The 72089-nt window shown below is 41.3% G+C and overlaps 1 protein-coding gene across 5 annotated transcripts; it reads right to left on the bottom strand.

Annotated features, from left to right (window-relative positions):
• Positions 1 to 1965: 1965 nt before the first annotated feature.
• SOX13 (SRY-box transcription factor 13) lies at positions 1966 to 47830 on the bottom strand. 5 transcript variants are annotated; one of them, XM_073667059.1, is made up of 15 exons: positions 47574 to 47830; positions 29714 to 29786; positions 20903 to 21026; positions 19307 to 19397; positions 18246 to 18332; positions 17511 to 17683; positions 17356 to 17424; positions 17128 to 17233; positions 14524 to 14588; positions 14270 to 14432; positions 13751 to 13857; positions 13180 to 13276; positions 12102 to 12242; positions 8430 to 8646; positions 1966 to 3231 (listed from the first exon to the last, which is right to left on the bottom strand). In XM_073667059.1, exons 2-15 carry the CDS (start codon positions 29773 to 29775, stop codon positions 2985 to 2987), a joined length of 1749 nt encoding a protein of 582 aa, XP_073523160.1. In that variant the 5' UTR covers positions 29776 to 29786; positions 47574 to 47830; the 3' UTR covers positions 1966 to 2984. The 5 variants fall into 5 exon arrangements, with proteins under 5 accessions (XP_073523160.1, XP_073523159.1, XP_073523162.1 ...); XM_073667058.1 differs by having other exon boundaries at positions 20894 to 21026; positions 47574 to 47828; XM_073667062.1 differs by having other exon boundaries at positions 3092 to 3231; positions 8426 to 8646; positions 20894 to 21026; positions 47574 to 47827.
• Between the last annotated feature and the right edge of the window lie 24259 nt (positions 47831 to 72089).

Raw genomic sequence — 72089 nt, forward strand, 5'->3', positions numbered from 1 at the left:
GAATTCAGTATAGAGACAGGAATAGTATGGAGAAGGACAACACGAGTGGCACAGTATAGCAAGAGGGATGTGTGGGGGCTCAGTACGGAGTGAAGGGCTCAGTATAAAAAAAGGACTGTATGGCGGGCTCAATGTCGAAAAGCGTCAGTATGGGGGGAAATAAATTGAAGAGGGGCAGCGTGGGGTGCTCAATTTGGAGAGAGGCATAATGGTGAGGACAGTGTGAAGAGTGGGCTCAGTATTGAGTAGGGGCAGCATGAGGTGGGGACAGTGTGATTATATTATTATATTATATTAGAATTGAGGAAAGTGTGGTGGGTATAATTCATAAGGGAGGACAGTGTGGCATTTTAGTTTTTACGGGAGCGCTGTGATGGTCATAGTTTACAAGGGCAGGCTATAATTGAAAGATTGACACCTGTTCTGTGTTTTTGGAGACACTCCTGGTTTTGGCATAGAAGTACTGATGAAATACTGATGCAAAAATACTGACATGGGACTGTGGCCTTACACTGTTGTGGAAAAGTAGTTTCTGTCCACATGAGGTATCGGCATAATTAGGGGAGATTGTGTAACGAATTATGTGGTCCATTTTCTTTTAGTAGCCAGTGTAAATTTGGGGCTAAAGCATTTAGTGGGAAAAAAATATACTGCTATTTTCATTTTCACAGCTCAAGGCTATAAAATTCTGTGAATCAACTGTGGGTTAAAAATAATCACTAAACCCCTAAATAAATTCAAGGGGTTTCATAGTTTCCAAAATGGGCACACTTGTGGGGATTTCTGCAGATGGGGTATTGATGTACTTAGGAGAAATTGCACAAAAAATTGTGGGATCAATTTCTGCCTTCTACCCTTGTGAAAAGAAGAAATTTGTGGCTAAATGTACATTTTTGTGGGAAAAAAAAAATTATATATTTTTTTCACAGCCCAATATTATATGGTTCTATGAAGCACATGTGGGTTCAAGATTCTTATCACACCCCTAGATAAATTCCTCAAGAGGTGTAGCTTCCAAAACGGGGTCACTTGTAGTGGGTTTTGGCACCTTGAGGCTCTGCAAATGTGACTTGGTCCCTACAATCTATTCCTGACAAATTTGAGTTGCAAAAATCAAACAGCACTCACTCCCCTACGATCCCTGCCATGTGCCAAAACAGTAGTTTATGACCACTTATAAGTGGTATTCCTATACTCAGGAGAAGTTACACAAATTGTGGGGCTAGTTTTCTCGTTTTAACCTTGTGAAAATAAAAAATATAAAAGGCTAAAGCAACATTTTTGTAAAAAAAATAAATAAATTTTTTTCTTCAAGTGTGCATTAATATGAACCTGACAGCTGATACATGCCGCTTGTGGATTGTGCAGCATGTATCAGCTGTCAGGTTCACTTTAAATCTTGTGAAGCACCTTAATGGTTAACAAACTTTTTTAATACTGTTGCAAATGCTTTGATGGGTGCATATTTTAAAGTTGAGTCTGGATTGTGGATTTTTTTGGCATAGGTCCCTCAAAGTCACTTTAAAAGTTAATTGGTCCCTGAAAATATAAATTTTATTTTTTAAATGTATTGAAAACATGAGAAATTGCTGCTAAACTTTTCACCCACATCCCAATAACAAAAAAAGTATTTTCAAAAATGATGCTGATGTAACGTAGATCTCTGATAAATGTTATTTATTAAGTTATTTTGTGTGGTATTACCATCTGTTTTAAAGGCCATAAAAATGTAAAGTTCGAAAATTGCTAACTTTTCTACATTTTTAGCAAATTTTCAATGTTTTTAAAAAAAAAGCAAATCATATTGACGTAAATTTACCACTAACAAAGTACAATAAAAATTTGGCCTGATCAGGAAGGTGAAAACTGGCTTTGGTGTGAAGGAGTTAATTCATTTTTGTAGTAGTATATTTTCTTTTAAGTAAAAAGGCAGAGTCTGGTTTCACACAAAATGTAGACGGTTTATTTATTTTTTACTCTGTACAGTAAACCGGGAACTAGAGAAATATTTCAGACTTAAGTTATTTTCTGTTTCTTTATCAAAATAAAAAAAAAAATCCATCAATCTCTATGACCTATATTTACAGAGGTATAAAAATATACATACATTTATATATAGATCTATTGTGTCTCTTATGAGGTATGAGAATTATGGGCTCTTAGGTTATATCCCTTCAGTACATTCAATAAGGCACTATGGAGATGTAAATATAATGATTGCACACCGCTGTTGTGACACCACCTAGCAACCAGGACCCAAAAGAGAACATTGATGGCTACAAACTGAATTTTAGCAATAAATCAGGATCCAATACTTAGGTAGGTGATACCAGCCTCTGGACACCAATTCCTTGGCCATAGAGAGCCACTGTTGAAGTCATCACCATCATTTCCAGATGACAATGAATAACCAGTGACTGGATTTTAGCCTTCAGTAGAAGTATTAGAGCTCACTTCTGTATTCTCAATAGAAAGCAACATTAGCAGGCCTTGTTGAATATCTCCTTCCCCTTGTTCACTTCTCCTCTAGGAAATACAATAGGGACGGCCATCATTTTTACACTACTAAACTGCTAGCGGAGAATTGGTCTTTTAATTCATTTGCACATAATGCAAGTGTCAAAAATTATAACAAAAACACAGATAGTATACAGAAACCCATTCGTATTTGAAGTGCACAGCAACAGAATTTCACCTCACTTTACCAAAGCTCCACTGAAAATATACAGCGTTGCTTTGCAAATAGAATATATCCTAAAAGTGCTAAAGCATTTGAGGATTTTAGTCCAGCTCCATGTGATAATATATTTATGTCAATCCATAGGAATATAACCTATCTGAGCACAAGAGACAGCAACAACTGAGAGCTGGAACGTATGGAGGTGTTTCTCCATTGATTCCTCTGCAAAAGTGGGAAGGGGTGTGTGGGGCTTCATCTCTATTTACAGGACACCAGAGTAGAGGGCACCGTCGTTTGCCGTTGCTTAATCTGTTATGACTACAAGCTCTCCTTCACTCTTGATCGAGTCTTCAGAGTCGCTGCACAGTTCACTCATACGTGGCACGGACCCTCTTGGATCCAGATTTTGAAGACTCCTGGTGTTGAGGATTACTGGCATGTTGCTATCCTGGGGTGGGTACAGATCAGAAGTGGGCAGGTGAGACATTCCTGTCAGAGACTGGGATTGGAAACCAGATGGTGATGGAGGACTTGCCATGGACCCTTGGGATCTGAAAAATAAATCAATTCATGGTCGTGAATTTTGTGATTTCTGAAAAAAAAGAATTTAGCGGAAAATTGGAAACAAAAATATTTTTAAACACCATATTAACTAGAACCCATTACCCCTCAGCAAATGTCACAAATGTTTGTATTAAAAAAATACTTAAAGGAATTTTGCCACAAACAAAAGTATATTTTAATCAACAGATCTTGGAATACAAATAAAACTCCACAATTGGATGTATTAAAAAAATGTCCCTGTGCCGAGATAATCTTATAAAGGTGCCCCTGCTGTGTACTGTGTAATGTCTGTCTGACCGTACAGGGACATGGTCTGATCATACCACAGTTCCTGGCCAGGGAGGGTAGAGGAAAAGAGTATACAGACAGGACAGTATGGGATCACAGCTGATTCTTTTTGTGAGATAAAGCATTTCCCTGCCTGTTTTTAAACAATATTTTACCTCAAAGAATCAGCTGCAATTCCCTGCTGTAATGTCTGTATACTCTTTTGCTGCCTAGGAGCTGTGGTATATCCGACCATGTTCCTGCACGGTTAGACACAGACATTACACAGGGGCACATTTATTTTAATGCTGAAATACGGCCAAATAGAAATAAGGGTAGAGACATCCATCTTGTCAAGAGGGAACGGATTTCTTTATAGAGTGATGGAAAATTATTCTCAGAGAGAATTGATAATGAGGATGTGCGATTAATTCCTAAATATTTAAGGGTAGTGTCTTTACAATGGTATTTGAAGTTATAACAGAGGAGATTCAGTTGGGGTACCAAATTCTGACAGAATGGAATGTAAATTAGGGAGTGAAAGGGGAGGATTGGTGACAGTAAGAGAATTCAAACTCTCCCTTTTTTGCTGATGACATTCTCCTTTACCCAAATCCCTTTAATATCTGGGCTTGATCTAATAGCAGCAGCAAGGGGTTCAATGCACAGGACAAAGCAGTGGAGACAGTGGGCATCCCTGTCTAGTACCGTTCTTTATTATGAATGGTTTGGGGGAACTATGGGGAAGCCTAATTGAGTTTTGTTTTTAAGGTATTCATTGTATAGTAAAAATGACCTAATAACATGATTCTCCAGGTCAGTGCGATTATGGACATAAAAAAAAAAAAAACACCAGAAGTTTTTTTATTTACCATAAGTGGTAACAAATAAATTTGGAAAGAAAGAATAACCATATACTTAAATATTGCTTGTGTCGCAATTTTACAAGACCCATAAAGTTTTACATTGATGGATCTGTGTGAGGACTTGTCTTTTGGTGGTAAGCTGACATTTTTATAGCATCATATTTCATTTTTTATGGAACTGTGGCAACCAAATATCTGCAATTTTGTCGTTTTGATTTTTTTTTCACTTTACATTGTTAAACAATCACAATCAAGTTCAGTTAATTTTATATTACGATAGAACAGGCTTCTATACTTTTTTTATTGTTAATGGGGACAAAGGTGAGTTGATTCAAATTTTTATGAATATAATATACAGTACAGACCAAAAGTTTGGACTCACCTTCTCATTTAAAGATTTTTCTGTATTTTCATGACTATGAAAATTGTACATTCACACTGAAGGCATCAAAACTATGAATTAACACATGTGGAATTATATACTTAACAAAAAAGTGTGAAACAACTGAAAATATGTCTTATATTCTAGGTTCTTCAAAGTAGCCACCTTTTGCTTTGATGACTGCTTTGCACACTCTTGGCATTCTCTTGATGAGCTTCAAGAGGTAGTCACCGGAAATGATCTTCCAACAATCTTGAAGGAGTTCCCAGAGATGCTTAGCACTTGTTGGCCCTTTTGCCTTCACTCTGCGGTCCAGCTCACCCCAAATCTCGATTGGGTTCAGGTCTGGTGACTGTGGAGGCCAGGTCATCTGGCGTAGCACCCCATCACTCTCCTTCTTGGTCAAATAGCCCTTGCACAGCCTGGAGGTGTGTTTGGGGTCACTGTCCTGTTGAAAAATAAATGATGGTCCAACTAAACGCAAATCGGATGGAATAGCATGCCGCTGCAAGATGCTGTGGTAGCCATGCTGGTTCAGTATGTCTTCAATTTTGAATAATTCCCAACAGTGTCACCAGCAAAGCACCCCCACACCATCACACCTCCGGTGGGAACCAGGCATGTAGAGTCCATCCGCTCACCTTTTCTGCGTCGCACAAAGACACGGTGGTTGGAACCAAAGATCTTGAATTTGGACTCATCAGATCAAAGCACAGATTTCCACTGGTCTAATGTCCATTCCTTGTGTTCTTTAGCCCAAACAAGTCTCTTCTGCTTGTTGCCGGTCCTTAGCAGTGGTTTCCTAGCAGCTATTTTACCATGAAGGCCTGCTGCACAAAGTCTCCTCTTAACAGTTGTTGTAGAGATGTGTCTGCTGCTAGAACTCTGTGTGGCATTGACCTGGTCTCTAATCTGAACTGCTGTTAACCTGCGATTTCTGAGGCTGCTGACTTGGATTAACTTATCCTCAGAAGCAGAGGTGACTCTTGGTCTTCCTTTCCTGGGGCGGTCCTCATGTGAGCCAGTTTCTTTGTAGAGCTTGATGGTTTTTGCAACTGCACTTGGGGACACATTCAAAGTTTGCCCAATTTTTGGACTGACTGACCTTCATTTCTTAAAGTAATGATGGCCACTCGTTTTTATTTATTTAGAATTTGTATTATGGCAAGAAAAAAGCAGCTAACAGTCTATTCAGTAGGACTATCAGCTGTGTATCCACCAGACTTCTGCACAACACAACTGATGGTCCCAACCCCATTTCTAAGGCAAGAAATCCCACTTATTAAACCTGACAGGGCACACCTGTGAAGTGAAAGTCATTTCCGGTGACTACCTCTTGAAGCTCATCAAGAGAATGCCAAGAGTGTGCAAAGCAGTCATCAAAGCAAAAGGTGGCTACTTTGAAGAACCTAGAATATAAGACATATTTTCAGTTGTTTCACACTTTTTTGTTAAGTATATAATTCCACATGTGTTAATTCATAGTTCTGAAACCTTCAGTGTGAATGTACAATTTTTATAGTCATGAAAATACAGAAAAATCTTTAAATGAGAAGGTGTGTCCAAACTTTTGGTCTGTACTGTATATAATATACACATTTATTGAAATAGTAACCATAAGCATTATATATTTTTTTAAATGCATATTTGCCACCTCAGCGATCGTTTGATTTCGTATACTATACACTGAAATGCCACAGAATTGCAGTATATAGTAAAAATCATTGTATCTTATGCAGACCAGCCACAGGTGGGTCTTTACAGGAGCACCAAGATAGCAGGCCCACAGCGGCAATGACAACCCAATGTCACCCCTGGACTGTGATGCAGGGGGTGAAGTGGTGAGGGGGTGAGGTCCCCACCAACTCCAAGAATGGGGGAATCCCTAAATCCCATGTATGACTGGAGCTGTAGTGTACATGCTTAATCACACTCAATTCATTTCCATAATATCTGTTCTGTCAATCCCATAGAGGTGAATGGAGATTTGGTCATGAAGGAGCATTACTTCTCCATTCACACAGGGGCCCCCATTAAAACAATGCAGTTTTCTTACTGATGTTTCAAAAACCGTATGAACAGGTTTAACATATGCAACATGGAAATGCACTGTCGGGTATTGCAATATGGCAAGATGTCTGCCGACACCTTAGCAGGAGTGTAGTTCCAAACTGCACAAGACATAATTATAATAAAAAAGACAGAAAAAAGAAGAAAAAAAAGGAGTGTTAGCAGTCCAGGAACATATTTCTAAAATACAAACTTTTGTTAGAACGATCAATAAATGCTGGTACTTGGGCTTATCTAGTGGGCAGCTCTATAAAAAAAACCTGCGCTGCAAGCTCTACAAATAGGCTGATAATCCATTAACAAAGTGACAGTCTAATTCAGAAGCAACTGTTCTTCCATTGTGTCTTGTTTAATGAAATAACATCTACTTGGCTCTCCCTTTTGTACCCTGCAGTTATTTAATTAGAAAGGACACAAAAGATATGCCGCCCAGCAATGACTGCATTAGACCATGTACAACAGATGTGGAAAACCCTTTGTATTTATTTTAATTAAATGTCTCAATTATAGAAGACTTCCTCCTGTACGAGAGATTTTATAGGGCAATCTGCCCACACAGGTGCAGTCTCTATACAGTACAGTTTACTTGACAACTTCCACATTATTCCAAAAATAAAGATCATAATTACCAAGATTTGATGTGATAAATAGGACATTGCCCTGAAAGCAATCTGTAACATGTTAATGTGTAGTTAGGCTACATTCACACATCCCAGTGACACGTCCTAGTGCTGTCCATTTATTTTTCCTCGGACAGCACACTGACCCATAGTTTTATTGAGTCATACCCACATTAGTTTTAAAAATGGGTCCATGTCTCTGGTCCATGAGATTCCAAGCAGGTCCTATTCCCACCAGGTTTGAGGATCAGACTTGGCCATTACAGTCTATGGGAATCCGTGAGACACAGATGACACTAGGAAGACAGTCTTTGTACTTCAGTTATTCCTTCCTAGCTTCCTCAGTTTTTCACTGATTCATTGTTAAGAGTCAATGAAAAAACGTTCACAGTCCACTTGCTTCAGTGAAAAAAAAAGGGATGAGAAAAAAAAAAAAAAAATAAGCAACTAGGAAGAAAGAACAAAAACAAAAACAGTCCATTTCTCTTGATTGGTTACAGATAAAACAGATGTGTGAATGTAGCCTTATAAAGAAAACAGTGCAAGTAGCCAGTTAGAAGTTAGGAACCTTTTATTATATGAAGAGACGTTTGTAAAACTAAAGCTCGCTGCATTGTCATTCGGTGCTCAAACATTTAAAAGGAAAATATTTGTATGTAAAAATTATATATGTTTGTGTCATTTCAGTTGTTTTTGAGATTACTTTTCTTTCCACCTGCAGACACCAATTTATAGGAATAGACAAAACATTGAAACAATTTCTAGGTAAAAATTTCATGTGAATATTCACTGATCACCAATATTATGTAACCACAAAACCCCTTTAATGAATGGGATTAATTCTTTTCAGGATAAGCATTCTATGTAAAAGACCTGTTTATACTTTTACAATATATTTATAGGTTTCATGTTTCTTTAAATTGGCAAAAAAAAACAAGTATAAATATTTGAAAAGTTCTCTGACGGATATACATACTTACGGGAGAACGTATCCATGCCGCGAGTCTTGTCTCCGGTTCTTCATTAGAGCTTTGTATTCTCCTACTCGCAGTCTCTTTCCCTCTACAATACAAGTGCGTTTGGGTCGTGGCTTATATTTGTAGTCTGGATACTTCTCCAAGTGCTGTCGGCTCAGCCGTGCCTGTTCTTCATAGTATGGTTGCTTCTCAGAATTACTCATAGACTTCCAGCGAGAGCCTGTAAGAAATAATATCAGATTACAGCACTGAATCCACATTGTGCAAATTCACCATGGACATTACATCAGTGGTGTTACCTTCGCTTAGCCACAGGGACTATCGACCACGCGTCTTCATGATGAGCACCCTTACTAAAGCATAAATGACAAAATTTGCCTTTTTTGACACTGACATAACGCTGCAAATTACTGTATATTCCAGAATGAGACCCAGACTTCAGTTGCACTCATACAGCCCTCATCTTCATAGCAAAAGCTGAAATTCACCTTAAATTCCTCAAGGAACACAATTTATGTGCAGTGTAAATTTTCTGCCACTTCTGAACATTGTTTAACATTGGAAATGTTATTTCCCCATCTTCTTACTCTTCATGTCTTATTATTTTATCAGTGCAAGGCATTTTCCTTAAGTCTTAAGCCCCCACATATATTACAATAACATTGTTCAAACTCTCTGCTATCAATGACACTAATGCATATAGGAGCCCTGGACAATTATGGGTGAAATAAAAGATCCAACATTTGATGTCAGACTGACAATCCTTTTGTTGTCCTGGACATAGAAAACACAGGACTGCTCGACCGAATGAGCGCTCCTGTGTATATGTGTATAGGAGAGCCGGGCGAAATATAATTTTGGCCAACAGCCATCGAATATGTATGGTAGGCTTTACATGAAACTTGGTTCCCTTGAGTAAGTAGGATATTTATATTTTTCAAGCCTGATTTTTTTTATTTAATAAATACATATATATATATATTTATTAAATAAAAAAATACATAGATTATTATATATATATATATATATATATATATATATATTATATAAATATATACATACATACACACACACACACACACATATATACAGTACAGACCAAAAGTTTGGACACACCTTCTCATTTAAAGATTTTTCTGTATTTTCATGACTTTGAAAATTGTACATTCACACTGAAGGCATCAAAACTATGAATTAGCACATGTGGAATTATATACTTAACAAAAAAGTGTGAAACAACTGAAAATGTCTTATATTCTAGGTTCTTCAAAGTAGCCACCCTTTGCTTTGATGACTGCTTTGCACACTCTTGGCATTCTCTTGATGAGCTTCAAGAGGTAGTCACCGGAAATGGTCTTCTAACAATCTTGAAGGAGTTCCCAGAGATGCTTAGCACTTGTTGGCCCTTTTGCGTTCACTCTGCGGTCCAGCTCACCCCAAACCATCTCGATTGGGTTCAGGTCTGGTGACTGTGGAGGCCAGGTCATCTGGCGTAGCACCCCATTACTCTCCCTCTTGGTCAAATAGCCCTTACACAGCCTGGAGGTGTGTTTGGGGTCATTATCCTGTTAAAAAATAAATGATGGTCCAACTAAATGCAAACCGGATGGAATAGCATGCCGCTGCAAGATGCTGTGGTAGCCATGCTGGTTCAGCATGCCTTCAATTTTGAATAAATCACCAACAGTGTCACCAGCAAAGCACCCCCACACCATCACACCTCCTCCTCCATGCTTCACGGTGGGAACCCGTCATGTAGAGTCCATCCGTTCACCTTTTCTGCGTCGCACAAAGACACGGTGGTTGGAACCAAAGATCTCAAATTTGGACTCATCAGACCAAAGCACAGATTTCTACTGGTCTAATGTCCATTCCTTGTGTTCTTTAGCCCAAACAAGTCTCTTCTGCTTGTTGCCTGTCCTTAGCAGTGGTTTGCTAGCAGCTATTTTACCATGAAGGCCTGCTGCACAAAGTCTTCTCTTAACAGTTGTTGTAGAGATGTGTCTGCTGCTAGAACTCTGTGTGGCATTGACCTGGTCTCTAATCTGAACTGCTGTTAACCTGCGATTTCTGAGGCTGGTGACTCGGATAAACTTATCCTCAGAAGCAGAGGTGACTCTTGGTCTTCCTTTCCTGGGGCGGTCCTCATGTGAGCCAGTTTCTTTGTAGCGCTTGATGGTTTTTGCAACTGCACTTGGGGACACTTTCAAAGTTTGCCCAATTTTTCGGACTGACTGACCTTCATTTCTTAAAGTAATGATGGCCACTCGTTTTTCTTTACTTAGCTGCTTTTTTCTTGTCATAATACAAATTCTAACAGTCTATTCAGTAGGACTATCAGCTGTGTATCCACTTCACTTCTGCACAACACAACTGATGGTCCCAACCCCATTTATAAGGCAAAAAATCCCACTTATTAAACCTGATAGGGCACACCTGTGAAATGAAAACCATTTCCGGTGACTACCTCTTGAAGCTCATCAAGAGAATGCCAAGAGTGTGCAAAGCAGTCATCAAAGCAAAAGGTGGCTACTTTGAAGAACCTAGAATATAAGACATATTTTCAGTTGTTTCACACTTTTTTGTTAAGTATATAATTCAACATGTGTTAATTCATAGTTTTGATGCCTTCAGTGTGAATGTACAATTTTCATAGTCATGAAAATACAGAAAAATCTTTAAATGAGAAGGTGTGTCCAAACTTTTGGTCTGTACTATATATATAGGTGTGTGTGTGTGTGTGTGTGTGTGTGTGTGTGTGTGTGTGTGTGTGTATGTGTATATGTATATGTATATATATATATATATATATATATATATATATAATTGCTGAACCCGTTAGAGCAAATTGGGTTGAAACATTTGGTACTCAAGCCCAAAGAGACAAACCATTTACCGCATTCGTGACAAATTCACTGCCACTGGCTCAATCCTTAATGCTCCAAAAATTGGTCGACCCAAAACAGTCTGTACAGAAGATAATAAACAACTTGTTGCTGAAACATTTGTTCACAGTGCAAAAAAGTCCACAGAAGAGCCTCTTTGGAATTGGGAATTTTGCGAATCCTGAAATCTATTGGGTGGAAAGCTTATCGTCCACGTCTAATTCATGGTTTATTGGAGGATGATCCAGTTCATGGTTTATTGGAGGATGATCCAGACAGGCGTGTTTCCTGTACAGCTTCTTCCAGGGGGTGTTCTTCTTGGCTCCCACACAGGTGTTTGCCCTCCCTGACTTCATTGTTTACTCTGCATTCCATTCAGCACTTTATCTTCAGTCTTCTTGTCAGCATTGGCAATTCTTATTACCTTCCATGGTGCTTTTATTGTGTCCTTATTGGATTATTGTAGGATTTCTTTCCACAGTTACCCCCTCTGTGACATTTGGATCACCATCTTGTTTATTATCATGATGACCAGACTATGGGATTTTGCTCCCATTTGTTAAATCCACCGTTTTTTATTTTTAAATTCTTATGGTCTAGTATACGTAACCTTATAATCTGATGGCAGACCACATTTGTGGGAATCAAGGGCAGATACTGTAGTGAAAAGGTTTCGCAGACTATCAAATTACTGGCGTCACCTGACCAATTGTTATAGCATTTACCTGTAGAGTCCTGACACACTATTTTTTTTTAATTACACATTAGAGTATAAAAAAAATAATCTTACCAAGAATTTTGCTGATGCTGGAATTGTGCATATCTGGGAAGGCTTGCAGGATCTTTCTTCGTTCATCCTTTGCCCATACCATAAAAGCGTTCATTGGCCTTTTTATATGGCTGCCACGGCTCTCAGAGAAGTGTCGAGATCCTAGAACACATTCAGGTTAAAGATATAATTATACACACACAAAATACATTGACACACACTCTTTTGATTAAATACTTTCTATCAATTGCTTGTGCAAGTAAATTAATTTGTTGCCCACTCTTTTTGTGAAGCATTGTATTTTACCGTTTATAAAAATATATATATTTTTTTAAACAATAAAGTTCATTTTATGGTTGAATAATATACTCGTATCTCTTTTTTTGGGGATTAAGTCTCTGTGGAAAACGAGTGTGTGTCATGTTTATATTGAGTTTACGACCAGAATTACCACATAGGATTCCATTGGCGGAACTCTGTCGTTAACACAAAACACATTGCCTAATTGATAATTCAGTCATAAAACTGTCTGATAATTCAAATTCTCAAAGTAGATGTGGAGGCAGGTACAAGAAAAAACAATGAGAGAAGGAAGATTTTCTCCATTACCTCCGGGTATTATAAACCAAAATAAGTGAGAATTCAACATTTGACATTTTATGACTACATATAAAGAAAGTAACCTTATTTGTGGTTGTTTTTTGGGCCAAACACAGGAATGGACACAAAAGAAAAGTTTCAGTCTCTCCCTTCTACTTCTTTCTTTTTGGATCAAAAGGCTGCCACATAATTTGTGATTCCAATCAAAGGGTAAGTGTATGTGCACACGGTATCTTGATGGAATCCGCCTGGAAAAGCAGCAGAAATTCACTCCAAAAAAATGAACAGAATGCGCAGCAATGTCAAAACCACATTGCTATGCACACGTTCTGGCTTAACAGTATAGAATGAAAGCCGCCCGCGCGAGCACAACGGTGAAGTTACTTCAGGAAAATGACCACCAGTGTTTCCTGAAGTATTTTCCCCTGGGAAAACTCTATGGCTGCACCGGCATCTAAATGATGCGGTGTGCAAATACCCCAATACCAATAGGACTTACCATCAATATCCATGCTGCATCGCAGTAAAGATTCTTCACTTTCTTGCAGAGAAGGGTCATCCTGAAATTCCCTTTGAGGCATCGATTCAAACAATTCCTGCGACATACAAATACTGAAGTTTATTATATTTTCAGTATAACATGTATTGTGTTCTCTACTAGTAAAGAATATTACAGAAACAACTAAGTATATTCTGGAAAATAGATTCCGTATTGAATATTAGCGTTGCTGTGAAGAAAAGCAGGGAATGTAAAGGACTACAGCATATGATTTATCATTTAGAATTAAAGGTATACATGTATAATCATGATCACAAATTCAACTTCTACACATGGATCAGTAAATACATGTGATATCTAAGTGTACAGATTGCAAATTTTCTTTGCAAAGAGATAAGAAGTGGATAAAAAAAATCTGACATGTTTAGACCCTTAAATGAAAGATCACTAATGCTTTTCAGAGATGGTCATCAATTTCTTATAAATTAATCTTATTTCCTGTATTTACTAAGATTGTCAGCCATTGCCTTGTTATCTCTACTTGGCACAGATTCCCCCCTATTATACCTACCTTAACACTGTGACCATCACGCTGCTCTGGTGTTTTGTTCTGCCCATGAAGAAGCTGCCGTGCTTCTTGTATTGCTTTAGTAATGGCATCTCCTTCACCCAAGAAACCTGAGGGGCGCAAATATCAATCATTATAGAAAAGATGGATGAACACAACCGACAGCAAACAATTATGAAATAAGAAGTCAGCAGATTGGGAAAGCTATAAAAATATCTAAATGTAAAGAATTGTGCAAGGCAAAATAAGTTCTTGACAGTAAGGTATAGGAGGCAATTAAGAAATGCAGAGGAGAACAATGAGTAAAAATCATGAAAAATATTAATGTATCACTGGTGTAAAAAAAACATCAGATCATTTGGTTAACCAGAACAGTCATGTTTGCACCATTTGAGATTATGAATAATGCTCATCTCGGTTAAAAGAAAATAATTCATCTGATTGTTTCACCTATACATAGGTATCTACACCTTATAGCCACCAGGTATAAATGAAAAAGGGAAGGAAAATATTCAGACATACCAAGAGGTAGGCTGGATCTCGTAGGGCTGGATGTACCATCTCTGGTACTTCCATAACCATTACTTGTTGCTGGTGACATTTTCAAAGTTGGAGAGTTACTTGATGAGGGAGACTGCTCAGAAGCTTTGGGTTTGGCTGTCAGATTCAAAGGCTGAGATGGTTCCTAAGTAAAAGATAAAGGGAACATTAGAGCCTCATTTTAGGGCTCAGAATTTTTCTTTACCAATTCACACCCTTCCATTGCGATGCTTTACCTGTTTTCCAGTAGTAGAGGCTCTTGGTGGTGTAGGATTATGTATCAGCTGCATTGGATATTCAACTGAAAAAAAGAATTAAAATCAGTATAACATACAGTCATTGTAAAGTAACACATAAATGTTTCCAGTTTGTTCGGATGACTATTTCACCTGATCCCCCTTTCCTTCCCGATACACATGTGGTGACCATTTTTCAAAAAGGGCACCAGGTATTTGCCGAGTAATTATAGACCAGTAACTAATTATCTATTGTGGGAAAAATGTTCGAGGGGTTTGTAAGGGACTATGTGCCGAGTATGTAGAAGAAAATAACATAAGTGAACACCAGCACAGTTGTAAGGACAAAAGCTATCAAGCCAACCTAATGAGTTTTTATGAAGAGAGGAGAAGAAACATGGACAGAGGAGTAGCTGTGGATGTAGAGCTTTTGGACCTTGACACTGTTCAACGTAGACACTTAATTGGTTAATAAAGGTATAAATGATTAGAAAATCAGGTTTGCAATTGGATTGGAAAACTGATTCAAAGACTCAGAAAAATGCAGTGAATGACTGCTACTCCAAATAGTCTCCGTTTGTAAATGGCGTACCATACCCCAAGGTTCAGTGCAGAGTCCGCCAAAATTAAACTTATTTATTAGTGATATAGAATGGATTAAACAGTGTTGATAACATCAATCATAGTACAGTCGATGGAGGATCTTCATAAATTACAAGACGACATTGACAAACTGAATGTTTGGGCATCCAGTTGGCTGATGAGGTTGAATGCAGAGATGTAAAGTTATGAACCTGGCCACTAATAATATGCGGGCATCATATGTTCTAGGAGTAAAACTAGAAGAATCACTTGTAGAGAAGGATCTGGGTGTACATGTAGGTCGCAGACTAAATAACAGCATACAATGTCAATCAGATAATTCTGAGGCCAGCAGATACTGTCGTGTATTAACCCCTTTAGGACCTTGGGATTTTCCGTTTCTGCGTTTTCGATTTTTGCTGCCCTTCTTCCCAGAGCCATAACTTTTTTTTATTTTTCCGTCAATATGGCAGTGTGAGGGCTTGTTTTTTTGCGGCATGAGTTTATTTTTGAAGAACGCCATTGATTTTACCTTATAGTATACAGGAAAATGGGAAAAAAAATCCAAAAGCGGTGAAAGTGCAAAAAAAAGTGCAATTCCACAATTATTTTGTTTACCATGTTCACTAAATGCTAAAACTGATCTGCCGTTATGATTCTCCCAGTCATTACGAGTTACGATCATGCATTATGCTTAAACATATACCCCATTCCCTTCATCATTTCCCATCCCTGGGTTGAATGTAAAGAGCATTGGTCACTAGGATTTTATACCCCACTAATGGAATGGTATGTAAAGATGCTTTAGTGCTTTGTAAATCATTACCTTTCTTGCAGAAATCCATTTTACTGCTTTAGAAAAACCCAATATTGAAATTTGTATGCTACCGAGTTGCAAGTGCAGTGGGGTGGGCATTTTACCCTAGCTGCTGTTTGACTCCTGTCTCTGACTGATACGTCACTGAAAATGAGTGGCCGGTCCATCAGTCAGGAGGCAGGTAGCGGGTAGAGAAAAGGCAGAAAAGCTGTAAGTGTAGTGCCCACCAACTGCACTTGCAACTCATTCTCTAAAACAGAAAAATGGATTTCTACAAGAAAGGTAAGGATTTAATCAGCATTATAGCACTTTTTCATATATGTCCTAAGTTTGGAGTATAAAATCCTGATGACAAGTCCTCTTTATGGACATGTGTCTTTTTTTCAATCACATTTTGACTATGTAATATGCACACTTGGCTCATTCAAGAGTGCAAGCAACTTATCTAATGTAAAGCGCCATGGAATAAATGGCGCTATAATAATAAATAATAATCTAATGTGAAATTAAAAGGATCAGGATCAGGATTTAGGAAATCTGTTTGTTCCCAACATCTGCGGGGGGGGGGGGGGGGAGAGTCAGAACGCCAGCATACATATTAGATGATCGGCCTGTCCTGCTAAGGCTAGCAGGTTAGAATTAGGTTATTCTAATGCAGGGGCCCCCAACCTCACTGGTCAATGCTGTGTGGTTCCTGGTTGACTGCTAGCTTGGTGCATTAGCACCAAGACTAGCAAACAGTTATGAAGAGCAGGTCTTCAGCTGGTGACTTCTCTGAGTAGCCCTTCACAGAAGAGCAGATCAGGATGCACATACACTGGCCATGGGAGTGGAGAGGTAAATATGGTAAGCTGAAGACAGGATGATTCTTGCCAGATATGATGGGGCGCTTGAAGCAATAGTGTGGTGGGAGTGCTTTATGCGAAAATGTCGAATGTAAGTAAGGTGTGAACACCTGGATGTAAGTATGCTGCCTATAAGGCAGGGTGGCACAAAGCAGAGGTGTGATTTCTGGGGGTTAAGCTTTGTCTATCATTATACTGATAATGGAGGGCTCCACATGTGGCTCTTAGGTTACCAAAGGTTGGGGACCACTATTTTTAACAGAAAACTAGGGGCTGGGTGAAATCTTGATACTGTGATTGCATTCTATTAAAAATTTCAAAATGTAATTTGCTTCTATTCATGGGTCATCATGTACTCACCAGGCTTACAAGGAATTGGTTGTAGAAGAGGTGAAATCTGGGGATCAGCAGGAACTGTCTGAGCAGGAGGGAATGCAGGAATCATGACATATGGCATGTTTACTTGCTGCATAGATTGCAAAACAAAGAAAAAGAATATGGAAGGTTAAGATCTTCCCTACTTTCAAAGAAAATGTAGGTAACAAGTTAAAATTGTGGAGTAGGTTAAAAGCTGAAAACAATCATTACCTGGATCTGCTGCTGTAACATATTAATTTTGTGCTGCTGCTGGATGAGCTGCTGCTGCTGTTTAGCAATCTGTACAGATGAAGTCAGAAAGAGAAAAGATGAGGAACACCACAAAAATATGACAATACCAGTCACATATGCCATAAACAATCTACCTGCTCCTGTTGGTGTCTTGCGAGCTCCATTTGCTGCTGCTGTTTCTCCAACAACATAGCTGCCATGTTACGATGTTCAGAGTGCGCATTAAGCAATTGGTCCCTCAGTCCTGCAAGCTGACGGATCATCAGCAGCAACTGCAGTTCTTTCTCCGCCAAGCTCTCCTGAGTACCTAAAAGCACAAGAGGAAATAACCCAAAAAGAAAAATGTCATTTTTATATGACTGTCCAAACCAAAATATGCTAGACTGGTAGAACGGGCACTGCCTCATCTGCACAATGTGCCCAGTCATCTCGGAAATGTATACATCCTTTCATTACCCGAAGTTAAAATGGCCTGTTTTGATGGGGATATGATTGGAAAGCTCAATCCTAACAGCATAATTATATGTTGTTGTTTCAGTGTCCCCAAACAGAGAAACTTGTTACCTTTAAAAGAGTTGTCTCATGAAGATAACCATTGCAAACATATCCTAATAGTTCTCCCTTTAGGATGTTCATTTGCACTAAGAGCCACTGTGTAAGAACACTAATGTGTATGGTGGGGATACAGACAAAAGAGCATGCTCTGATTTTTTTTCCCATCATTTAATAAAGGATAGCTGTGGGATATGCTGGCCATAAATTACTGCACAATAGATGGCTTGAGTGTCACTGGTTAGAAAGTAAGGGGGTGTTTAGCGTTCGTGTGAGCAGAAACCACTGTGGAACACGTAATATATTACAGAACACACCTTTCACATCTTTACAGTCCAGGGTTCCATTTCCCAATAGTTTGTCTTTCCAGTCACTACTGAGCAGTTTTTCTAGGGCTGGCATTGCTGCAAAAGATAACGGTATGTATAAATAGAGACAAGATTCAGTGGCGGCAACAGGACATATCGCAATATTCTGTGCACAGTAAATACAGATTCAGAAAACTAAGGACATCTAAAATATAAGGGCACCTGTAGTTAAAATAAGAGCCAAGTATTAGCTCCAAGCCCTACAATAGGACCTATAGAATGTCTTAAGCCCCCGTCTCACATAGCGAGATCGCTGCTGTGTCACGGTTTTGGTGACTCACCAGCGACCTCACCAGTGATGTCGCTATGTGTGACACTTTGCAGCGATCAGGCCCCTGCTGTGAGGTCGCTGATCGCTGCAGAATGTCCTGGACCTTTTTTTGGTCGTTGCCCTCCCGCTGGTCAGCACACATCGCTGTGTGTGACCAGCGATCAGGCTGGTAACCATGATAAACAGCGGGTTACTAGGGGCACACCTAGACAGAGAGAGAGACACATAGACAGAGAGAGAGAGACACATAGACAGAGAGAGAGACACATAGACAGAGAGAGAGAGACACATAGACAGAGAGAGAGAGACACATAGACAGAGAGAGAGAGACACATAGACAGAGAGAGAGAGAGAGACACATAGACAGAGAGAGAGAGACACATAGACAGAGAGAGACACATATAGACAGAGAAAGAGACACACAGAGAGAGAGAGACACACATAGACAGAGAGAGAGACACATATAGACAGAGAGAGAGACACACATAGACAGAGAGAGAGACACACATAGACAGAGAGAGAGAGACACATAGACAGAGAGAGAGAGACACATAGACAGAGAGAGAGAGAGAGACACACATAGACAGAGAGAGAGACACACATAGACAGAGAGAGACACACATAGACAGAGCCTCCTTATCTGAGGATTCACAGTGGCTGCAGACTTGAACCCCCAGCCTGGATTACCCTTTTAAACGTCATTGCGCATGAAAAGAAAAGTGTGGGTTGGAAATCCTACCATCATTCATGCTTTTTCTCACTTCAGGACTTTCTTGCTGTCCATTAGACACAGGTACAATATTACGATAATCAGAGACATGCGAGGCTTCCTTTGCAAAATAAAAGTGAAATCAGCAATGAGTTAACAGAATTACTAGCATTTTTTACATTTTATGTTTCCACCATTAATCTTTGAAATACTAGTTTGTTATCATATTTGCATTTGAAAACTAGCTGCCAATCTCCAAACATTCTGATCTGTAAAGATAAAAAGTATTGGCTTGTAGGAAAAAAGAAAAACGTGAAATATTTCAATTTGCGCCATTGAGCACACTAGGGGGCACTACTATACAAGAGAAACTGCTTTTAACCTATTTAGAAATACACCATGTACAATAAAGCTCTACATACAAACCTACACTACCACAGATTTATAACATTGTACTATGCTTGAGACAATTAGAAATTACATATTTATTTTTATGATATAAATAATATGTATTTATCAAAGCTGTGAATATGAATTTCCTAAGTAGGTTTCCAGCAATTACTAAATAAAACACATAAAAAAAACACTTACACTACTTAGGCTCTTGCCGCCTTCTTTCATTTTTTATTTTTTTTTATAAAACACAAAGTTTGAAGTATTTTAATGGCAATTTTTACCTACTTAAAAGAATGCCACATTTTGATTAAGCTATAACCCAAACCACAATAAAAAAAGCTACAAAGTAAACTTCTGTGGTTTCAGAGATTTTCCATATTTAAAACTGTAGCTAATGAAGCTATAATAATAATAATAATAATAATAATAATAATAATAAACTATTGCGGTGTTCACCTCTATCATTATAATTTAGCCACAGGTAATCAATCATATGCATTAATAATATTAAATCTATATATTTATAATATGGGGTGTCATTTCTCTTGCCTCGATTCCTGATATTTTTAAAAGTAGAAAAGCATAATGAAAAATTATATCTGGTACCATCACTCCTCTATACTCAGAGGAAAGGCTCTAGCTGCAGATTTTTGTGTATATGTACTTCAAACTACTTCATGTCTCCCCTTCTAGAAAAATCTACACGTGGCAAATTAGTTGCAGAAATACCTCTGACTTAAAATCAGCATCATACATATGATTGGGGCTGTTTCTGCAGCAAATACCTGTTTTTTTATGAAAGCCCTAATCAGATAAATGAAAAAGTCACTGAAATGTCTAACAAATCTGCAACAAATTAATTTATCCTAAGTGTTGAAACGGGTGGATTCGACATTTGGATTTTGGCATGGATTCCGAACAGAGATCAGTATGAAATCTGACGATAAGTTCTATCTGATTCAGGTGAATGAATGGGGCTTACATAATGCCATTAACATGTAACAGGAAGTTCCATAGAAACAACCCAGAAAACAAAAACATGCAAATAGCAATTAGCATGCTACTACTGAGTTCTTTGGATTCCGTCCAAAAAAGCCTTGTCTGGATCTGCGGGAGAATCAGAGCGATTTCTGACTTGGCTCTTGCACCAAAATACATGTGGGCTTGTAATATTTCGATTTGGACATGTGTGACTATAGATATGTTACCAAACTAAAATACCTGGGTCACCTGAAGAGATGAATCTTGTTCTGAAGTAGGTAAATTATTCACATGCAGTAAAATATCATCTTTGGAATCCTCCTCCATCTTAGGGCAGGATTCTGCTGGAGAAACGAACACCTTCAAAGCAACACTGAAATAGAGGGTTCGAAAAGTGTTATGGATTGTCCTATTTTCTAAACATTGAGAATAATATGAATAGGAGTAGTGCAGTTACAGGTTGTTTTTTTTTTGTTTTGTTTTGTTTTTTAATTTAAAGGAGTTTTCTAGTCTTCTTTCTTAAGGAGCTTGCCGAGGGGCAGTGTGCTGAAGAAAATGGACAAGTCAGACCTTCGGCATGATCGTGCCACTGGTCTCAACTGAGCGCTCTCCCATTGTGCCAGCTTTACCTCTGCAGCATCAGAGGAGAATAGGGACACTGAAGCTGGCTGGATCCAGTGATCCAGTGAGCTTGAAAGATGCTCATGCAAGCTGTATAGCAACTTGTAAATGTGCTCTCTATGCTTAGGAGACCGGCCACCGCTGACAGATTGCAGATGTGGCCAGCAACCTAAACAGCAAGCAGTCACTGGAAAATTACAAATCCCTCTGTTCTTAAGAAGCACGTCGTCTCTATTTCTTTAATATGTAAAATTACAATCGCTTTAAAAGGATTTGTCCATTACTAGGACAACCCCTTCTCATATCCCATGTTTGGCCCCGATAAAATAACTCCCCTCCGGTGGCAGCGCTGTTCTAGCGGTGTCGGCATTCGGCTCTCACATGAGGTTGATATGACATGTGAGCCAGACACCCAATCAGAGCTGGTGTCACCTCCCCGCCTACAAAAATGTAAGTAATTAACAGGAAGTGAGCGACCAGCCGCAGCTCTCACTTCCTGTTAATTATGAATACATCTGAAGGCAGGGACAGTGACGCCAGTGCTGATACACACATATTAATAAATATAAACGATATAGAAAATATAATATATATTATATAAACATACATACACGACAATTATAACCAAAGACGGATAACCTTCTCTAAAGAAGGAAATATAGCTTACAGTAATGTACTAGAGACTAATTCCAACATCAATCGCTAGCAAAGAAATAGTATGATATACAAAATCTCTCTGTATGGGTAAAACCCAGCCAAATAATGAACTGTCAAAGTGGCAGCAGTCCTAAAATCTCATTCAAACGCCTATGTTACATGGTCCGTGTATGGACGGTGGGCTTCCTGACCTGGACTTGACAGCCTCAGATATTACTATGAGGCTGCCAAGTTCGGGTCAGGATACTCAGCCAGTCTATGCATCGTTGTTTGTATATGGACTGTGTTACTAGGGTTTCTGAATTTGACGTAACAGTGTAGACAGCCCGAATCAAGTATTTAAGGGTAAAGATGGAATATTTATTTATTTTTTTTAAATTTTGAAATGTCTCATTCATTCCATAGCTGATAAAATGTCCCTCGCTGCTGTCAAGCAGTTTAGGCTGGGGAAAAGAGGTTTTATTATCTTTCAGAAAGCTGCCTCATGAAAGTGAGATCCAGCCAGTAGGGAGTCTTTAGAACAAAGCTTCCTACAGGTTGCACGAGAGAGAATGTTTTCTTCCTTCTGGAGAAGAATTATTTATACTACTTTCAGAAAACTGAAATTTCTGAATAGAAACCCTGCTGTGCACCCTCTACATGTAAACCGGTCATTCATGATGATATTTAAAGATGAAGTATGAAGTGCTAAGAATGTGTCAATGTTTTCAACTCCTGCCTATACTTTGTTTGAACAGTCATTCTGTGCTGACAAGAGTTCCTTTAAAGGCAGTGGTGGTAAAGCTCCGGCCCGCAGGCCATTTTGGGCCCGCAATGACCTTTTCTCTGGCCCCCGCGCACATTCCCAGGGACCACAGTATTTGGGCAGGAAGTCACGTTTTGCCAGCCCTTTAATTACTTCTTGCACTGTGAGCACGCAGCGTTCACTATTTAATGCTGCGGTTCATGCACTGAGGGATTACATCCTGGCCAGTGACATGTGTGGTCTAGACACTGATAAACTCTGGCCCGTGGGCCAAATTTGGCACTTGGGATGATTATATTTGACCCACGACACCATAGGGAGGACTATGTGGTGCCATTATTCTGAATGGAGGACTATGTGGTGCCCATTATACTGCGTGGAGGGTTGTATGGGGATCACAGTTGGGCCATCATACTGTGTTGTGGTCACCATACTTTGCCAGGGGAGTTGAGGGGGGTGGATAGAGTAGGGTCATCAGACCATACATGTAGAGTGTACTGTGGAGAAATTCACTGTGGTAGTACCATACTGTGTTTGGGGGGCACTTTTGTTGGCATCATACTCTATGGTGCCAATGAAAGGGCAATCTAGGTGCTTAAATAAGAGGAAAATTACTCTGTAAGAGCTTCAAAGTTGTGAAATGTGCTCCTCTGTGATCCCACCGAATATTAAGTTTTTTTAAAAATTTTTTAAATAAATATCACGACTATTCAGCTGTGTATCCACCTGACTTCTGCACAACACAACTGATGGTCCCAACCCCATTTATAAGGCAAGAAATCACACTTATTAAACCTGACAGTGCACACCTGTGAAGTGAAAACCATTTCCGGTGACTACCTCTTGAAGCTCATCAAGAGAATGCCAAGAGTGTGCAAAGCAGTCATCAAAGCAAAAGGTGGCTACTTTGAAGAACCTAGAATATAAGACATATTTTCAATTGTTTCACACTTTTTTGTTAAGTATATAATTCCACATGTGTTAATTCATAGTTTTGATGCCTTCAGTGTGAATGTACGTCAAGAAAATACAGAAAAATCTTTAAATGAGAAGGTGTGTCCAAACTTTTGGTCTGTACTGTATGTGCTCCAGCACCAGCGTTTCCTGTGATGTCAATGCTCCAGGCCCCACCATCTCATGTGATGTACACACTCCAGCCCCAGTGTCTCCTATTTGATATGCATGTTTCAGCGTCTCCTGTATTATGTTATGCTCCAGCCTCAGTGTCTCCTATGTGAAATGTAGGCTGCAGACTCAGTGTCTCCAATGTGATGTATATTCTACAGCCCCAGCATCTCCTATGTGAGGTTTATGCTCCAGCCCCAGTGTATCCTATGTGATGTATATGCTGCAGACCGCCAACTGCTTGCGCTCTATAAATGTTATGTGAGCAGTGAATTTCCCACTGTGAGGAGACCTGCAGTGTAATAAACATTAGTGTTCAGAATAACTTACTGCTGCGAGCTTTTTACAAAACTTATCAAAAGGTTGACTCCGCTCCAGACCACCGCAAACCTGGGAAAGCAGGTGTGAGTAGAAAAATGTTCAATACCACCTAACATCACACATCCCACCAAAGAGAAACATGATGGTATAAATATCAAAATGGCCCCTGGCAGAAAAAAAAAGAATCCCCACCCCTGCTTTAAGGAATTGCTTTAAAAGCAATCCCATAGTGTTGCGGAATCAGTAAGTTTTTTACCAATTCCCCTTCTCCCAAAAACGCAGCAAGCAATAAAATAAAACAATTCCTCAAAATCTGACGTAAAATGTAGCATCCACTTCACGATCAGGACCCGCTGCGGCCCGGACGCTGCAGAACTTCCGCACTAGTTATGCAAATTAGCAGACACATTTTTTTTTTTCATTTTTTTTTATTTTACACATGCAGATTTTGCTCATTGATGCAAGTACTCCACATGAGTACTCGAAAAAGAAAAGATCTGAAAGGTGCGCCGCATGTCAGTTTCAGCGGGTGATCTGCAAGTGCACGGAGATGCATAGTGGACAGGGGATTTCTAGAAATCCATCCACTATGCTGTAGCATCTGGCCACTGTGGGTTTGACGCTGCATAAATGCGCAGCCTCAAAACTGCAGCAAATCCTGAACGTGGGAACGCACCTTAAAGGGATTTTCCCATGAACAATAAATCATTTTAATCAATAGATCTTGGAATAATAATAACTTTCACAATTGGATGTGTTTAAATAAAATGTTCCTGTGCGGAGATAATCTTATAAATGTGCCCCTGCTGTGTACTGTGTAATGGCTGTGTCTGACCGTACAGGGACACGGTCTGATCATACCACATTCTCCTGAGCAGGGGAGAGAGAAAAAAAAAAGTATACAGACAGGACAGCAGGGGGTCACAGCTGATTTTTTCTTTGAAGCAAAACAGTGTTTAAAAACAGGCTGTGAAATGTTTTATCTCACAAAAAGAATCAGCTGTGATCCCGTGCTGTAATGTCTGTATACTCTTTTGCTTCCTCCCCTGCCCAGGAGATGTGGTATGATCAGACCATGTTCCTGTACGATCAGACACAGCAGTTACACAGTACACAGCAGGGGCACATTTATAAGATTATCTCAGCACAGGGACATTTTATTTAAACACATCCAATTGTGGAAATTATTATTATTCCAAGATCTATTGATTAAAATGAACTTTAGTTCATAGGAAAACCCCTTTAATGCTTTAAGAAAAAAATATAATCATGTTTCTCTTACCCTTAGTTGGGTAAATTACACTGAATTCTACTCAATGGATTAAACTAGTCCTGAACCGGTATAGTGTGCCAAGGGAGAAAGTTCAATCAAAGGAAGTAAATTCATAGCTCAAAGTTCAGTCATTGTCGTTTGTCATTGTGCACATTATGTGCCGAGCTTATTGTCCCGCTTCTGGAACTGCTGAAGAAAGGGAGGAACACATAGCTAGCTGCAAAGGAGGAAAACATGGACGAGGAAAGAAAAGCAAGATACGCAACACACACTAGAAAGAGAGAGGCCGAGAACAGAATGAATTAGATATATTAAGCCTCTCACCTAGCCAAATCAGTTCTCATACTTTGCACTGATGAGGGCCAACAGCCCGAAACACCGTGTCTGCAAATTGAGATTCTGATTTGGCTTTTATCCTAAGTCATATTGCACGACTCATTAAAGGGTTGATTGTGACGTGTAGGATTGCTGCTTCCAATAGGTGGCACTATAGAGTACGAGTCCTCTTTTTCTCTGAAGAGGCAATTTGCATATTAGATATATTATGAAATCCTAAATACAGATATTGAGGAACTATAAAAACTGGAAAATAAATGTCCTCTGTTACTGGCCCTTAGTATTAAAACTACTAAAAGTAACAAACGTACAGTAGAAAAGGTGAAGAATAAAAGCACAGTAAATAGCCAGTTAATGCCTCCCTGGAATCATACTGTGGGATGTGGTTGTTCTCTTTGCTCAAACCCTTACTCCTTATTAACACCCTCACCTCTGCATGAAGCCTTGCTGGCACAATACTGGAGGGAGTGCAAAGCTTCCCAGTGGAGGCAAAGCAAGGAGAGGCCACTCAGCAGGGGGCAGAGGAAGCCGAACAATGCGCGGACAAACTAACAAAGGAAGTATGACAAGAACACAATGGGGCATTGTGATAATGTTCCGCTGCCAGGAACCTGTACGCTTACACATAGACATGTACCATTGAACCGCTCACAGTACAGTACCTACAATGCATGACTCACACCTATATGTCAGCGATGACAGATACAATAATACATCTTTCTAAGCAGTCGCTGACATACACAGAAGCCCTCCATACATTACCACTGCTATCTCATAGTTTCTTCTGCTTATTCCTCTCTTACCCTTCTTCATTCTCTCCATTTCTCCCTCCCTCCCCCTAGCAATCAGGTCTGTTCCTGCCCTGCAGGTTGCTGTGGGGACTCTGCCTTAGCTAAGGATGGCATTGTTAGAGTACAATGACTTCCCCCACCCTCACTCCATGCACTGAGCCTCTCCCACATTCCTCACACTCGGCCTCTGAACACCAGGGAAGGGAAAACACAAGGGACACTTCACAGCACCCATGTTTTTATGTGCGAACACGGACTTCACGTACGCTTTGTGCTGTACAGTTTGCACGTGAAGCTCTGCGCACTGGTCAGAGCATTTACAGAGCAGCACAAAAACTAATACATCTAGTATAATTATTTGTATATTCTCCATGGAAGATAATTCCAGCATGATAAGTAATATAAAAGTGTGTGACATGAAAGTTGGTTACAATTTTAGAAAATTGGAGCTACATTTCTTATAATAATTATAATAATTAATAATAATGATGTGTACTAATGAATGATCAGTCACAAGTGAAGTTTTAATAACTAGGATTACATTACAAGTCCAGACTCCACCCAACTGCAGATACAGAAGAAATGAAGGAACAGGCATGCCGGATTTCAATATGCCTGATCCTTTGTTCTCACAGCAGATAAGTCACCACCAGGTGTCTGGTAGCCTTTTCCCGCTTTCCCCATTGAGAACACACGTGCATGGCTAGGCTGAGCTCATCATAGCAATTCTCATCTAATGGCTACCCACTCTAGCTAACAGTAAAGTGTTCTGTGCAGTAGACCATGGATTTTAATGGGGTATGCACTTATGATGGGACAGCACGGTGGCTCAGTGGTTAGCACTGCAGCCTTGCAGTTCTGGGGTCTTGACTTCAAATCCAATATTCCATAGACATACTGATAGGGAATTTAGATTGTGAGACCCAATGGGGACAGTGCCCATGATGTCTGTAAAGCGCTGTGGAATTAATGGCGCTATATAAGGGAGTAAAATAAATAATAATAATCTTTATTTTTATATAGCTAACGTATTCTGCAGCGCTTTACATACATTGTCATCGCTGTCCCCATCGGGGCTCACAATCATAAATCTACAAGAAGTTTGTATGTTCTTCCCGTGTTTGTGTGGGTTTTGTCTGGGTTCTCCGGTTTCCTTCCACACTCCAAAGACATCTAGATTGTGAGCCAAAATGGGGACAGTGCCAATAACGTCTAATGAGCTGTGGAATTAATCTCGCTATATGAGTGAGCAAAATAAATAAAAATAAAATTAGACAACCCATCAAAAAGATGTAAGTGAACTTAATATAAGCAAAGTCATCGAAGAGCAACATTATGCATAACAAAAATTAAGGAGAAAGAAAAATTATAAGGCTATGTGCCCACGATCAGGAATAGCAGCATTTTGGATGCAGCGTTTTTTCGTTGCGTCCAAAACGCTGCGTTCTAATCGCGCAGTTAAATCCGCATGTGTTTAGTGAATTATGCGGATTTACCGCATCCAATACATTCTATTGTGAAAATAGCGTCTCCAATACAGAAATTTACATGCTGTGGATCTTAAACATGTGCCGCGGGTGAGTTTAGGCAGCGCTAAATAGAAGCACAGTGGGCATGCGATTTCTATAAATCCCATCCACCGTGCTTGCAATCTAGAACCCAGCTTTTTGGAAGTAACGCAAATGTGCTGAAACCAAAACGCTGCTCTCCCTGATCTTGGGCACATACCCTAATACATCATATGCCGCTATTGACAGTTTTCTCATTAACCCTCAGCTGGTGAGGTGGGGTTTGCCACACCCCAGGGAATTTTTGTTCGGCTGCCATTCATTGAAAAATGCTGGTATGAGGATACGTGTCTCACTAGCTTCCGTCCATTTGTGGGTGTCAAAAATTTGTTATACTCATGTGTAATCAATCGCCAATAAGAAAACGATTAAAACAAACGTGATCTTTGCATTTTCTGTAAAAATAAGAGATTTCTAAACACTGGGGTATAGGAAACCCCACCTCACCAGTTGCGAGACAAAAACCCCACCTCACCAGTTGAGGGTTAAAGTAACAAGTGAAAACCACAAAAAAGGTGAAGAAAATACTGCAGAATCAATAGAAAGGGGGAATATTGGACCCCCATTTATCAGCCAGGGAGAGGAGAGCAGGTAAAGGTGAGCCACTTATTCTGAAGGACCTGGCACAACTCATTGGTAACAATGAGAACTGCTTAATGCTGCATTTATTTTTTTGCAGTGACGCTGCAGGAGGAAATTAATATTTAGGCTATGTTCACACAAATTGTGTTTTTTTCTTCAGCTAAATCTGCGGACAACTTTTCTCTGGCAGGAAAACAGCTGTGTCAAAAATGCAGGTTTTCCTGTGTTTTTTTAATGGGTTTTTGCAGCGTTTTTTTCACTGTCCTTCTGTCTCTATTTAGGCATGTACATAAAGTTCTGTGGGAAAAAAAGAATCCCATTCTATTTTGCCATCAAAAATGCAGGTGCATTTTTTTCACCACCCATTACTTCCTATGGGTGAAAAAACGCTGAAAGAAGTGACATGCTCTATTTTCCGATTTGGGAGAAAAATGGAGGGCACTACAATAGCAATAATAGTAATACTATACTATCGTGTTCAACCCGTCACATACCAGACTATTGCAGTTACATCATAAGAGAAAGAAAAGAAGTATGTATAGACAGGGATCACCAACTTTTAATCATACATTTTTATTGGGCAAGTAACTAGACAAACAAACCCAGTTAAAAACATTTAAAAAGCACAAGCCTTCAATATAACAACAAGCCCCGTCACAATATTATGTTGCTCTATTTTCCGAAAACACAACCAAGGCAGAAAATACGCAGCAAACAAAAAGCAACATGTGTGAACAGAGAATTCTGCTTTCTCATAGACTTTTCTGGTATTGCTAGACGCAGCTAAAAATTTGCATAAAAATCTGCTGCAAAATACAACGTGTGTGAACATAGCCTTACAGTCAGGTTCCTCCTACATTACAACTAAATGCTGAGGGTCCTTGCGTTTAGACCCCATGATGTGATTGATATAAGGTCACTAATTTTGACAGGCTGATGCACTGTAGAGGTAGTGCTTGCCCTACTAGGTTAAAATTCAACAAGCATATTATAGTGATACGTCCGCTGTACTGTAAGACCAGACAGAAAAAATATAGTTACCTTTGCTGTAGTAGGTTTAAAGAATAGCATTTCAATGCATCCTGCACTGCAGAAGAATCCATTCAAGCAAGCACTGAAAGACCAAAACAAAATCATTATCATTATATATTATATTCTCAATAATCAATGAAACAGTTAAATAATATTCGGCTATTTAAAAAAAAAAACACAGCATTGTAAATAGCTCTCCAGTTAAATACATCCTATTATGTGTACACATATCCCATATACAACAGTAATATATATTATATATACACACACACTCACAACCCCTATATACAACGAGCTACCAACTACAAGAACTCTGTCGTATGATCGTGCAGTTTGCTATTCGTCCCTTAATAACTTACTTCTGAGCAGTTGTGATTAGAAAAGATTAATATTACTCCCAGAAGTGTTTTTTTTTTTTTTTTTTTTAACAGGGATTTTCTGGCAAAACAAAATAAAAAATCATACAAGAGTAGATTTTTTGTTTAACAAAGTTTTTTGGCTCCTTTTATATCCATGGCTACCTTTTTTAGGTTTCTACTGATTCAGTGACCACATTTAGTAATTTTTATTTCTTTAGGCAGAAATGCCTCAGAAATAGACCTATTCTATTTCCAAGCTGTAAAAAATAAAAAACATATGAAAAAAAGAACAACATCATGTACACTATAGGAGTGTTTACTCACCGAAGTCAATAGGAAGCGTAAGTGAGGCAGTTCTGTCCACGCGTTAAGTATTTACTGCAGATACTTCTGCTGCAAATGTTGCAGTGTTGGCAAAAAAAAAAATATCTAATATATCTATCTATCTATCTATCTATATATATATATATATATATATATATATATAGATAGATAGATAGATATAGAGAGATATATATATATATATATATATATATATATATATTTTTTTTTATGTCTCGTATTTTTCGGACTATAAGACGCACTATTTTACTCCAAAATTTTGGAGGAAAGTGGGGGGTGCGTCTTATAGTACGATATACATAAATACTGTGGCTGTGGGTGGTGGAGGATGTGGGGGATGTGACCGTGGTGGAGGAGCGGGGCACAGGAGACAGCAGCCGCCTGCTGCTTCCTACACTGTGCCCGCTACTAAAGAAAATTAATATTCACTGCTCCCCACTCTCATGGGTGTGATGAATATTCATGGCCTGTAATAGCGGGCACACTTACTGCGGAGCACAGCAGGGGCCATGCTGCAGCTAAAGCGTGTGCGCTATTAGGGAGAATGAATGGTCACTGCTCCCCACGCACACAGTCCCAGCGTGGGGAGCAGTGACTATTCCAGCACAGAGCGGAACACAGCGCTGGAGGAGAGAGGAGGTGAGTATGAAATTGTATTTTTTTTCTGTGCAGCGTGACAGGGATCAGGGGGTGCCAAGCATACCAGGATGAGGGGGCCATACATACAGGGATGAAGGGTGCCATGAATACAGGGATGAGGGGGGGGGCATATATACAGTGAAGAGGGGGGCCATGCATACAAGGATGAGACATGAGGGGGGGGCCATACATACAGGGGTGAAGGATGAGGGTGGCTATAAATACAGGGATGAAGGGTGCCATACATACCAGGAAGAGGGATGAGGGGGCCATGCATACCAGGATGGGGATGAGGGCCACGTACACCAGGATGGGGGATATTAATAGAATTGGGGGACATTACTCCTATAACAGTGTCAGCAGCAGACCCCCTTCCCCTTAACAGAGCATCATGACCACATTTTTGGGTTACATTTTTTTTTCTATTTACCTCCTCTAAAACCTAGGTGCGTCTTATGGTCCGAGAAATACTGTATAATTATCTCTCTCTCTCTCTCTCTCTCTCTCTCTCCACACATACACTTTCTTTGCTACCTTCTTTAAGCGTTTTTTCTTCATTCATTAAAATAGGTGAAACACAGCAAAACAAATGCTGAAAGAACTGACATGCTGCAGATTTAAAACTGCTTCAAATCTGCAAGGAAAAAGTAAGCAACGTGCATGTCGTCAGGGATCTCATTCACTCTGCTGTAATTAGAAAATCCTTCATTTTTGTCATAAAATGAGCAAAAACACAGCAAATACCAAACGCATGCACATACCCTAAAGTGGATTTTAGAGAATTTGTTTCAAAATCCATGTTAAAAAGAACAAAACCGCCTGTGTGAACAAACCTTAATTGATACAGCGAGTTTTCTACCTTCATTGCTTTGAACCAAAATGTACAATATTTTTTAGGCTTAAAAGCCCAGCATATTCTAGAGACAGATTTGTTTATTGTGCACAATAATATGCGTTATTTTATTTTTATTCCAATTAAAAATATTACATAATAACTATTTTGGCTTGCTGCTTTAACAACTTTGTATTTAAGGTACACAAACACTACTGTACTTAGTACAAAGGTACAGAAATAGGAAAGTATTTGTTTATTCAAGTGAACAATTTCCAAAATACAATTGAAAGACATAACAGTTGGAGAAAATATATATATATATATATATATATATAGATAAAAAAATACATGCTGCGGTACAAGACTCCATCCAATCAGAAAAAACTGCACATGTAGGTGGAAAATAGTTTCCAAATTGCCAGAAAGTAATTTTATCAGGTGACAAGTGTTATGAATACAAGGCAAAGGTCATCAAAACAATACCTGCATCACACAATCGGAGGCAAACTATCAAATGCCTTGGAATTAATTTCCTCAGTGTAAGGCCACGTGCACACGTTCAGTATTAAGTCAGTATTTTACCTCAGTATTTGTAAGCCAAAACCAGGAGTGGGTGATAAATACAGAAGTGGTGACGTGTTTCTATTATACTTTTCCTCTGATTGTTCCACTCCTGATTTTTACTGATGTAAAATACTGACTAAATACTGTGAGAAAGTGGCCTAATCCTGAGGACAAGTAGAGAAAACCCCTACAGAACTGCTAAAAAAGTACAGCAAACTATCAGTACAGGAGAAAGATCTATGGAACCACTAAAAAGGTGACCGCAAACCTCTAAAAGCAGTCTGCCAAGCACTCATTATGTGGACAGCTTTTCTTTCCACCACCCTATACACATTTTCAAATGACCTCAGATGAATTAGTAGTAGTGGTAGGTGTGGAAAAGCGAGGGTCAGTGGGTGCTCTCGTCCGCTGGCCTGGCTGTCTTTAGAAAGACCACATTGGCTGAGGCTCATCCCACTAAACACCCGCAATCCTTCCCCGTGGGCAGAACACTACTCAGACAGCACAGGGTGAGGGTATCGCAGTCCGGTAAGACTTTATTGGATCACCAACTATCAACAGCATCTAGAACATTCCCAGCAAGGACACAAGATGGTTCAAGTGACAGAGTCTTACCCTTCCACTGGCTCACCAGGGATTAGAACTCTTTTAGGTGAGGCTGTGGAAGACATTTTCAGGTCATGGCAAGAATCAGGACAGCACAAAATTGAAACACAAGATAGTTATATTGAATCAGAAAGGTCTCTCACAAGCAAATACTTCAAAACAGCATGAGTTATCAAGCTCTTTTAAAGACGCACCAAAAAATGGGCAACCTTGAGGACCAGTGGTCAGCCAAGGAAACTTAGTGCAGCAGATGAAAGACACATCATGCTTCTTTCTATTTGAAATTGGAAGATGTCCAGCAGTGCCATCAGCTCAGAACTGGCAGCAACTAGTGGGACCCAGCTACACTCATCTACTGTTTGGAGAAGTATGGCCAGAAATAGATTTCGTACAAGAATTGCAGGCAAAAAGCCATACCTTTAACATGGAAACAAAGCCAAGAAACTCTGGTGTGGAGAAAAATGGACTGATGAATCAAAATGTGAAATGTTTGGCTGAAAAAGAAGGAAGTTTGTTCACCGAAGGGCTGGAGAGTGGTACAATAATGAGTGTCTGCTGACGACAGTGAAGCAGATATAAGTTCCTTGCAAATTTGGGGCGGCATTTCAGCAAGTTGACTTTGGGTTTTGGTCAGGATTAATGGTGTCTTCAATGCTGAGGAACACAAATAGATACTTATCCATCATGCAAAACCAACAGGGAGGCATCTGATTGGCTCCAAGTTTATTCTGCAGCAGAACAAAGGTCCCGAACATACAGCCAATATGAGTAAGAACTACATTTACTGTAATGAAGAACAGAGTACTGGAATTGATAACATGGTTCCTACAGAGTCCTGATCTCAACATCGAGTGTCTGGGATTACATAAAGAGACAGAAGGATTTGGGCAGGATATTTGGAACAAGCTCCAAGCTGAGTTCTTTCGAAGACTGTGCAAGTTTATCTAGAATTGATGCTTTGATCTTATTTTGAAGGTAAAAGGGCGGTCATACCAAATATTAGTTTGATTTAGATTTCTCTTTTGTTCATTCACTTTGCATTGTTAATTGATAAAAATAAACTATTAACACTTCTGTTTCTTAAAGTATTCTTACTTTAGCATTTTTTTCCGCACATGCCTAAAGCTTTTGCATACAGAAATAAATCACACTACATAGTAGCGACTATAAAGTAGCCAATAATTGAAATGCCAGAATTTTACAATTTCCAATATATGAACAAATTCCAATATATGAACAAGAAAATCGAAGACCAACTAATATCTCTAACTGCACATATCAGTAACAAATATTTATTTTGCAGTACCGTATGCTTCGGATACTTTGGAAGACAAAACATTTGACAATTATAGAATAATAAATGTACACACACTAATTAAATCAGTACTTAGAATACATACAAAACATGATCGCACAGAAAGCTGATGAGTAATTGTTAATGAAATAACTTTGCAGAGCAATGACCAGGAAAATTTCTAATTTTAGCCATTAACTGAGAAAAATAACATAATAATCAACCAATCTGATCTAAGCCATTATATATGACAAACAATCAATTCCACTGAAAATGTGTAACAGGAGGTCAAGAAACTTTTTGTAGAAAGGATTGTTTTCTCCAAGCCTATAGTTTAATGACCAAGAATACAGTCACGTCTATTCATAACTTAACACAAAATAAAGAAACACAAATCTGCTTGTTTCTCCGCACAATGCTCCTTACCTACAATGCCTTGCAGTTGACTTAATTATTGTCTTTATAACAGTTTGATCCAAATAATGTTCTTTATTTGTTCCTCTCCAGGCAACTATATGTCCTATCACATCGCAACACGCAAGTCATGTATTAGAAAATGTATTCTTATCATCAATGATCCCATCTATCTGCCCCTACCTATGCGGGGGCAGGAAGTGGGCTCAGCAGTGATCCTATCAGTTTTCTACCCCTATTCTAAGACGCATTTGCCCAACCCACGATGTTATCTGGGAGTTTTTCAGAATTGAGAATATACAACAAAAACCCTTTTACACTTTCTGACCTGCGGCTGTTAAACGCCCAATTAGCTACATAGAAGCCTATCTGTGGTCGTTTATTAGCCTGTTAGATAGCCAATCGCACTTCCATGTGCACAGAACGATCATAATTATATTGTTTAACTTTTAAAAGACAACCGCCTTTGAAGGCATATGGAAAAGAGAATACGGAGAATATTATGGGGAGAATTTATAAAAGGTTCTATGCATGAATAATAAACATAATTACAAATAAGGCCTTTATCTACTGTATACGATAGTTTAAATTGGTAGCTCAAAAACGTTAAAAGATCATGAATTCTTGACATTTTATTAAGGCTCGCGTATATGACCGTATTTTCGGGCTGCGTGCGATTTGACAAAACATCAGATTGCACTAGGACCAATGTTATTCTATGGGGCCGTGCACATGTCTGATTTTTTGCTTGGATAGAGTCTATCAGAGAGAAAAAAATGAAGAAAAAAAAATGCAGCATGCAATATTTGCATTCGACATTCAGATTGCACTCGGCAATGCAAGCCAATATGTCCTGGGGGGGGGATTTAACTGCACTCGGAAGACATCTGAGTGCAGTCAAATTTTCACAGAGTGACAGAATGGAGAATTTTTATTTTCCCCCCAGTTTCCTCATCCGAGATGATTAGATCACACTCTGATCAGAGCATGATTAGCATAATTGGCTGGATTCCCTCAGATTATAGAAAGTACAGTGGTGTGACCTTAGCCTGAGTATGAGTGAGAAACAGTTATATTAATTGGATTTAAGTGCTAAAAAAAAAAAAAATTTGGGCAAGACAATGAAATCATGTCCCTTACTGTTGTTATCTTCAGGGCAATGGGAAGGATTACTGTGTTTTTTCAGGTTATAACAGGAAACAATCCTCTGTTTTACATGTTAGTAAATGAGGCCATACACACTAGAGAGCTTTCAGCCCCTCAAATAATTCAATATCAATGGCAACGGTGGATATAGCATACAGTACTCTGAGGGAGCATATCCTAAAAGCACGGATGCCACACTGTATTAGAAGGAAATTAATGTTTGGATAATAATTACATTGGAATAACCAAAAAGGAGAAAGTACCAGGCCCAACTCTACATAAACTGTAGTCCAGCGTATGTATTACTGCCAATAGCAACACTAAAGCAAATAATGCCATCTTTGTAACTGTTTGCTGCTAGTGCAGATATTTATTTTGCTTTGTTCTCCTGAAGCAGCTTGTGTATACTTTCTAAAGTTATGCAACAATAGTAATAAATTCCAGGCTGGATTATTTTAAGTTTAACCTGAGCAAAACAAGCAGAAGAACACATTTGTAACGCAGCTGCAACACGACATAATAACTCTTCATAGACTCTACCCGCATTGTGACCTGTGGAGACTAGGGCGCTTTGTATCTACACAGCAGATGAGATTGCTCCTTTGAGGGTCATCCACGCGTGAGGCTTTGGTTTCAATCCAACTACTTGCAAAGTTCCAAACTTCTTTCATCTCTCGGCACCTCAACTTCTAATTCGATATGGTTCCAACATAGTCTGTGCCCGCAAATAAACATTTTACCAGGGTACTACAAACTGACTTCATCTAAGATCTCACAAATCTTCAATCTGTCCATTTCTTCTAGAAAGTATTTTTCAAAAACATACATTACATTTCTTGTTAAATAAACAAAAACAAAACTGAAAAAAAAAAGTTTCCAACCCTATCAAAAGGTAAACCTGACTATGGAGGGATGAGATGCATTACTTAAGTCATAAGACAGATCACCTATTTTTCGACCTCCCACTGTGTATAAAGAGATTCATCACACGAAGACTTTCCAATGGGTGTTGAGCAGCTGGCCAAACACTGAATTTCTATTGTGGATGGACAATGTAACGCCTCCTTTCTGATACTTTACTTGGGTGTTTATATTGCAGTGCAGTCTTGGGGCAAAAAAAGAAACACCACATCTACTGTATTAAAAATATGAGAAAAAAACATAACTAAAACTGAAATAGAAAATAGCTCAGATTCTAAATTTTTTTTAATTTGCCAACAATCTGATGTGTAAAGTGGCACTGTGTGTATTTCCTGACGCCACTATTAGGGGATCACAGCACTGTAGAGGTGTTTGGCAGCAGTTTCCCTCGCTCTCATAATATGGGAATATACATGCAAGCAAAGTGTTCATGTTTAGGAGGTGGACAGGAGAGCCAAGGGACACATCGAATATACATTTCTCGAACACCAACCCCTTAGTGTTTATTTGGCATACATTTGAATTTCATCTAATACCTTAAAAGTTTTCATTATTTTGAGCTATATCCTTTTTTATGTTAAAAAAATGTGATGTGAGCCTAGTTCACACTGTAATCTGATTAAAGCGCGGATGATCTAAAGAAGGTCGTAGACAAGAATGATTTGTAAACCGTTCTCCTAATCATTTTCGTGGCTTATTGCTAGTTTGTTTTCCTTGGCTGAGAAATTTTGGTCTGCCGCCTCACCTACAAAAATCAGTAAACCCACAGGAAAACAGCTTGTAAATCCCATTTTATGATAAACTATCACGGACTACGAGCAGAAAAAGAAATTGAATATAAAAGGAAATTTTGATATAGGTTTGTATGTGTTTATCAATATTACTAACTAGAAATCCTATGTAAATGATTCAATCGACAAATAAATTTGCTCATTTTGAAGAAAGCCAAACATGTTTTTACAATTCTGTTTCCATAAGTAAGGCCAGGTTAAACCATGTCTTGCCCTGTTCCTCAGTCAGTCAGGGCTTCTATCTACTGAGCTCTTGCATCCAGTATAAATTGCATGTTGACGACTCCGTGATGATCTAAAGTGTATGGCCGGGAGCACATTTGAAACCACTTTTTTGTGGGGTGGGGAGACCCCAAATAAGACCGATAAGGTGGCCCAGATATGGGCCACATGTGTGATGCACAGCATTAAGTGGTCGCTGACGGATAGCATTTATGTTGGTTGGCAGTTGTTTAATTCACACTGAATGATCTACAATAGTTCACTGTGCATAGGCTGTCATTGTAGTCGGCAGCACAAGTTTTATTTACAGCACACTGTCCTGTGTGAGAACGATGATGCAACCACTAAAAAGTTCTATAAAAAAGCCCTTATGATCACTACAATATCTCCAGTATGAAAGCGTCCTGAAAAATAGCAACTTGGCTATAACCACATTTGTAATGTTTTATTGATTGCTGCAAGAAATAATAATAGAAAAAAAAGAAAGAAAGAAGCAACAGCTTTGCATGAACTCAGAACACACTTTTCTATGTGTAGTCCTGTGAATCAAAATGCTGTCACTCCCTTCCAACTGCCCATCTCCTAATGTCTCCTAGGTCAGTAAGGCAAGGGGGTCAGCTGAAAAACACCAATTACCTGCAGAATCAGACTACACGCTGTTTATTTGTAGTCTGTAACCAAGGAGACATTCTTTTAGGCTAGATGCAAAAGAGCCAGAAAATTATTGGCTGCAAATATGTACAATTGTTGTAGCTGGCAAACCATGGTCTTGTTGTCCTCATCTACAGGACGATCAGAATGATTGTTTTCTGACTTTCACTGGCACGTTTGATTTGTTTTTCTTACTATAAGGCCACGGCCCCACTATAAGTATTTGGTCAGTATTTTTTCTCAGGAGTGGGAGCCAAAACCAGGAGTGGGTGATAAATGCAGAATTGGTGACTTGTTTCTATTATACCTTTTCTCTGATTGTTCCTCACCTGGTTTTGGCTCATACTCCTGAGAAAAAAATACTGACCTGATTTTGCACCCAAGGTCACACAGTACAAATTAAGGGGAAAAAACATTTACATTAAATACCTGAACTACTAATAGCATATCCTCTGAGTGACAAGATAACTGTGGATGGTGGCAAAGTATTTGACACCTGGAGAGGAATCATTGGCGACCCTGATGCTGGTGGGCATAGTCAAAGGCACACTGGCACCAAAATCTAGAACAGTTCCAGGAACCTTATCCTGTTGTCAATCCTTCTTGGGTCAATTAAGGCTGGCGTTAAAGAGGCAAACTGGGAAACTGGTGAGGGCCCCTTCACCAAAGAAGCACCCACTTTAAATTTAAAACTACATTTGCAGGATTGCTAGAGATCAGCGCTACTGCACCCTGCAGCCAGTTGAGCTGCACCATATGGCCGGCATCTTCCTCAGCTGTAGTCATCCACTCAACAGTATCTAACCCCCTTCCTGACAAACAATTGGCCATATCCCCACTAGCCACCTAACGCTAACCCTGATAATGCTGCAAAGTAGAACACAGCATCCAATGAGGAAACATTACATATTGCAACTACCTTCTTATTGACTGCTACACAGATAAGCAAGGCAAGGAGACCTCCAGCCTGGCAGCAGCTGCTGGAGCAAATTACCCAAGAAAAGCCAGATCCACTGCAAATACTGTGTGAGGTCTCATTTAATTTTACAATTAATTTATTTGCATAGTATAATAACACTGGGGCCCTTTTATTAAGCCCATGGCCATGATAGAAAGAGACTGATCAGGACAAATACAAGCAAGGTGAACCATCTATTATCTCATTGTCCTTGTGACATTCAGTTGCTGCAGGTGACAAAGGAAGGGAGTGCTGAAAAGACCCTTTCTTCCCCTGAAACGATTGTTGTGTGTTACAATAGCTACTGCAAAACAACAAAAGAAGCAGGCTCACAAAAGGGATTTTTTTGTTTTGCATGTTAAGGATTCTTGTGACACCCTATAGCTGCAGGTGACAAAAGGAGAATGGGAAGGTGCACATCAGTTCCACCCTGTACTGTCTGATGTGTATTCATGCAGATTAGCTGTGACATATGGCTCAGCTAATAGTCCAAATGCCACACAGAAGACATTCAGTGTTTATTAAGGCTTTTATTTCTTAACACAAATATGTTTTGTTTTATAGTTTGAAAAATCTGATGTAGATGAACAGCAATGTGTCCGACATCCGGATGATCAGACAATAGCTATGACTTCCGAGTCATTTTCGACAAGTAGAACGTATGTTGCAGTAATGCCATGGAAGTTGGCACTGAGCACTCAGGAGGAGGATGGTGTCTCTACAGCATTGATTTTCAATAGCAAAATCAATGGACAGTCAAGCTCCATGTAAGAAAGAGAGCAGCATTGATGCAGTGTCCCTGCTGCTTGTACCCATTCATTAAGAATGGTTTGATGAATAAAATTGGCTTGAAACACAGTTCTGACCTAACAGGAATACTAGTTTATGTAGAGACCATAGTTTATCATAGCTGAATGTGCAGAGAATAAACATTCCCCCAATAAGCATTTGCCTTAAAGGGGTGGTCCGAAATCCAAATGAATTTAACCCTTAATCCCTATCTATTTCATGTCATAATCTAAACTATTTTCTAATTTACCTGAATTAAAAATGTTCTTTACTTCCCTAACTACACCAACAGCTTTTCTCTCTCTTTTTATTTTCCTTACTTCCTTTTTTATGGCGCTTCATTTGAGAATCTCAGTGCATGCTGGGATTCTTAAACGAGGTATCATCAGGGGGCAGAGACTATGGTCACTGCCACAGCCTCCGCACCACCCACCCTTAAAGAGGCATCAGTGATGCTTGTTTCAGGAGCTGGGCTAGTCCCTACACGATGTGCACTGTGACAGCGCTCTCTCGCCACCAGCTCAGATCAGCAGTAACAACCAGCTGGTGAGTGCTTGGTCAGAATATCTGGCGTACAGAGTCCAATAACATCACTTGTGGGGGCGGCGCTAGTCTCTGCACGCCAGGTATTCTGACTACCGGCTTGTTGCTGCTGATCGGGGCGAGAGAGCACGCTTCCACTGTGCACATCGTGCAGGGACTAGCCCATCCCCTGAAACAAGAGTCACTGATGACGCTTCGTTTCAGAGTGGGGGCAGAGGCTGTGGCAGTGACCACAACCTCTGCCCCCTGATGACGCTAAGTATGAGAACCAGAGCAGCAAAATGTAGAGACCAAAATCCTGACTCCAGCGATGTGTCACTTACTGGGCTGCTTAGTGTAGTTTTGATAAAATCACTGTTTTATCAGCAGGAGATTATCATTAAAGGACTAGTAAACCTGCTGCCTTGTAGTCCTCCATATTCATGAGCTCTGTATAACCCTGCCTATGCATAGTGTGCACAGTAAGCTGCCAATCAGTGGTGTGGGCGGGTTTATACAGAGCCTAACATTCAAAGAACTGCTGGATTTTTATTAAACTGCACTATGATGCCCAGTAAGTGACACATCGCTGAAATTAGGGTCTCTGTCTACATTATGTTGCTCTCAGATTAGTAAAAATCTGGCGACAGATTCCCTTTAATGCATAATCGGCACTAACATGTAACCACTAGTGTTGATCGATCATGCTGGGCTATGTGCTAAATGTCTGATTTGAATTTGTTGTATCGTGACCACCTATCGTCCCACCTTATTGATCCTTTTTCCTATAAGAATAAATGCTGGAAAAACAGGCATTCCTCACATGTATTAAAGCTGTCAAACAGTCGCAAATCATGTTCAGGGAGCGACGAAAACTTAACACCCGAGCACGCTGAAGAGGAGCTCGCCCGAGCAACGAACATGCTCGCTCATCACTAGTAATCACTTGTTCTATTCTGCTTGGCTATGTGCAAAATGTCAGATTTGGATTTGTTGCATAGTGACCACCTATCGTCCCACCTTATTGATCCTTTTTCCTATAAGAATAAATGCTGGAAAAACAGGCATTCCTCACATGTATTAAAGCTGTCAAACAGTCGCAAATCATGTTCAGGGAGCGACGAAAACTTAACACCCGAGCACGCTGAAGAGGAGCTCGCCCGAGCAACGAACATGCTCGCTCATCACTAGTAATCACTTGTTCTATTCTGCTTGGCTATGTGCAAAATGTCAGATTTGGATTTGTTGCATAGTGACCACCTATCGTCCCACCTTATTGTTACTTTTTCCTATAAGAATAAACACTTGCCAGAATGAGGAGTTCTGTTCTACTAATGATAATAGAAAAGAGAAAGAAGAGAATGCGCGTTTTAGAACCCATGATTAACCAATTAGTCTGTTAACCAATCATTGTGAAACTTTCCCCATAAATGTTTTTCTTTTGTCCACATCCTTCTACCACCTGATGAAGATAGTTTGGCTATCGAAACGCGTTGTGCAGAGGGCTTATTAAATATTTTTTAGCCCTAAATTTTGTTCCCTAGTGAATAATTCAGCGCTCCATAGACCGCTTTGTTTCTTTTCTTATCTTATTTTACTAATGATAATGGCTCTTATGGCCATAATAAACTTTCCTTAAATTTTTTGAGTGTTGTTGCATCATCATCGGGAGAAGTTCAGATCCATACCCAGCAACAATTCCGGGGTGCAAAAACATTAATAAAGCATTAGTGTAGAATAATAGTCAATGTACAAGAATAAAAGGCCATTTACTACCGTCGTTTTTTTCTGAATGTGTTCTTAGGTAGCACAGCACCTTTATGTTCCCATGAACTGAATACACAGCAGATTCTACACATGGAAAATACACTTTGTATATCAGTACCAGTATTGTTCCCTAAGGCTGTGTAATTACTGCAGAGTAAGTGCCGTAGAGGTAAAGTCCAAACTAAAGGTATGTATACACAGAGCATATACGCAGAAAACCTTCTAGAAATTAAACCCACTACCTAGCAGAGTTAAGTTTGCATGCATGCTTACACGGTAACATTCACAGTGAAAAATGACCAACACTGTGGATCTGAAATCCATAGCGTGTCAATTTATGATGCACAGGTCAATGAGGATTTTACCCCTTCCAATGCAAAAGCATGACCCTTATGGCTTAACTGCAATTCCCCTGCTGGAGATCCACAGCAGAAAAGTCCCATGTGCAAATACACGAAGTTGTGTAGAAATGTTGAGGATATAGTGCTGAATGTGAATATAAATGCAGCATAAACTGACAATGCAGATGACAAATTCACTGCGTAGATCAATTTACGTTACAGATTGTCTCCACAGCATGTGGATGAGATATCACAAAGTGACCAGTTGCCGTTATAGTAATACAGAGTTAGGGTTCTGTCACGTGTCATTCTATTATAAGTCTTGTGTTTTTCACGGATAGCACGCGTACCCATGATAGTCTATGGTGTGGTTCACATAGCCAATTTTTTTCCTTGGACTCAGTGATCTACACAAAAGCACAGAATCTTGTCCGTTATTGATCTGAGTGACAGATCAAATTCACAAATGCAAGTCTATGGGTCCTTAAAAAAATATATATATATGGATAGCACTCAGAAGCCATCCCCATGGCATCAGTTTTTTCTCAGACTAATTAACAGGAGAAGGTGGAGAAACCACCAGTTACTTTTTTCCCTCCGAGAAATCTGATGAGATGGTAAAAACGGACACACTCACCAAACTAATAACACTGATCAAAAACACTGATGAAACCAACCGTTTTTTTGTATACAAATCACTGATGTGTGACAGAGCCCCTAATCAGACCCCTGTAAACATAACCTCAATGCATTTCAATGGCCTTCTCAAACTGGATGTCTTTTCCTAACATTTTTGATCCACTGTTTATGGATTTACACTTCACATTTAGTCCATTTGGAGTCTAGTTCATCCCAGAATAAAATTGTTATAGAAAGCAGTCTGCTGGTCATAAATGAAGCACAAGAATTATATATAGGAGAACACCTGTCAAAATCAATCACTTCAGTTCCAGGCACATACACTACAACAAAGGGCAGTAAACTATCAAACACATGTATGACAGGTATGTGTGAACATATCCTTCATTTGAACTTCTATAAGGAAATACACCTAGTTTACCTACTGGGGTGAATTATATTAGAATTTTGCTAGATATATTTCATGTAGCATTGTAACAAAACTCTAGCAATGATATGCCAGCTCTGACTAGATGATTGTTGGAAGAGCTTTTGGCAAAATTAAAAGGACATACAGAATTTTTACATAAAAAGCATAGCCTGCATGTCAAATATAAAAACTGACAGCCACAAAAAAAGTAAATAAAAGCGTCTTTTTCCTCTCCCAGAATACTGACTGCAGGAGCTCATCATAAAAATATAGTTGAAGAAAAAGTGTAGAAAGTCTTGTAAACTGACTTCATATAACTCGACCATATGATGTTGTCAGTTGGAATTAATCTGCAGGAACTGTTGCCAAATATCAGAATAAATTAAAATATAATCCAATATATCATTTGATTCAAAGCCCTTCTGAAGTCACGGCTCACCCAAGAAAACAGCTATATTATTCCGCTCCTATGATACACAGTGAACCCTTTGGCAGGGATGACAGCTGACAAGGAGCAGCTGCAGTTTCTTAAAGGAAAGAATTGAAAGACTTTCCATAGGTCACCGTTACTGACAGAACCGAACTATGACAAACAGCATTCGAATACATGCAGATTTTCCAACCTAACCACCAACAGTGGATGTAAATAGTCAAACAATAATGTGTTTTATTGAAGGGTGCCACACCATCACTGGGGAGAAGAAATGTTACCCCTTTGATTCCACAGGGCTCCAAACAGCAAGACCCCTAGCAATAAACTGGCCGGTTATGGTACTGGTCAGCCATTAAGCAACAACAGTCTATCATTCTCCATTGGGATAGATATGAATTTTGGAAAGCCCCAATTGAAAGCTACATTTTTTCATTCTACAGTGGGCATAATTCCACCTAGAAGAAGAGAACCAGCCGCCAGGTTTGGGGCCACAAAACCACCAGCACTGGGGATAAGCTTTGCTAACATGCCAGTGTCAGACTTGGTAGTTAAAGAACTTGCAAGAGATGAGCCCAGTGGCATTGGGCATAGAGCCTTTGGCACTTCAATGCTGGCACGGAATTACAGGAAGGTATTGTTGTTTTTTTTGTTTGTTTTTTTAGAACATTTCCAATGCTAGTAGAATAACCCCTAATATTTCTAGATGGATTAGCTACATTTTTCCTGGGGTCCAGCCCTGATATACATGAAAGGATGACAACAATACACATTTTATTATTCCAAATGAAGTAATACTCAACCTGTTATCAGGACACAAATGAAGAAAACAGCCCATAATCTGTCAGTGAGCATCTCCGACAGCTGCTAACAGCGGTGAAAGGTCTTCTGAGACTCAATAGAAGTCTTCATTCACCTCTCAGTGTACAGAGAAAGCAGTAGATGCAGCTGGTTCCCACATCTGTCACGTCAGAAATAACTGAATCTTGCACGTCCATACTCATTATACTGATACATGGAACATTTAGAAAGAAAGCCCGTTTCACCAAGGATTTCTATAGACAAGAGATTCCTTTATATACATCTGGCTTATTATTAAGGTCTGTGACATGTTTTACAAAAGTGCAGCATATTAGACATTTTCCCCATTGAGGGGAACCCTGTATAACGAGTCTATCCTGTTGTATGCGTACATCACTTCCATAATGGGCTGAAACATACATTGCCATATTGCAGTCGTTTAGTCACGTCCCTTTGATGTCACACCATTGAGTCTAATGAAAAAGTATTAAATAATGTATTACAGCGCAAAAATGGTACAAAACGTCAATTAATGTGGTGTTTCAGAGACCACCAGCATGTATCCTCTTAACATTGGGGGCTGTTTGCTAAGAAAAATACACCCAAATTCTTTCTCAAATTGCTCCCAAAACAATAACCATTATTTTGCAAAAAACATTTGGTATTGTTAAGTTATAGAAAAGTATATGTTACCAGAAATCTTATTAAAGTAATGCACTGCAGATGACAACCATATTCACTTAGGTCGGGTTCACGTCAAGTCTTTACCCCACCCTCCCCTGTTCATGACTGTCAAGGCCAACCTCCATACACAATTCTGCCATAGTTTGCCCATTGAGCAGCTGATAGTCCGCCTGCGGCCTGACCCCATACAGTAGGGCTAATCTTCAGTTTCTGGATGAAATCACCAGTGAGTGACATGTTACCCAATGAAGTGATTTGTAAATCTGCAGTGACCATATAAACGTAAAGTGAAAAGGATGGGGGCATTCTCATGCAGAATTCCGATTTGTAATATTCACCCAAATGTGTTGAAAATTCCCACATGACTTCAGAAAACTGAAATTTGTATAAATGTAAATAAGCCCCAATAACATATCTGTTTGGGATAGGAAATCTTCATTATTAACTCCAATGGGACTCACTGCACTATATAAAATATCATAAATACATCATTAATCCTCATGGATATTGGTGTTTATAGATGAGTCTGCATTACAATTGCCGGCACGTGATGAAAGTATAAATATATGATGTTACCTATGAGGACATAAAGCAGGTATGTGGCTATCGACTTCAGGATGAGCCGTGTGCATAGAATCAATAAATGTGATCATATAAACAGATATGGCATTCTTATATAGATGGGCAGCAGGTCTAATTAGTACAATGGGTATATACAATAAACAGCAGTCACGTGTTATTAACCATAACACCGCCATGATGTGTCAGTATACTGTAAACATTAATCATAGTGATCGGATGTGGATCTGATGACACAAGTGTCTCATAAGGGTCTGGACCATGGGGGCCACTGGTTCCCCACCGCAGATCGGAGGATATAAAAATATACCCTCTTGTTGTGGTCAAAATAGTTGGGGGGTGGGGAAGCACTGCTCAGGACCGCCATTCTTCTTAGCCGGAGTAGAGACCCTTGCTCTGGAGGACCCCAAACAACCATCAGTATTAGGTTATGCTATGTCTTGCAGCCTCTATTACAGACCATTATAGTCAATGGGGTCCAGTGGTCGAGTTGGTGTCTGTCATGTAATGGATCCGGCACTGCCACCAATATGATGGAGCAGGATAGAGGAACACAAAGTGGCCAAAAGACTTCAACGGACTCTCACCCGCAGAAATAGTGGCTACAGGCCAAGGCTTCCAATAGCCGAGCAGCGGAGTTTCACACGGCGGTTGTTCCAGATGGACCATCCCTTTCATTTATAGGTGACGACTATTCATACAGGATGATACTGTGGGCTAATATGTCATTATAAAATTACAACATTGTAAGGATTGGGCCACAATCTGAGAGACATGTACTGTGTCAGCGCGACAGCTGCCGTAAACAGCAGCCTCTTAAAAGTCACAATTATTTGAGCCTAGGTGGCGCAGTTCACACAAGTTATGGTGTCGCCATAGGTAAATCGTGTCACTGTCACAAATACTACTACCCTCATCACTACAACAGTCGTCTATGGCGCTCAGTGACCGCAACAACAACTTCTCTAGCTTTAGACAGTCCCATGTAAATGAAGAAGGCGACAATGGTGTCAGACAAGAGTGAGTGTCAGTGTGCCTGCAGCCAGGATGTGAGGTATTCCTGACATGTCAGTCCTGGGGAGAAGACAAGAGCAGAAGGAAGGGAGAGAACACGTCCTGGGCATGCACACAGAATGGCCCCCATACTCACTGCCCCCCATACTCACTGCCTGGACTGGAGAGCCTTCCTGCGCCGCTGCTTACTCCGCTCCTGTCCCCGGAATGAGCGCTGCCCGAGTCATAGCCGTGTTGTGCCGCCCGCCCGTGCACTGCCTCCTCCGGGCTCCAGTGGGTGTGAGCGCCTCTCCTGGGATGCAATAGCCGCTTCCTGCCCGCCCCCTGCTGGGCGTGTGAGGAGTCAGCAGTCGGCCGCGCTCACACAGACGGAGCGCTTCTCTGTGACAGGGGCTGAGCCCACGCGTGTGTTATTTACTATGTCGCGCGGATCACGTGGCGCGCTCCTATACCACAGTGCCGTGCTATATGCCGCCTTATTCCACCACTCCACGTATAGTCCATGTGTGTGACACAATGTGTCTGGGTGTGTGTCCAGATAACAATTAACAAAAGCCCCGGAGCAGCAGCAGGAAAACAATGAACAATGGCTCTTTGTGAGCAGGGAGCAGAATAAAAGCCCTTTGTTCCTGTGTCCATATGATGCTTACAGACCCCATTACTGGGAGCTGCAGGAAATGGGGGGAGGGGGCACATTCCTGTCCCGTGAGGGACACATCAAAGGGAAGTGGGGGAGAGAGGCCCCTATACTGTGGAAATGGCATTAACTCGTGTGGTGCTGGAGCCTCCACAATAACCCTCCATTGTGGAGTCAGCACTGCTTATCTGCTTTATTACCAGTGACCTTTGTGTGAGGTGATTGTTGTGCAAAGGAGGAACACAAAGGTCCTGGGAGAAAGGCTGGGATTAGTATGGAGGAGCCCTCGGCTCCTAGTTCTAGGCTTTTCCTCCAATAATGGTAGCACATACTTGTCTCATTTTATCTCAGAACATGGTGTTTCTTCTCTTCTGCCTGTATTTTAGTATATTTTTGGGGAAAGCTGGGGGTCCTGTATTAGGCCGGCTGCAGAGGGGCGTATGGAAATCTGCCGATTTTCCTTTAATTTTCATCCGTGTGTCCGGTTTTTAGCTCCATGTGTCATCCGTATGTCCATTTTTTACGTCATGGTGTCATCCTTGTGTCTTTTTTTTAAGTCCGTGTTCGATTAATTTTCATACAACTACATTAAAAAATGCACATGATCAAATACAGTTTTCTAGGTTGAGACCACGTTCACACGTTCAGTATTTGGTGAGTTTTTTACCTCAGTATTTGTAAGCTAAAACCAGGAGTGGGTGATAAATACAGAAGTGGTGACGTGTTTCTATTATACTTTCCCTCTGATTGTTCCTCTCCTGGTTTTGGTATAGAAATACTGAGGTAAAAAAATGATCAAATACTGAACTTGTGAACGTGGCCTTAGTATTCAAATGTATCCTTAAAAATTGAATGCCACTCGGATGTTCTGTGTGGGATCGGGTTTTTTTACGAACCCATAGACTTGAATAGACGAGTCTCATCCCAGAATCTGAAGAAAGTATGGCCTGCTGTGATTTTTCCTTACGGCAGTCGGATTGTGAGGAAGATGTTTCCTCTGAACATCACTATTCAATAACATGGGTCAGTGTGAACAAAAATCAGACAACACGTCCAATTTCTAGGCTCATCTATATGAGCCCTAAGTCCTTATTCACACATCAGTTTTCACATATGAGTGCCATCTGTTTTGTTCCCCAGATAGCACTTATACCTATCACAGTCTTTGCGGCTGTTCACATGTCAGATTTTTTCCTTGGACCGAGTGGTCCGTACAAAATCATGGAGACATTTTCAATATTGATCCGAGGGTCGTATCAAAATCGGCAATGTAAGTCTATGGGTCTGTGAAAAAAAATCGAACAGCACTCTGTGTGAAGCCTGTTTTTCACTGGCTGATAGATAACAAAAGGTGGAGAAACTTTTTTTCCTCATCAGTGAAAAAAAAATGATGAAACTTGGTGCATTTTGTGTATGTCAAAAAACCTGACGTCTGAATGAGGCCTTATGGTCACCATTCCTGCTGTCATCCAGTCTGGAAAACCTGGCTAGTAGGTGTTATGGTATAAGGACACAGGTATTGGGGCATCGCCACATTATACCTACAGGAGCTGTTCTGACACCTAGGCGTGTAAGTATAGGGGGTGCAAGAGTCAGGATCACACCTGGGCCCTGGAGTCTAGGGGGCCCAAAATGTCCCCTTGGCCTATATGACAAAACCAACTATGAGGCCTTATTCACACATCTGTGTTTAAACATGTACGTGAAAAAATGATACTGGTGTCATCAGTGTTTCTTCAGTGTATGGTCCATGTGTGTCTGTTTTTTACCATCAGCGTCATCAGTGTTTTTCACAGATGGATAAATAAATGACAAATCTTCTCCCATCCTTTCCAATGTTAAATACGAACAGCACATGGACTGTACACTGCTGCCATCCGTGAGCTGTACGTGTTTTTCATGGATCCATAGACTTATATTGGGCCTTGTCATCCGTGCTACGGGAAAAAAACGGATATGTCTTGTGTAGTTTTTCACAGACACACGGTCCGTGAATAAACGCTGATATGTAACCTGCCGCATAGACTATAATGGGTATGTGTTGTATCAATGAAAAAAAACGCATGCAACATGTACGTGGAACACGGATGCCTGAATGAGGCCTTAGTGTATGTTCACACTGGTTTTTTTGCAGCGTTTTTTTTCTGCATGAAAAACAGTGTGGGCAGGAAAAACGGTGTGTACATGATGCATGTTTTTGATGTGTTTTTTCATGCGTTTTTTAATATGTTTGACGCATTTTTGTATGCATTCCATTGAGTGGGTGAAAAATGCTGAAAAAATTTACATGCATTAGTTAAAAAAAAATGCACCACAGCTCAAAAACATGCCGAAAAACCCGTGCAAATATGATTTTAAATATCAAATTTACTTTGCTGCTACTGTAAAACTCAGCATTTTTTTTTTAATATATAATTTTTATTAACTTTTTCAAAAAGAAACAAAGCATACCAGATTAAGGTGATAATCAGATACCTGTTCGCAGACAGGGTATAAAGAGACAGTTCTTACATATTTGATTGGTAAAGCAAAACAATATAATATAAGAATTTAATGACAATGTAACTTACATCAGTTTAATTAACATGCAATCCAGTTGATACTCTGATTTATTGAAGGCAACTTGTTAGATTAGACCACCTATGTTAGTATTAGGCTGTGTGCCCACGATGCGTTTTTTAAGCGTTTCCGCAGTGGCAAAAACGCTGCAGAAACGCTTAAAAAACGCATGGTGGAATGCCTGCCATGTTCCCCAATGATAATCCGCATGTGCTGTGCACATGATGCGGAAATTTCCGCTGCGGATTATCATTGCGGAAAAAAACACAGCACTACCAATTATTTTGCGGAAGCGCTGCGTTTTCGCCGCCATTGACTTGCATTGGAACGCATGGATTACGCATCACTGTATATGTAAATGCGCATTCCATGCATTCCAATGTGCGGATGGTACCCAGGTCTAGAGGAGAGGAGACTCTCCTTCGGACCCGGGTACCATAGAAACTGTAAAAAAAAGAATAAAATAAAAAATAAATATGATACTTACTTTCTGGCGGCCCCTGATGCGCTCCTCCTCTCATGCCGGCAAATCGCGATGGACTGAAGGACCTGCGCTGATGTCATAGTCATGTGACGGGTCACGCGATGCTGATGTCGGCAGGTCCTTCAGTGCAGTGTACCGCGATCTGCCGGCAACCAGGACGGAGCAAAGCAAGACTGCTGGGGCCATCAGAAGGTAAGTATAGATTTATTTTTTATTTTTTTACATTCTGTCGGGTCACACTATATAAATCCATGCCGTTTGCATGGATTTATATAGTGTGACCAAGTTGAAAAGCACTTTCCAAGTGATGCTAAAATCGCTTGGAAAGCGCTTGTCAACCCGCATGCAGAAGTGCATGTGAAAAACGCTTCACTTCCTCATGTCCCTGGCAGGAAAACGCATGTACAATCCGCATGCGTTTTTTCTGCCAGGGGAGATTGCAGAAACGCTCAGGAAAAATCCGGAGCATTTCTGCATCGTGGGCACATAGCCTTATAGATATTCACCAAATGATCCCTCCATTCCACTCTCTCCCGCCCCCCCTTAATCCAGGCGTAATGGACCTAGGCTATCCCCAAGCCAAGATCTTCCAGAATGTACCTCGCTGTGGAAGTGAAGGGATTCACCATTTTCTTTTTTTCATTTAATGAGCAGCAATTTACAATAAACTGTTTCCATTTCGGAAGAAATTTGCCAGCTTGCGTTTCCTTATTGCTAAGGTCGTCTTGTTGCTCTATTCCCATAAAATGTTTCATTTGAGCTGTTAACTCTTCAATGTTCAATGTTGGGTTCTAGCCAATATTTAAGTAATTGTTTTTTTGCCAGGATAAGTAGGGTGTGGAGCAATTTCGGAGGGTTTCCCCTCTTCCCCTCAGGGTTTTCTGTGTTGTTCCAAAAGTGTAACAAGGCTAGATAAGGAGAAAGAGTATAACCCAGACTCCATATGGTGTCGATCATAGCTGATACTTGTCCCCAATATGAAACTGAAGCCGGGCATGACCATAGGCCGTGCATGAGGTCGGATAGTGGAAGGTGGCATTTAGGGCAAGCTGTTAGCCTGTTTGAAAGCGGGTCTTTTTTAAACTCAGCATTTTTTCCACACAGAAAAATCACAGCAAAAACGCTACGTGTTAACAAGCACTTTAAACCCATTTGCGACCTATGACGTATATGTACGTCATAGGTCGCCTCCCCCTCTTTGAGCCCGCATCTTTTCAGGCACATGACAGCTGATCTGATCAGATATCATGTGCCCGTAACAGCCGCGGCATTTAACATGAGTGCGCTGGAAGCGCGTCACATACCACGCCCATTGGCGCCCCTTTCACATGATCGCGGGACGCCGATGGGTTGTCATGACAGCCGGCGGTTTACAGGAGCCCTGCTATGTGTTACATAAGCGATCACATGATCGCAGCTTAAAGTCTCCTAAAGAGACTATTGAAGCAAGTAAAAAGTAAAAAAAAGTTTTAAAAAAAATATAAAAGTTCAAATCATCCCCCTTTTGCACAATTCAAAATGAAACAATAAAAAAAAATCAAAAATACACATATTTGGTATCACTGCGTTCAGAATCGCCCAATCTATCAATATATAAAAAAGATGAATCCGATCGGTAAACGGCGTAACGAGAAAAAAAATCTATATGCCAGAATTACGTTTTTTTGGTCGCCGCAACATTCAATTAAATACAATAACAAGCGATCAAAACAGGCTAGCCCAAAATGGTATCAATAAAAATGCCAGCTCCGGGGCTCGGAAAATGGTGCCATTTTTTTTTTTTTAACAAATTTTGGATTTTTTTTCACCACTTGAATAAAAAAGAACCTATACATGTTTTGGTATCTACGAACTCGTAATGACCTGGAGAATCATAATGGCAGGTCAGTTTTAGCATTTAGTGATCATGGTAAAAAAAAAAAAAAATACAATTGGGAAATTGCACTTTTTTTGCAATTTCACCACACTTGGAATTTTTTTCCCCATTTTCTAGTACACTATATGGTAAAATCAATGGTGTCGTTCAAAAGTACAACTCGTCACGCAAAAAAAACAAGCCTTATTGAAGGAAAAATAAAAAAGTTAAGGCTCTGTGAAGAAGGGGAGCAAAAAAACGAAAACACAAAAACGGAAAATTCCAAGGTTGTGATGGGGTTTAAGACCCTTGATCGTTATGGGCCCTGATGAAGATTTTACATTGGGGCCCACATGCTGCAAGTTACTTCACTAATAACATCCTATTCTAAATACATAGACATTCAAGGAAATGAGTCATCACCCCCCAAAAAAAATTTCAACAATTGAATTATTGAAGTATGAACCCCTTCACGACCTATAAGCCCACATCTTTTCCTGCTTTGATAAGCTGTCATGTGCCCCTAACAGCTGCGGGTGGAATTGTGATCCACCCACGGCTGTTAACATGTTAAATGCCGCTGTCAATCTCGGAAGTGGGTAACAAATAGAGTCACAAACCCCGCTCATTGGTGCCCTGTAACACGATCGCGGGGCGCCGATTGGTTGGCATGACAACCAGGGGCCTGCAGAAGACCCCCCCATACTTGTCATTGCAGATTTCCTATGAATGCCGGCCCGTAGCCAGCATTCATAGGAGATGATGATTTCAGCTATGTGTAGCACAAGCAATCAGATGATCGCAGCTTCAAGTCTCCTATGGAGACTATTGAAGCAAGTGAAAAGAAAAGAGGTAAAAAAAAAGTTTTAAAAAATATTATGAAAAAAATGTAAAAGTTCTAATCACCCCCTTCTGCCCCATTCAAAATAAAGCAATAAAAAAAAATACACATATTTGGTATTGCCGTGTTCAGAATCACCCAATCTATCAAAACATAAACTAAATTAATCCGATCGGTAAACGGCGTAATGAGAGAAAAAATCAAAACGCCAGAATTACATTTTTTTGCTCGCCGCAACATTGATATCAGGTGATCAAAACATCGTATGCGTATGTACTCCAAGATGTTATCAATACAAATGTGAACTCAGCGCGCAAAAAAAAAAACCCTCACCCAGCCCCAGATCCTAAAAAATAGAGACGCTACGGGTCTCTGAAAATGGTGCTTTTTTTTTTATTTTACAAACTTTGGATTATTATTTCATCACTTAAATAAAAAAGAATCTATACATTTTTGGTATCAGCAAACTCGTAATGACCTGGAGAATCATAATAGCAGGTCAGTTTACCATTTAGTGAACATGATAAAAAAAAACTGTGGAATTGCACTATTTTTGCAATTTCACTGAACTTGGAATTTTTTCCTGTTTTCCAGTACACTATATGGTAAAATCAGTGGTGACATTCAAAAGCACATCTCATCCCACAAAAAACCAACCCTCACACGGCCATATTGACGGAAAAATAAAAAAGTTATGGCTCTGGGAAGAAGGAGAGCAAAAACAGAAAATCTCAAGGTCATGAAGGGGTTAAAGGGGTAGTCCGGCACCTAAAATGTATTTTCTAAATATCTATCTTTATACAGTCATGGCCAAAAGTGTTGGCACCCTCAAATTGTTCCAGAAAATGAAGTATTTCTCCCAGAAAATTATTGCAATTACACATGTTTTGTTATACACATGTTTATTTCCTTTGTGAGTATTTGAACAACACAAAAAAAATCAGAGAGAAAAAGGCAAATTGGACATAATTTCACACTAAACCCCAAAGATGGGCCAAACAAAATTGTTGGCACCTTTCCAAAATTGTCGGTAAACAACTTTGTTTCAAGCATGTGATGCTCGATCAAACTCACCTGTGGCAAGTAACAGGTGCGGGCAATATGAAAATCACACCTGAAACCAGATAAAAAGGGGTGAAGTTGACTCAATCTTTGCATTGTGTGTCTGTGTGTGCCACACTAAGCATAGAGAACAGAAGGAGAAGAGAAGTGTCTGAGAACTTGAAAGCTAAAATTGTTGAAAAATATTAGCAATTTTAAGGTTACAAGATCGTGATGTTTCTTTGTCACAGTGTGCAATATAATCAAGAAGTTTACAACCCATGGCACTATAGCTAATCTACCTTGAAGTGGCGTGGACAGCAGAGAAAAATTGATGAAAGGATAGTCCGGATGGTGGATAAGCAGCCCCAATCAAGTTCCAAAGAAATTCAAGCTGTCCTGCAGGCTCAGGGTGCATCAGTGTCAGCGTAAACTATCCGTCGACATTTGAATGAAATTAAACGCTATGGCAGGAGACCCAGGAGAACCCCACTGCTGACACAGACATAAAAATCCTAAACTGTGGTTTGCCAAAATGCATGTGAGTAAGCCAAAATCCTTCTGGGAAAGGTTCTTGTGGACAGATGACACCAAGATAGGGCTTTTTGGCAAAGCACATCATTCTAATATTTATTGAAACTGGAATGAGGCCTGCAAAGAAAAAAACACAGTACCTACAGTCAAATATGACGGAGGTTCAAAGATGTTTTGGGGTTGATTTGCTGCCTTTGGCACTGGGTGCCTTGACTGTTTGCAAGTCATCATGAAATCTGAAGATTACCAAAGGATTTTGGGTCACAATGTAGTGCCCAGTGTCAGAAAGCTGGTTTTGCATCCTAGGTCATGGGTCTTCTAGCAGGACTATGACCCCAAATATACTTCAAGAAGCACCCAGAAATAGATGGAAACCAAGCGCTGGAGAGTTCTGAAATAGCCAGCAATGAGTCTGGATCTAAATCCCATTGAACACCTATGGAGAGCTTTTAAATTTGCTTTTGGGAAAAGGCACCCTTCAAATATGAGAGATCTGGAGCAGTTTGCAAAAGATGAGTGGTCCTAAATTCCAGTTGATAGGTGTAAGAAGCTTGTTGATGGTTATAGAAAGCGATTGATTGCAGTTATTTATTTCAAAGGGGGTGCAACCAAAAATTAAGTTGAGGGTGCAACAATTCTGTCTGGCTCAGGGTGCATCAGTGTCAGCGCAAACTATCCGTCGACATTTGAATACTTAAAAATACGGAAAAATAAAAAAGTTATGGCCCTGGGAAGAAGGGGAGCAAAAGCAGAAAATCCTATTTTTCAGGTTTTTATGGTGTGTAGCTGTCATGCTCAGACTTTTATACGCCAACAAATAAAAATGGCCGCCCCCAGCAGCTACAGAAAGAAAGAAATAAATACATGTTCAAACTTAAAGGGAATTTGTCATCCCCTTGCACTTATCAGACCTCTAATATGGGCATACAAGTAATAGAAATATAAATCTATACATGCCTGTATGCCTCATATTAGAGGTATTGTTGCTGTGAAATGTCTTTTTATTCCTACAAGTTTCTGATGTGCTCCAGTCCCGGGGACTGGAAGAAATCCCCACCTCCTGTGTGAATTACAATGCCTCCTCCCTCCCCTGCATGTCACAGTGCCTGGATTTGGCTGCTGCAACTGCACATCACATGGCACTGTGACTTGCAGGGGAGGGGACAAACATGGTAATTCACACAGGAGGTGGGGATTTCTTCCAGGCCCTGGCTCCACAGCATCAGAAACTTGACTGAATAAAAAGACATTTTACAGCAACCAGACCTCTAATATGAGGCATACAGGTAGGTATAGATTCACATTTCTATCACCTGTATGCCCATATTAGAGGACAGATAAGTGCCAGGGGGTGACAGATTCCCTTTAACATTTTATACTGTTTTTAAAATTAATGATTATATAATTAATATTTATTAATGCAAAAATAAAAATTGTGACATAATCCCCTTAATCTGGGTTTGAAAACCCTCCCCCTGTAGATATAACAGCCTCTACTGTTTTTGGAAGGTTTGGTACAAGATTTGGATTTTGCCAATTCGTCCAGAAAAACATTTGTGAGGTCAGAAACTGATGTTGGATGTGAGCGCCTGGCTCACAATCTCTGTTCTAGATCATCCTAAAGGTGTTCAATGGGGTTGCAGTCAGAGTTTTGTGCGGACTAGTCAAGTTCTTCCACACCAAGCTCACCCAACCTTTATGACCCTGCTTTGTGCCCTGGGGCACAGTCCTGCTGGAACAGAATAGAGGCTTCCCCAAACTGTTCCCACAAAGTTGAAAGTATACAATTATCCAAAATGTTGATAAAACAGCGGGCAGCATGAATCAGATCCTGGCTGCAAGATTGCAGCCAGGTATATCACTCTATGGAACACTCTAGCATTTATAAGAGAATATACTTTGAAGATCCAGCTGTGAACCAATCTGGAGACGAGACTAGTCGGGAAGAGTTGGGCGGTGTCAGATTTTCAAACCTAAAACCTAATCCCCTGAAGCCATTTTCCCCTGTAAAAAAAACAGAAAATAAAAAGCAGCCTTATAGTCACCTAACACCCAATCCATTTGAAGCCATTGTCACCTGTAAAAAAGCAAAAATAATAAAAACATATCCCTCACCTGTCCAAAGGAATGAAATAATCCAGAGTGTCCCACGGTGATCGGAACATTTGTAGAACAGTCACATCAGCAGATGTGGCTGTTCTACAGCACAGCAGGCTAACACTGACATAGGAGTGTAATCGCTAGTGCTGAGCTGCTGTTCTGAGAGAGATCACAGGAGTTCATCAGCTGATGAGCTCCGGTGACCTCACTTACGGTACCACTGCTGCGTGAGAATTTTCTCATCTCTCGATGAGACTGTTCTACAAATGATCCCATTGATGTGGGACACTGTGGATTATGTGGATTACGGCAGACAGGTGAGGGATATGGTGGTTTATTATTTTTGATTTTTTTACAGCTGACATGGGCATTGGAAATTAGGCATTAAGGTGAGTATGTAGTGTTTTTTATAATTGATTTTTTACAGGTGACATGGGCATTGGGTATTTGGTGTTAGGTGAGTATAATATGTTTTTTATTTTTATTTCAGTATTTATTTATTTAAACTTTTTTTTTTCTTTACTCCGCAGCAAATCCACAAACATTTTTATACCTGCGTTTTAGCTGTGAATTTGACTGACTTAATTGAAGTCAATGGGTAAAAAATGCAGCAAAAACGCACAAAGAATTAACAAGCTGCAGATTTATACACACAGCAAATCCTGAAAGGAGAAAGGAAAATTACTTATCATTTGCACCGTACTTCAGGATTCTAATTGACTTAGCTGGCATAAGGATTCCCTAGCGTTTTTGGGCCAATTCAGAGCGGGAAAACATTGCAAAAACGCACAGTGTGCACACAGCCTAAGAGTTCCCTTCATTGGTACTAATGAGCCTAGGGCAACTCCTGAAAAACAATCCAATAACATTATACATCCTTCACTAAACTTTACATTTGTTATTCAAAGATAGACAAAAGGGAAGATTACACCTCAAAATACCATCAATCAAATAATATAAGGTCAAGTGACCAAAAGAAGTGACAAATAATATGGACAAAATAATTTGCAGACAAGCAACACGTCAAAGGAAAGAGATCAGATGGCCATATACCCACAAGAGAATAGGACAAAATATAAAAATATAAAGCTATGTTCTTCATTAAATACCATTAGTAAGATATAAAGTGGTGGGTCACACAGTGCAGAATGGCGTCCCAGGCAGTAGAGGGGGACAAGATGGCACTCAACTCGTGCAATGTGCAAAATACAATCTCATATCAAATGTAGTAAAAACCATTTATGTACATCCGATAGGAGCACCACCCACCAATCTGGCTAGGACAGGGTACAAACAGGATAAGTCACACAAAAACAAAAAAATACCAAGAAAAATGCTATTGATATGCCATAACAGTCTGTGATGGGAAAACTCCTACAACGAGAGGTTCAAAAAATAAAATTTTGTTGCACCAAATTTCATAAGCCATAAATGACTGATCAAAAGGTCTGACCACAGGAACCCCCACAAATGCTCAAGAATAGGGTGCTAGTCCTTTGCTTTCACCAGTACACTGATGTTAACCCTGTGACCCTCCCCCGCTTGCATACACTCCTGGCCACACAATTGACTCTTTGTGCTTTGTGATTGTATGAGCAACCAGTAGTTTACTATTGTCTATGTTGTTATTATCTTCTATTGTGCATTCCTATCTGCAGTCTCCAAATCCAGGTACTGGATTGATGAGGCAAATATTTCTATTTTCTCATCTTTTATTTATCTTAATGGTTTTTTTTTTATAAAAATACATAAATACAATAATAACCTTTTTTTATAAGATTTATATTGATGATTAACTATAATAGTAATATAACAAGAATAATAGAAACTGTACTATATACATGTATTGTTTTAATCTATGACCAAAGGGGGTTTCCTATGTATTACATTGGTGCAGGTATAATCATTCAATATGCACTAAATGTCTGATAAGTGAATTTTTATTGCTGTCCAGTGTTTACAGCTGAAGGGTGGCCAACTGGCCATGTGTACGCACGTTCACTCTCTATTGTACTGAGTATATGAAATCAAGATACAGTTATTTTGCCCCAGAAAATAGGTTTTCAGGTTTTATGAAAGAAAATCTTAAAGGGATCGCTATATGCTTTTTAGATGGGACTAACTGGTTGGGCATCACCCCCTGGACCTGATCAAATCCCCCCCCAAGTCTCACTGACAAAATCATCTCTGAAAGTTGACATTATGCCTTCCTAAGCCTGCCAAGTGAAGCAGGGTGTGCTCTCCCCTGTGTCTTCGGCAGTGGACGAAGCTGGAACAGCACGGCTTAGTACCCTGTGAAGTGACCATACCCAAGTACTGCAGCTCAGCTCCTATTGAAATGAATAGGAGCTGAACTGCAGTAGTCGGGAATGGCCACTCAGTTGTGTAGCATGGCAGTGTTCCCCTGGTCACTAAATTCTATGGTAGCTCAAAATTTCATGACCCCCGCCACCTCCGTCACATGAAAGCTACTCACTTTGTTTAAAATAGGAATGTGACTGAATACTGGACGTAGGATAAAGTCATTGAAATCCCAGATGTCCTTTCATTGGCTCTTCCCAAATAATATCAGATAACTATAGCTATAGAAAAGAATAGACTATAATGGAAAATGATACTCAAAATTATGTTGTCAACGCGTGTTACAATGAAGTCCTTTTTTAAAGTAGTCTCTCACAGTTTTCAGAAAAAATCTCATTGTCATCATTCCAGAAGACCAAAGGCAAGTATGCAAGTATGTTCATATTGTGGTAAGACGACTCACTCGGCTGCTTTCGGAAGCAGACTCAGGAACTGGGTTTCTTCTGCAGGCTTTATTGTATGGCATAAAGCCCCGCAGCGCCAGCAAAAATAAACATGGCCTTTCTGGCAAAACGACAAAACAAAAGATAAATGATAGCACAGTCCATAGCAGTGTGGGATTCGCCCACAAAGGTTGTAGCCCAGCCTTCAGCTCCTTCCTGAGCTATGGCTTCCCCAGTCTGGAGACCTTGCCTCTCCAAACACAACAACAGAAAAACAAATAGTGACTTAGCATTTAAGCTTGCTCAGCCACACCCTAAGGGGAGGTATGGTGAATGACTTCCCACCCAATCTCTAAGTCATTCACCCAAAGCCACACCCTTCAAAATGGTGATTACACCCCCAACACATAACATGCTAGGGAAAAAGTTTTAGGTTCAGTGCACACAGGCTAACAGCTGTAGTGACACATACCTCCCCTCACATACAACACCAGTGACTGTCACAATATGTACAGTTATATGAAAAAGTTTGGGCATCCCTATTAATCTTAAGCTTAATGTTTTATAAAAATTGGTGTTTTTGCAACAGCTATTTCAGTTTGATATATGTAATAACTGTTGGACACAGTAATGTTTCTGCCTTGAAATGAGGTTTATTGTACTAACAGAAAATGTGCAATCTGCATTCAAACAAAATTTGACAGGTGCATAAGTATGGGCACCTCACCAGAAAAGTGACATTAATATTTAGTAGATCCTCCTTTTGCAAAAATAACAGCCTCTAGTCGCTTCCTGTAGCTTTTAATGATTTCCTGGATGAAGGTATTTTTGACCATTCCTCTTTACAAAACAATTCCAGTTCAGTTAAGTTTGATGGTCGCCGAGCATGGACAGCCCTCTTCAAATGATCCCACAGATGTTCAATGATATTCAGGTCTGGGACTGGGATGGCCATTCCAGGACATTGTAATTGTTCCTCTGCATGAATGCCTAAGTAGATTTGGAGCGGTGTTTTGGATCATTGTCTTGCTGAAAGATCCATCCCCTGCGTAACTTCAACTTTATCACTGATTCTTGAACATTATTGTCAAGAATCTGCTGATACTGAGTGGAATCCATGTGTCCCTCAACTTTAACAAGATTCCCGGTGCCGGCATTGGCCACACAGCCCCAAAGCATGATGGAACCTCCACCAAATTTTACTGTGGGTAGCAAGTGTTTTTCTTGGAATGCTGTGTTTTTTTGCCGCCATGTATAACGCCTTTTTGTATGACCAAACAACTCAATCTTGGTTTCATCAGTCCACAGGACCTTCTTCCAAAAATAAATTGGCTTCTCCAAATGTGCCTTTGCATACCTCAGCCGACTCTGTTTGTGGCGTGCTTGCAGAAACGGCTTCTTTCGCATCACTCTCCCATACAGCTTCTCCTTGTGCAAAGTGCGTTGTATAGTTGACCGATGCACAGTGACACCATCTGCAGCAAGTTGATGCTGCAGCTCTCTGGATGTGGTCTGAGGATTGTCCTTGACAGATCTCACCATTCTTCTTCTCTGCCTTTCTGATGTTTTTCTTGGCCTGCCACTTCTGGCCTTAACAAGAACTGTCCCTGTGTTCTTCCATTTCCTTACTATGTTCCTCACAGTGGAAACTGACAGGTTAAATCTCTGAGACAGCTTTTTGTATCCTTCCCTTGAACAACTATGTTGAATAATCTTTGTTTTCAGATCATTTGACAGTTCTTTTGAGGAGCCCATGATGCCACTCTTCAGAGGAGATTCAAACAGGAGAATAACTTGCAAGTGGCCACTTTAAGTAGCTTTTCTCATGATTGCATACACCTGGCTATGAAGTTCAAAGCTCAATGAGGTTACAAAACCAAAAAAAGTGCTTTAGTAAGTCAGTAAAAAGTAGGTAGGAGTATTTAAAACAAGAAAATGATAAGGGTGCCCATACTTATGCACCTGTCAAATTTTGTTTGAATGCAGATTGCACATTTTCTGTTAGTACAATAAACCTCATTTCAAGGCAGAAACATTACAGTGTCCAACAGTTATTACATATATCAAACTGAAATAGCTGTTGCAAAAACACTGATATTAAGAAAACATTAAGCTTAAGATTAATAGGGGTGCCCAAACTTTTTCATATAACTGTATATTGCATATGAATAGAGAAACATCTCATGAAAACATATAACATTGTACAATAAAATGCTTGGTGTCATGATCATTTCTTATTGCAGGTAGAAGATCTCCTAAAGTGACTCTCAGCCATAGCACTGAAAAGTGACAAAACATTTCTCATGTACAGTGTATGTAAAAAAAGTCTACCCATATTAAAATTCCAGGTTTTTGTCATGTAAAACAATCATAGCAAGAAGAATCATTTCAGAACGTTTTCTACCATTGATGTTCAAATTTAATTGAAAAATAAACGGAAATATTTTCTGGTGGAAAAAGAAAAATAAAGAACTAAAATAATGTGGTAGCATAAATATGCACATCCTTAAAATAATACTTTCTTGAAGTAGTCTTTGAATTTTATGACAGCATTTAGGGTATGTGCCCACGATGCAGATTTGAAGCAGAAATTTCCTGAGCATTTCTGCATCTCCTTAGCAGAAAAAAACGCATGCGGATTTTACGTGCATTTCTTAAGTGTTTTTCAAGCGTTTTTACATGCATTTATGCATGCGTTTTTTTTCAAGCGGTTTTCCAAGCGATTTTGAGCATCACTTGGAAAAGGGCTTGACAAGTTGGTCACACAATATAAATCCATGCAACTGGCATGGATTAATATTGTGTGACCAACTTATGAGGAGATTTCTGCTTCAAATCGTGCATCTAGTGTAAATAAAAAGAATTAAAAAGTAAAAACAAAAAAAAACCTTATACTCACCTCTCCGGCGGCGGAGATCCTCTCTCCTCGGGGGCCCGCAGTGTACTGGCAGGACCTGTGGTGACGTCATTTAGTCAGCTGATGCTCACGCGACTGCTGATTATAGGAATTTGGAAAGGCACACACCTGTCTATATAAGACCTCACAGCTCACAGTGCATGTCTGACCAAATGAGAATCATGAGCTCAAATGAACTGCCCAAGGGGCTCAGATACAGAATTGTGGCAAGGCACAGATCTGACTAAAGTTACAAAAGAATTTCTGCATTACTCAAGGTTCCTAAGAGCACAGTGGCCTCCATAATCCTTAAATGGAAGAAGTTTGGGACCACCAGAAGTCTTCCTAGACCTGGCTGTCCAGCCAAACTGAGCAATCGTGGGAGAAGAGCCTTGGTGAGAGAGGTAAAGAAGAACCCCAAGATCACTGTGGCTGAGCTCCAGAGATGCAGTAGGGAGATGGGAGAAAGTTCCACAAAGTCAGCTATCACTGCAGCCCTCCACTAGTCGGGCCTTTATGGCAGAGTGGCCCGACGGAAGCCTCTCCTCAGTGCAAGACATATGAAAGCCCGTGACGCGCCCCCAGGGCAGTGGGGTGCTCGGTGTCCGGGCCTATGGATGCTGGGGGGGAATATGTCACAGTGGCTGGCCCGGTCCGTGGCCCAGGGCGGTCAACAAAAAGGGGATAGTTTATATGGGATTTGTAATTTGATCGTGACGCCACCTGTGGTTTCTGGTAATTTGTACCAGCGCGGCTGCAGACATCTGAGGCAGTTGATAAGCAGCTAGGATGGAACAGCTCCCTACAGGTGGAGCGGGCCTCAGGGCAGTGTAGAGTTTGATGGTGGATGGTGATGCTGGAGGGATGGCGCAGCAGGAGTAACTGACAGAGACAGGGGATTCGCTTCAATACCTTTACTGGTGCGGATGTCAGGTACGGTCCAGGGTACTCGGTAGGAAGGGTGCACTTCAGGACTTCTCCCCAGTGAGTGGGTATAGGGCCTCCTGGTCCGTGTCTCCCTCTCTCTAAGCTCCTGGCCAGCCTGCAATTGGGCCTAGCTTCTGTGTCATGTTGCTCTCTTCACCTGTCACTTGGTAGTAGGACCTTCCGCTGGCAACCACTATCTCTGGGCGCCGGGGCCTTCATGGTTCCTGGTCCTGTAATGGGTTTAGCTTCAGGTCGGCCAGGGACTTGTAGTCCTCCTGGTATGGCGGTGATCTCTACTGGGTATAAAGGACCCTGTAGGCGCGGACCCGGTGTCCGGTTTGTATACTCGGGGTGAGCCTATGATGCTCCTCTGCCCCCTCAACTCCTCTCTCCTCTCCTCTTTTCCTTCGGCCACACTCGGGACCCTCACTACAGCAGCAGACGTGCTGCGTCTTCGCTGCTCTCAGCGTCTGCACGCTCTCTCTCAGACTGAGAGGCTAACTTCTCACTGCCTGGCTCCACCCTCCATATATATATATATATCCCTAACGGGCTCCCTCTGCTGGTATCAGGTGGACGGGTGGAGGTGTTTGTATGTAATGAGGGCCTCTTGTGGAGAAGTCCGTCCATGCACCCTTTTGGGTCCTGTGGTACCTGTGAACAGCAGGGTGCCTCATTCCCCCCTAGTACAATTCAGTACTCCTGGACTGAAGCATTTTGTAACAGGTTACAACAATAACAATAATTATAATAACAATAATTAAGTTACAGTAAGTCCCGTAACAAGGTGTCCATTTCACCGATGAAAGTGTAACATGAGGGACCCTCCTGAAAACCCTCAACGTAGACCCTAGGCGTGGCTACAGGGCATTAGTAATCCAGGTGCTGGACCACATCTCGGCCACGCCAAACGGGTTTTTGTTCAGTGGTCAAATAAGGGGCACTTTTGATGAGTGCAACTATTTACAAGAACAGTTTTTGGCTGCTCACAGTTCTCAGCCTACAAGTCTTTATACCCTTACGGGTAACTAAATGACATATTATTTCTGTTCATAATAAATAACATAGGCAATACCCAACTGGGTAACTATTTACAATGTAGGCACTTTGTGCTTATTAACTAAACCTGGCAAGGATTTGTCCTTGTGTGCTGCGTGTGGACCTTCGTAGCACTGGGGTGTTACTAGTGTCTGTGCATGCACTCTCTGTTAATCTAGCAGGTGTACGTGCTGGTAGATTATAAAACTGCCTTAAACTCTCTATGGGACTGGCAAGTGCACTGATTACTGGGCCTTCAGGCTCTGCTTCAACGGTTGATCCTCCTCTTACTGGGGACTCTTCCTGTTCCTGAGCAGGTTCTTCCAGAGCGCTCACAGGTTCTTCTTGTGGCTAATAGAAGTGTATCACGGGTATAATAACTGCTCCATCAAGTTGAGGCCAGTCCGCAGGGAAATCTCCTAGAACTGTGTGAAGCAGATCTTCCTTGGGTTCTTCCGGTGCTATAGGAGGTACTTCTTCCTCCGTTGTCTTCAGTAGACCTGGTCACAATTTCAAGTGGTCTATTGAGACTGTTGCGGTTGTCTTACCTCCATCTTTGCTAATCAGGCAGGTTTTACTGTTGTCAAATTTGGAGTACAACACTGTGTAGGTCTCTCTTTACCACTGGTCATCGAACTTGTGACCTCTTCTCTTCCGCTTTAGCACTATCTCTCCAGGTGCCAAGGGTTCTGCTGGTGCATGTTTATTGTACTGTTCTTCCTGTCTTTCCCTCACCTTGTTCAGACTGTCTTCGACACAGGCCTGTACTCTCCTGTACTGCTCTTGCCGATTTGTATCCCAGTCTTCAGTGGACATATCTGCTTCAGGTTCTACCACTCCGAGTTCCAGGTCCATGGGCAACTTTACGGGTCTTGCTCTCATGAGGTACGCTGGGGTACTATTAGTAGAACTCACAGGTATGTGATTGTACAGATCTACCAGGTCAGGTAGTTTGTCTGGCCACTGGTTCCTTTCTTCCAAGGGTAAGTTTTCAGCAGGTCTATGACAATGTTGTTCATTTTCTCACACAAACCATTGGTCTGAGGGTGATACGGCGTAGTCCGGATCTTCTTGCACCCATACAGATGACAGAAGTCTTTAAACAGCTCGGCTTCAAAGGTAGGGCCTTGATCCGTTAGCACTTTGTCCGGGTATCCATGGGGCCTCCAGAAGCATGCTTGGAACGTTCTTGCTGCAGTTTCTGCTGTCAGATCCTTGACAGGGGCTACCACCAGGAACCGGGAATAATGATCCACCATGGTCAGTGCATAGGAATAGCCTGACCTGCTGGGTGACAGCTTGACGTGATCCAGAGAGACAATCTCCAGGGGCTGGGTTGTTTTGATGGACTGCAAGGGTGCTTTCTGGCTGCCGTAGTCTTTCCTTCTGAGGCTACAGGTCCCACAATTCCGGCACCACCTCAGTATGGAACTCCGCATTCCAACCCAATAGAACCGATCCTTCAGCAGGGGTTCCAGCTTCTTCCAGCCAAAGTGACCTGCTTGATCGTGGTAGGCCTCTAACACCATCTGGATATCTGTCCTGGGTACAACAATCTGACACACCATTTCATGGGTCTTGGGGTTGACATATCTTCTGCTCAGCTTCTCTCTGTAGATGAACAGCCGGCTTCTTTCATTCCACAGGTGTCTGGCTTGTGGGGGAGCATCCTTCTCCAGGTGAGAACCTTCCTGGGTGATCAGTCTTTTGATGAGGCTGACAACTGGGTCACTGTCTTGAGTCTCCTTCCAAATGTGGTGGGGTAGAGGATTCAGCGTCTTTCCATGACGTCTTCTGGTGGCGTGTTGCTCTTGGACCACGCCGCTTCAGTGGAAAGCAGGTAATTCAACTTCCTTTAAATCATCCACTTCATCCTCGGTGTCTGACTGGTGAGGCATCCTTGACAGGGCATCAGCATTGGTGTTCTTGTGACCTGCCCGATACTTGATGGTGAACTGATAATTCGACAGTCTGGCCACCCAACGCTGTTCCATGGCTCCCAACCTGGCTGTCTCCAGGTGTGTCAAGGGATTATTGTCAGTAAAGGCTGTGAATTTTGTTGAGGCTAGGTAATGCTTGAACCTTTCAGTGATAGCCCAGACCAAGGCCAGGAACTCCAGCTTGAAGGAACTGTAATTCTCCGGGTTCCTCTCAGTAGGGCGAAGCTTCCTACTGGCATACGCAATTACCTTTTCTCTGCCATTTTGCTTCTGGGACAACACAGCTCCCAGTCCCTCGTTGCTGGCATCGGTGTAGAGCAGAAAAGGCTGGCTGTAGTCAGGGTAAGCCAGGATTTCTTCACCGGTTAGGACTTCCTTCATTGATGCAAAGGACTCAGTCTGCTCTTTGCCCCACTGGAATGGGGGACTCTTTCTTCTTTTGCACTGTCCTACCAGGAGGTCTTGTAGAGGTGCTACCTTTTTGGTATAGTCCTTTATGAACCTCCTGTAGTACCCGACCAGTCCCAGGAATTGCCGTACCTCTTTGATGATTCTCGGTTCAGGCCACTTCTGGATGGCAGTGACCTTCTCCGGGTCTGGCGCTACTCCCTCTGAGCTGACTACGTGTCCCAGGTACTGAACCTTCTGCTTGAGCAAGTGGCATTTAGAAGGTTTTAGTTTCATCCCATACCGGGACAATACTTAAAATACCTCCGCCAGGTGCTTCAGATGGTCTTCATACGTCCTCGAGTACACGATACCGTCATCCAGGTACAGCAGCACTGTCTCGAAGTTCTGGTGTCCTAAGCAACACTCCATCAGCCTCTGGAACGTTCCGGGGGCGTTACAGAGCCCAAACGGCATACTGTTGAATTCGCACAGTCCCATCGGGGTGGTGAAGGCTGTTTTCTCCCGGTCTTCCTCAGCAACAGAGACTTGCCAGTACCAGCTACTGAGATCCAATGTAGAGAAATAATTGGCAGATTTTAGTGCAGCCAGGGATTCCTCTATACGGGGCAAAGGGTATGCATCCTTATGTGTTATTCGATTAATTTGTCTATAATCTACACACATCCTCATACTACCGTCCTTCATTCTGACCAGGACCAAGGGAGCTGCCCAGGGGCTACAGCTATCCCTTACTACCCCTGCCTTTTTCATGTCATGCAACATTTCCTTGGCTTTTTGGTAATGTGCTGGTGGTACGGGTCTGTAACGCTCCTTAATGGGTGGATGGTTATCAGTGGGTATGTGATGTTGTACCCCTTTAACCCTTCCAAAATCAAGTGGGTGCTTACTAAACACCTGTTCATATTCCTGAACCACTCTGTAAACAGTGTTTTTGATGGACAGGAGTGGAGTCAGTTCCAACATGGAGCTGTTGACACCAATCCTCCAGCTGAGCTTCGGAGTCATTGTCCTCCACTGTATCTGGTGGGGTCAAGGATTCCACTGTGTGTATGGCATCATTATCCACAGTATACAATCTGGCAACAGTGGCGTATCTTGGCAATTTAACTTCCTCCTCCCCACAATTTAGGAGACGTATGGGTACCCTCCCATTGCATACATCAACTACCCCTCTAGCAGTTAAGAGTGTAGGTCTGTTCTCTGAGCTAATGGGCTCCACTACCACCTGGTAGTTCTGTCCCTTGAGACCTATTGCTGCCCTACACCAAATCAGCATCTCACTCATTGGGGGAATCACAATGGGTATCGGGTCTGTCACCCGTACATTACCAATCTCACCACCTGTTAGCTTTACCTGTTGCTGGTACAGGAGGGCTCGAATCTCTCTCTGGAGCACCTTCCTCTGCCCTGGTTTGGCAGTGTCAGCAATCTGTTGGAGTAAAAACAACACTTCTCCCAAACAGTTACCAACAATATTTGTACCAAGTATCATATATGGATTGGTATCACCAGGGTTAGATTCTGTGACAATTAGTCCTTGGTCCTTTAGTTCCACTCTCCCCACCTTCACTGTCACGTCCTTAACCCCTACTAGGTTAAGAGGAAGGCCGTTAAAGGCATACACAGAGAGGTTCGGGGCTGGCGGGTGGAGTTCATCTATGGACCAGTACCTTTTGTAGAGGACATCAGGTATGATGGTTACCTGTGAGCCGGTGTCCAGTAACGCAGGTGTTGCTATGCCGTCCAGCACGATGGACAGGAAAGGCCTTCCTCCTACGAACCGGTCGTACCAGCTTGATGGGCCTGGTTGAGTTACTCCTGGGTGTCGGCCCTCGGCCCCAGGGTTTGCCCGTTTAAAGGACAGTTCCGCGTGGTGTGGCCTGCCTTATGGCAACGGTAGCAGATGAAGTCTCCTGGAGGGCGACGTTGGTCGTTGGTCCTCCCACGGGGTGGCGTTGTCCTCCTACGGGGTGGCGTTGTCCTCCTTCTTCTCCTCATCCAGGGGACATCCTCAGGACTGTCGGCGAGTAGGATCCTTCCTTCCGGCTCAGGCTCCATCTGTAGCTGCAGGGTGCTCAGGACAGTGGCCAGGGTTTTACGTAGCTGACGCACTTCAGAGCGCAGGCTGTCCAGCTCGCTAGGGGGTCACTGTTTGCATCTTTGTTTCAGCCGTTAATGAAGGAGCCGTGGGTGCTGCGGGCACTGGGGTGGCCCCACCCTGGTAACGCTGGCTAGCAGTCCCTGATGTTTCCAGGGGCTGAAGGCCCTTAATAGCCATGTCCTTCAGGGTGTCAAAGGTGGCATTTGGATGATCTAAGGCCCGCCACTGTACGGTTCTGCTCTCCTCCTGGGACCTCAACCCCCGGATGAATTGTTCTGTCAGCATTTTATTCTCATCTTGTATGCTGGCTGGACTAACCTGTTTCAGGGCCCGCAAGGCTTCCTGTAAGCGCCGGGCATAGTCCCGGATACTGTCCTCAGGTTTCTGCGTGCAGTGGTAGAACCTCATCCGGAGATCTGTTTTTTCAAAGACAGTTTGCAGTCTCTTAAAGATAATGGATACTGATTCCTGGTCTGCGGCTGGCCAGGTTTCAACTTCCCGCTCTGCGGCACCAGTCAATTGTCCCAGCACAACAGCGGCTCTCTGTTTACCAGTCATTGAATACATATCCAGTACACCGCATATTTTCCTTTTGAATCCAGACAGGGTGTCTGGTTTGCCATCATACTGGGGAAGCCATTTTGCTCCGGGGATATACGGCAGGGCCATGGGTATCAACGGAGTCACGACCCCTGCTGGTGGGGCGGCCGCTCCGGCCTGTGCAGCTCCGGGCGCAAGTTGAGCATCGAGAGCGTTATCCGGTGCTCCGGCGTCTTGCTGGTCGTCGGCCATGGTTGCGCCCCCCTAGTGAACCATAGCCTACCTCCTGTTTCTTTAATCGGGTAGGCCGCAGCTCCGCAGACGACGGTCTCCTTCCAGGACTTGACTCTTCCTGGTGCTGCATCAGAGCCCGAGGCGGGGCTTGAGCTTTGCGCGCTTCCAACAGTCACGCCTCTCTGGTTCCCACGGTTACGCCCCTCTTTTTCCCGCGCGGCGACGCGGTAATGGCGGCGATGTTCACCACAGTTAAAACACAGTTCAATTACGGCACACAGTACCCGGTGGCAATGGGCACGAAATCCTGTTCGTGACGCCAGAGATGACGCGCCCCCAGGGCAGTGGGGTGCTCGGTGTCCAGGCCTATGGATGCTGGGGGGGAATATGTCACAGTGGCTGGCCCGGTCCGTGGCCCAGGGCGGTCAACAAAAAGGGGATAGTTTATATGGGATTTGTAGTTTGATCGTGACTCCACCTGTGGTTTCTGGTAATTTGTACCAGCGCTGCTGCAGACCTCTGAGGCAGTTGATAGGCAGCTAGGATGGAACAGCTCCCCACAGGTGGAGCGGGCCTCAGGGCAGTGTAGAGTTTGATGGTGGGTGGTGATGCTGGGGCTTGTAGTGCAGTCGGGATGGCGCAGCAGGAGTAACTGACAGAGACAGGGAATTCGCTTCAATACCTTTACTGGTGTGGATGTCAGGTACAGTCCAGGGTACTCGGTAGGAAGGGTGCACTTCAGGACTTCTCCCCAGTGAGCGGGTATAAGGCCTCCTGGTCCGTGTCTCCCTCTCTCTAAGCTCCTGGCCTGCCTGCAACTGGGCCTAGCTTCTGTGTCGTGTTGCTCTCTTCACCTGTCGCTTGGTAGTAGGACCTTTCGCTGGCAACCACTATCTCTGGGCGCCGGGGCCTTCGTGGTTCCTGGTCCTGTAATGGGTTTAGCTTCAGGTCGGCCAGGGACTTGTAGTCCTCCTGGTATGCCGGTGATCCCTACTGGGTATAAAGGACCCTGTAGGCGCGGACCCTGTGTCCGGTTTGTATACTCGGGTGAGCCTATGATGCTCCTCTGCCCCCTCAACTCCTCTCTCCTCTCCTCTTTTCCTTTGGCCACACTCGGGGCCCTCACTACAGCAGCAGACGTGCTGCGTCTCCGCTGCTCTCAGCGTCAGCACGCTCTCTCTCAGACTGAGAGACTAACTTATCACTGCCTGGCTCCACCCTCCATATATATATATAGACCTAACGGGCTCCCTTTGGTGGTATCAGGTGGAAGGGTGGAGGTGTTTGTATGCAATGAGGGCCTCTTGTGGAGAAGTCCGTCCATGCACCCTTTTGGGTCCTGTGGTACCTTTGAACAGCAGGGTGCCACACCTGCATAGAGTTTGCTCAAAAACACATGAAGGACTCCCAGACTCTGAGAAATAAGATTCTCTGGCCTGATGAGATGAAGATAGAACTTTTTGGTGATAATTCTAAGCGGTATGTGTGGAGAAAACCATGCACTGCTCATCACCTACCCAATGCAATCCCAACAGTGAAACATGGTGGCAGCATCATGTTATGGCAGTGTTTTTGAGCTGCAGGGACAGGACGACTGATTGTAATTGAAGGAAACATGAATGCGGTCAAGTACAGAGATATCCTGGATGAAAACCTCTTCCAGAGTGCTCTGGACCTCAGACTTGGCCGAAGGTTCACCTTCCAACAAGACATTGACCCTAAGCACACAGCTAAAATAACAAAGGAGTGGCTTCAGAACAACTCTGTGACCATTCTTGACTGACCT

Source organism: Phyllobates terribilis, unplaced genomic scaffold (genome assembly GCF_046119375.1).
Source record: "Phyllobates terribilis strain yellow unplaced genomic scaffold, ASM4611937v1 Scaffold_2__4_contigs__length_985480577, whole genome shotgun sequence".
Classification (NCBI taxonomy): domain Eukaryota; kingdom Metazoa; phylum Chordata; class Amphibia; order Anura; family Dendrobatidae; genus Phyllobates; species Phyllobates terribilis.

Excerpts from the sequence above, each read along its gene's own strand:
- SOX13 (XM_073667058.1), bottom strand. The coding sequence starts at position 29,775 with ATGGATTCTTCTGCAGTGCAGGATGCATTGAAATGCTATTCTTTAAAC. Across the intron at positions 19,398-20,893 it reads CATCTCTTCAGGTGACCCAG|GAAGCCTCGCATGTCTCTGA; the intron begins GTATTTTAGTTT and ends TATTTTGCAAAG. Across the intron at positions 13,277-13,750 it reads GTGATGGTCACAGTGTTAAG|GAATTGTTTGAATCGATGCC; the intron begins GTAGGTATAATA and ends TGTATGTCGCAG.